This window comes from Calypte anna, chromosome 3, assembly GCF_003957555.1.
Source record: "Calypte anna isolate BGI_N300 chromosome 3, bCalAnn1_v1.p, whole genome shotgun sequence".
NCBI lineage: Eukaryota > Metazoa > Chordata > Aves > Apodiformes > Trochilidae > Calypte > Calypte anna.
This window is the reverse complement of record NC_044246.1, coordinates 91,529,075-91,601,163: the sequence shown is the minus strand read 5'-3', so window position 1 is coordinate 91,601,163 and position 72,089 is coordinate 91,529,075. Positions and strand designations below refer to the sequence as shown.

The 72,089-nt window shown below is 38.0% G+C and overlaps 1 protein-coding gene across 1 annotated transcript; it reads left to right on the top strand.

Moving 5' to 3' along the window:
* Positions 1-38,311: 38,311 nt before the first annotated feature.
* HCRTR2 (hypocretin receptor 2) lies at positions 38,312-70,893 on the top strand. Its single transcript, XM_008495641.2, has 8 exons — positions 38,312-38,540; positions 51,718-51,896; positions 53,316-53,559; positions 60,883-60,998; positions 66,030-66,250; positions 67,657-67,778; positions 68,863-69,063; positions 70,700-70,893. Exons 1-8 carry the CDS (start codon positions 38,312-38,314, stop codon positions 70,891-70,893), a joined length of 1,506 nt encoding a protein of 501 aa, XP_008493863.1.
* Positions 70,894-72,089: the final 1,196 nt, after the last annotated feature.

Sequence of the window (72,089 nt, the reverse complement as noted above, 5' to 3'; positions counted from 1 at the left end):
CTTGCTTGAGTGCTAGCAAATTCCTTATAAATAGGTTTTGTACTAGTTCTAGAACAATGATTAAAGTAATACCTAGAGGCAATATGATAATACAATGACTGCAGCTTTATAAGGATCCTAAAGACTTAAAGAATTCATATATAGGGATTTGATAGTTCTTACCCTTTAATGGCTATGGGTGGATATCCCCTTTCCTCCGCATCAGGAGCAATCACTTGAGCAGGCATCCCTGCAGGAAGCAGAAGGTCCAGCACACCTAGGGAAAGTCTGCAGGATTCTCACCAATCAAAAGGTGGAACTTGCCTTTTATAGAGTAAATTGATTGGCTGCTGTCATTTAACTACTTAGCCATGCCTCCAACATCTCCTATTGGAGAACAAAAGGGAAACAAAGGAAAAGCTAAGGAAGCATTTTTCCTCATTATAAAAGTTCTTACATTTATCTCTCTGGTCATGTTTGGTCTTTGTTTCGTCAAGCTGGAGTCAAACTGAGCTCTATGTTTTTCAACACAGGAGAGCAGGTGGTATCACAGATACCAACTTTCTCTGCTGTTAGCACTTCCAAGATGGTCACCAGTTCAGAGTCTGCTATACCCTTTGCTTTCTGTGGAAATTCTTCAACTCCAGGCTAAGGGCAGTGAAGTTGAGACAAAGATTTTGTATCTGAGAGACAAAGGGCAAAGGAACTGAATTTCCAGAGGGACTTATACAGACTGGGAATCTGAGCAGAGAGAAATTTAATGAATTAAAATAAGGGCAAGTGTAAAGCTTTGCATCTGGGAAAGAACAATCCCAGGTTGGGAACTGTACTGTTGGAGAGCAGAGAAGGGGAAAGGGGCCCAGGAGTGCTGGTGGATGGCAGGATGACCATGAGCTAACAATGTGCTCTTCTGGCCAAGAAGGCCGACAGCATCCTGGGGTCCATTAGAAAGGGGGTGGTTAGTAGGCTGAGAGAGGTTCTCCCCCCCTCTACTCTGCCCTGGTGAAGCTGCATCTGGAATATTGTGTTCAGTTCTGGGCCCCTCAGTCCAAGAAGAACAGGGAACTGCTTGAGAGAGTCCAGTGGAGAGCAACCAAGATGACTGAGTGGAAAATCTCCCTTATGAGGAAAGGCTGAGGGAGCTGGGTCTGTTCAGCTTGGAGGAGAATGAGGAATGACCACATTAATGTTTATAAATATGTAAGGGGTGAGTGCCAGGAGGATGGACTAAAGCTTTTCTCAGGGATGACTAACAACAGGACAAGGGGCAATGGTTATAAACTGGAGCATAGGTGGTTCCATATAAATATAAGACAGAATTTTTTCACTGTGAGGGTGACAAAGCACTGGCAAGCTGACCCCGTTCTGTCAGGGGAGGTTGGGGTGTTCTATGATTCTGTAGTCTCAGACTGTACTATCAATACAAACTATTCTATGATTCTGTAGTCTCAAACTGTACATGAGAAGGGATGGAATACAATTACGACTGAAAACTGAGTAAAAAAAAAAAAAATTATTGAGTACTTTAGCCTTTTCTCTCATCATGCATTGCAAGATGTTCTTCCCTGACCAAAAAGGAGTCACATTTTCCCTGAATCTCCTCTTATTACTAGCACACCCATGGAGTTCTTTTTCTTACCCTTTATATATCTAGCCAGTTTTATCTACAGATGAAACTTGACCTTCCTCCTTTTGTCCCTAAATGTCTGAGTTATGCTTTCATGACCCTTCTTTGACACTTGCCTTTGTTTTCACTTCTTGTGTGCCCTCTAGGGCTATGTCCACTCTGTACTCTTACTAATGCAGGGTAAAAAATGAATGCATGTTTGGTCATCTCAGTGAAGGATGTTGGGCCCTGCATGACAGAATAAATACCAGTATCTCAAATAACCTCCAAACTGTGCATAATGTTTTTGTGCCTTGAACAGCTGTAGTTGAGGTTGTAAGTGCCTCTTTCCATCAAGACTGAAAGAAAAAAAGTTTATTTGGTCCTTCTGGAATTGGTGCAGACTCCCTAGAAACCAATCAGCTCAGGGGATTAAATGCCCCTTCTAAATAAAACAAGCAAGAGGCTGGACATCCAGGGAAAGGCTCAGTAATCTGGCAGGAATGTGATTAAAGGCTAATGCATTTTTTTGCATGGTAAAAGTAACAGAAAAATCAAGACTATATTTCCAATATCCTTATGAATATAGTAGTGGCATTCGTGATATCAACCAAATCTAATTTTCTCAATGGTTATAGTCAGTGCTTTTATCATTCTACCTGTGTGACCTACTTGCCAAACAGGAGCAACTCCAACCATGTTTCTTTATCACTGGAGGCCCATAAACAATTAAAAACATATCTGTTCACATATATTTTCTGTCTTTGTATTCACTTTCAAATTTTCTTGGCTATTTTAGTGTATTTTGTAGCTAATGTGTTTAGCAGGAGCTAATAGAAAATCAGTTTCTCTGTGCTTGTGAGCAAATGTAGTCAGATGGGAAGAGAAAAGGAACAGCAAAAAGTACATAATGTTCTGTTTTTAGTATCCCTCCAAATTAGTTTGGTGAAGGAAGAAAGAACAGCAATTTCTGTTCTGATTAATTTTTAGTGAATAGAAGTGGAATTGCCATCAGTGCTTACACACAAGGCCAACAAAATTTTAAGTGCTATAGCTGTCATGTGTTGTAACATTGTTCATAAAAGGAAAATAGCATTTCAGTAGACAACAGCACTCAACAAGCCTTGAGTGAAAATCATAGGTATATGGTTTGGTTTTGTTTTCTTTTGATTTTTCCATTCTCTGTGAATTCAACCCAATTTATAGAGTAAGAAACTCATGTTACTGCTACCTTCACAGCTGACTCTTTGACTCAGCACTCAGTATAAAAAAATAAGTTTAAAATAAGATCATCAAACTTATTTTCATCCTTTCTTGCCAAAATAATATCTCCTTCTTTACCAAGGAAAAGAGAAGTAGTCCAGTCCCTGACCTGCTTCCAAGTAGCTGTAGCTTTTTTTCAGCTTTTTTTCTCTCCTGCCTCTGCTCCTGTGTCTTCTCTTTTCCTTTGATGCCTCTCCTGCTCTGGCATCCCTCTTTCTTTGTCATTTCTCTTGTGACTCCAAGTGCTTAATGACCTTTCTTAAATACGTTTTTGAAGAGCCACCATCCGAGTGGTTCTCGTTTTGGCACACAGTGGGTCTGCTTTTTCTGTTGCTGTGCTGGCTGGAACCAGCTGACCAGCACAGGACACCACTTGGCCTCCTCTCACACAGGTAAAAACTGATGCTCCTTGCCCCACACCAAACCCCTGCCAATAATGTCCAGTAGACTCTTCAAGATCTGGACTCACCATTTCCCCTTGCTATTCTTCACCTGGTTCCTGCCAGTCCATTTATCATAGACTCATAGATTCATGGAGTGGTTAGGGTTGGAAGAGACCATAAAGATCACCAAGATCCAAAGACCTGCATGGGCAGGGACACCCCCCACAAGACCAGCTTGCATAAGGCTTCACCCAACCTGGCTTTAAACATTGCCAGGGAGGAGGCATCAACAACCTCCCTAAGCAACCCATTCCAGTGTCTTAATACCCTCATGGTGAGGGTAGCAGATATTTCTTTGTAGTGGAACAAAGCAATCAGATGCCTCTGATTACCGAGAAGTGGGTGTGAGCCGGTATCAAATCCACCTGTGCCCAATTAGGGCAGGCCCCCTATTGAGCATGTGCGAGACTAGGGGGCCAATAAAAGGTGAAACTCACAGCCACAGACTAGCTCACTCTCAAGCACTGTATTACCTTTATTGCACCACTAGTGCTCATTGCCTTCAAGGTGAGGGTCTCGTGGCGCAGCTGGTTAAGACCCAGTACTGCAATGCCGAAAGCCCCGGGTTCGAGACTCCACAGAAAGCCTCACCTTGGAGGCGATGAGTGCTAGTGGCGCAATAATCAGAGGCATCTGATTGCTTCGTTCCACTACATTTCTTCCTAATGTCTTGCCTAAATCTACACTCTTTTGGTTTAAAACCATTACCTCTTGTTTTATGACTACTCTCTCTGGTGAAAAGCTTCTCCCCAGCTCCCTTTGGCATCGTGTCTCTCCAGTGCTTCAGCTGCTCCTACAGGTTTTGTATCCTTTGTAAACTTGATGAGGGAGCACTCTTTCCCATCATCCAGGTTATTACTGACAGTGTTGAACAATATTGCCCCTGACATTGACCCCTGGGGTAGACCACAAGTGATTGGCCTGCAGATGGACATCACACTGCTGATCGCAGTGTGTTGAGTCCCACAGGTCACCTCAGTAATGTAGCCCAAACTTCAACAGCTTGTTGAGGGTGATGTTATGGAAGGCAGTGTCTAAAATAATCTTAAAACCAAGATAAACATCATCCATTCTTCTTCTCTCAGTAACTGAGCTGATTTTTTCATTGTGGAAGTTTATCAGGTTTGTCAAGTGTGATCTCTCCTTTGTAAATCCATGCTGGCTACACCTAACCAGTTTCTTGTCCTTCATATGTCTGAAAATGCCTGCTCTGTCACCTTCCCAAGGAAGTGAGGTGAGGCTGCCCAGCCTATAGTTATTCAAATTTCCCTTCTTATTCTTCTTGAAGATAGGCATGACTTTTTCCCCCTTCCAGTCCTCAGGATCTTCTCCAGATTGATGTTTCTGAGGCAATTAAGAGTAGTGGGTAGTGTTGGGGAGAGATGGGTGCATCACATCAGGCCCCATAGACTTGTGCATGCCAATTTGTTTAAATATCCCCTAACCTCATCCTCCTGCTCCAAAGGTAGGTCTTCCTTGCTCCAGATTTCCCCACTGGTCTTAAGCATCTGCGATTCCTTGGGATTCTTGAAGGCAAATTTTACCAACAGAGATTGGTATCTTCAGTAGCACTGCTCAGATTCAGCTAGCCAGTTTCATATGTCTCCAGCCTGATTTTTCTAAAGTGTTAAGAACTAATGGACCCAGAAGTTTTAAACTGAAGTTTAGATACTTATCTGGTTTCTCACTCTGCAGGTAGGCAACTAGAATTTAATAATCTTTCTTAAAAATATTAATAATCCTGCCTATTGTTCCTAATTAATGTCTCATGAGCTTCCAGGACCCTAGTGCTTTCAGGACCCTATCCTGAAGTGCTAAAGAGCTTTGCTGATGAATGCCAATCAACAAAGAACATCCTGACAAAGACACATCCTTACTGTACTTTTTATGTAACACCCCTTGCACACCAAAAAGATGTGCTCTGCACCTGCACATCTGTAAGTACCAATGAATTATAGAAATTTATAAAGAAACAAGTAACAAAAAAGCATACAAGATAATATACTTATTCTAAGATCAGCTTTTGAAGGCTTGGCCCACCAGTTGATCCCACATCAGTATTCTGCATTCACAAAAGAGTGCAGGTTAGAGGTGAGTGCTGTTTTTTGTTCATCTCCTCTCACTTAGATTTTAATTGAGGTTTAAACAGCTATAGAAAAATTCTTGAATGTGTTCTTCAATTAGATACATAATTTCTGTTAGGATGAATGTGGGACTTTCTCTTCCATTTTTAAAGTCCTATAGCATTAGGTGGCCCAGGACACTAAGAAAGGTACCATTCTAGTGCCTTTCTTCTGGTGTGTTGTCTCTAGACAACTGGAAAATAGTTCTCTGAAATTAAAATAGAAGTGAACAACCAAGAGGAAACAGTTTGTTTTTATGTGATCATTTAATCTATGCAGTAATTTCTTGCAGCAAAATACTAATAAAATTAGAAAAAACAGTGGATGAATCTTATAAAATGTAGGCAATTTCCTTTTACTATCCAGTTTTGGTGATAATTTCTTACTATACCTCCTCATTATACACAACACTGAGGGAACATTAATTTTTTATTAAACAGGCATTTTGGAATTTGAGTCCAACATGATCTTAATTAAAGGTTGACATTTCCATTTTCCATAAAACCTTTCTGTAATTAGATCTATTGTAGAAATAATTACCTGTTCTTTTTACTTATGTGTATGAGACTGTATAATTATTTCTAAATATAAGAATTATATGGACTAATGTTTCTTGGAAAGGTTAAAGACTTTACTCCGAAAGTAATTTTGAATGCATGTGATTTGTAGAGTTCCTTAATATTGATACTTATTTCAAAAATTGTTTCCAAAATTATTAAGGGTTCTAAGCAGCAGCCACTAACTCCAGGAGCCTTGGTCTAGGACTTTCTCTTGCCCGACCATCAGAGCCCAGGCCAGTGCCCTGGAGACCTGGGTTCCTGCTCAAGGTGAGGGACCTGTCCCCACAGACTCTGCCTGATATTCTTTCTCTGCAGCCAGTTTGGGGCAATACAGACACTCTCACCCCAAAATCAGCACCAGGTAGATGGGCTGTGAACCTCAGTTCTGTTCCAAGCACCAGTGCTGAGCCCCTCGGTCAGCAGCCACCCAGGAGCTGGCACCCAGTTCTTGCTACATCCATCCCGATGGATGGGGAGATCCTGTAGAGAGCTTGTTAAGAAAGGATGTAATTAGAAGACAGAGTAGATGGCAGTGATCAGGTGCAGGGCTGCATCAGACAAGAGTATTGACCAATCCCATTTCACAAGTAACCAGCTTCTTTTACTCCCCTTTCTCTCAGTTTCTCTCTTTATTCTCCCCGCTCCTTCTTCCCCTGCACATTCATAGAATCATAGAATGCATTGCATTGGAAAGGACATTTAAAGGTCATCTAGTCCAACTCCCCTGCAATGAGATGGGACACGTTTACCAAGGATATTCCCTCATCAGTGTGCATTGCTCCTCCAACTCCCCTTCATCACCCTCCACACCCAGGCTTGCAAAGTCCAGGTTTGCTTGTTGCGTCTTCATAGCCTACCAACTGCTGTGACTGACCAGGTTTGTTTCTTTGTCTCTATAACATTTGTCTGTCAGTTTTGTGTTTCTGTATGATCTTGTTTATGCCTTCCTTCTTTGTTTCATAATCCCCCTTTTTTATTGAAAAGGTCTTTGAAAGACCCTTAAAGAAGCAGATGCTTTCTCTTTGCAGACAGTTAATTCCATGGGCTGGGTGGACCATGTGTCTATACCTCGCAGACTTTAAAAAGGAAAAAGTCCTGAACACTTAGTTCTACCATGAGGTATGATGTTAATTATAAAAGCTTAATATGTATTTAATCTCCTACTGCTAAGTATTTTTGGTGCTAACAGACATGTAAGGAAGCCCCTGAAGAGCTTACCATATTTAAACAGAAGGTAATTATAAAAAAGCCTCACTTCACTGAAGTGGAGTTAATCTTTCTAGACTCATTCTGTCCTCACTGTATGGAGAAATGCCTGCAGAAGGCTATTCTGACTTATTCCTAACTCCTCTGGAGGAAATCCTCTTTCTTTTTGGAGAAGGAGCCTTGTAAGATTAGCTAACACTAACGACACTAACACTAAGTCAACACTAACAGGCCAATTACAGTCATTTTTGGCAAAAAATGCTCTGTTTATTCTTCCTTCATACTCTGCATTTGTATGCCATCCCCTGTTTTGCATGCCATACCTTGAGTGGAGGATTGCAAGTATTAAAGAGAAGTAAAAGAGACTATGTCCAGTACTCAAAAAATAGAACAAAACAGTACTAGGTGCCTAATCTATGTGCTGGAAGGGCCTGTGTGGATTGATGTTGGAGTGAGCATCATTACATAGCTCTAACAAGAGCTTCATCATCAGATACTTCCCCATCTATCAGTCTCCGTGGACTGATTTCTCTTCCAAGAGAGGCAGGATAAGAGCTTGCTGGTGCTTGCTCCAGTTCTGGTCAGCAAAGACACAATTTGAAAGTAGTATCAGGCTTCTTCATTTACACATATTCTGAAAACCTCAGGAAAAAAATCTCCCTCTTCATTACATAGGAAATTAAGTGACTGATCTCCTAAACTATAGCCAGATAGCATGATAGTTGCTCTTTCTTGCCTAATTAAAATAAATTTTCTATTGAACACCTTTTGAAGCAGATGATGTGTTCATATTCAACATACTGGTGATTCTGCAGCATTTGCTTTCAGCAGTCCTGGAGTCTTCAAATACTTCACATCTCTGATGATATTTCCTGTATTAAACCACAGGTCAAGATGAACTGCTGGTTGAGCTACAGAAGTTATACTTTACTACATCTGTTCCTGTTAAGAAATCTTAGTGAAAGAAAATCAATTGTACCTCTCTGCTATATTAACAATAATAGTTCTAGTACCAAGCAAATAAAACTGCTTGTTTTAAACTTTTAAACCTGCTTTACTTTTCATACTAGTCACTCATTCTTACAGGGGATGCATTTTAATTACAAATGAAAATCACCAGGAAATCTCCCCCCAGCTATATTTGCCTACCTCTATGCCTGTGTCTATCTCTGTATCTATCTCTGTCTCTATTAACTGTATCTGTATCTATCTAAATGTCTGTGTACATATAGAGAAAACAAACCGGCTTACTGTGTGCCACCTACACATGATGCACAATAATATCCAGGATTTATAGTATATAAAATATACTATATATATATATATATATATAGTATACTATAGTATATAATATATAGTATAATATACTATAGTACTATACTATAGAACTATACTACACTATAGTGCTAGGTATACTATAGCACTATATATACTACTATACTACTATAGTAACATAGTATATTATACTATGTATACTATAGCACATATATATGTGCTATGTATACTATAGCACTATATATACTACTATACTACTATAGTAACATAGTATAGTATACTATGTATACTATAGCACTATATATACTACTATACTATAGTAACATAGTATAGTATACTATGTATACTATAGCACATATATATGTGCTATGTATACTATAGCACTATATATACTACTATACTATAGTAACATAGTATAGTATACTATGTATACTATAGCACATATATATGTGCTATGTATACTATAGCACTATATATACTACTATACTATAGTAGCATAGTATAGTATACTATGTATACTATAGCACTATATATACTACTATACTATAGTAACATAGTATAGTATACTATGTATACTATAGCACATATATATGTGCTATGTATACTATAGCATACTATACTATGTTACTATAGTAGTATAGTAGTATATATAGTGCTATAGTATACATAGCACTATAGTATAGTATAGTACTATCTCTAGTACTATAGTACTATATTATACTATATACTATACTATATATATATTATACTATAAACTATAGTATACTACACATATATAGTACTACTACATATACTATATATATAGTACTATTATTTATAATACTATGGTAGTACTATATAAATATATAGTATATTATATATTATTATAGTCGTACTATATAGTACTATAATACTATACTATTCATATATATATATATGAATATATGTATATATTTATACATATATGTATACATATATATATATAGTATAGTATATTCATACATATAGATATGAATAGTATAGTATAGTTTTACAGCTACAGACACAAGATCCAGTCTTGTGTAGACTGTAATCTTCTTAACATATGTAAAATCTGAGCATTATGCTGGAGAGACACTTTTTGTATAATGAATATCTAAAAAGTCAGATTTAACCAACAGTCACAGAATCATAGAAAGTCAGGGGTTGGAAGGGACCTCAAAAGATCAAGTCCAACCCTCCCTGCCAAAGCAAGGTCACCTCTAGCAGGTCACACAGGAGTCTCCAAGCTCTGGTAGGTAAAATAGAATGCACTTCTCTCATTAAAGCAGGAACCAGATATGGGCTGAAAGGAGACTTGCAGAATTTAGTATTATTTAGTAGTGGGTATTTTCAAGTTCTGCAGCCTCTTTTAAGCAGCTATTAACTATGCAATTATTTTTACTGATGTTGCAAACTCAGCCTACAAATAAAAGATGGATCCTCAACCCTTAGAACTTCATGCTTTCAAAGTCTGGCTAAAAATTCCTCAAGTCTATATTACTGAGTTATTTAAATTTTCCTGATATTTTTAATCTCTAGTATTGATTTTTCCCTTTTTTCTTATACATTGCAGCAGTAAATGTATATAGTACATTTGAAGAGTACTGTATATTTTTCATTAATTTTTATATTAAAGCAGAGATATGCAACTGCTACACTCTTTAATATATAAGGATGTGGTAGTTCTTTTTTACCATGTAAAATTATGCTGTCATTTTTATCTATGTCTACATCCATATGTATTAAACTGAGTTTTAGTCTCTAAATTAAATATCTAGCAATCTGAAAAATTTGAATAATACAACATTATAAATGACAAATATGTTCTTTTTTGTTTTCCTACAACTTGTACAAAATCAAGGATTCTTTTTTTTTCTTTTAGAAAAAATAGCGTTTCATCTATATATTAGTATGCAACAGCTACTGCCTAAATTAATAGCCCATAATGGTAACTTTAAAATAACTCTATGATGAAAGAAAAAGACCCAGAGCATTAGAACACAATAATGGAAAAAAAAATATTCAAACACCATAATGATAGATGTTCTTAAGAACATAAATTACAAAAAAATCATATTTAAAGTCGTGTATGGAAAGGTAAAATTATTAAGCAATGAAAGAAGATAAATATCGTGCAGTTTAGCTAAATTTTGAGATGAGAAACATTTTAAAGGTCTGATAAAATCAGTCTAATAGCTGTAATTGAAAGACTCATGAAAAATCTAAACTATAAAATCTGTTTTTGCCTCTGTGCTCCCACAGTTAAGTACCTTTTTCAAGTCCACCCAGGAAACTGCTCCAAGTGAATTTACTGAAATTTAATAACCACTTGTAGAGAGGCTCAGCAAATCCCTAAGTCACCTGAAACAACAAAACCAACTCCCTTCCTGCAGCAATTGGAACAAACATCACCCATATGACTGCCTCCTGTGATCTGCTTTTGGCAAGGACAGACTGCAAAAAGGGATTCCTCTGGGCCAGATTCAGATTATGACAGCTCAGCCATGTCTTGTTTACTTTACCTTCTACTCAAAGATAAGAGCTCAAATAAAAGAAAATACTGCACAGAGGAAAATATGAGGGGTCACATATACAGAAAAAACACTGAATGGTCAGAAATTCTTGGATGGACATTGCTCATGAATACAGGGCAGGAAGATTAACCACTGATGCCTTGGAGTCATGAGAAATGCAGTAGGTTTTTCACAGATTTTAAGCTCCAGATGGAGGCAAACCCTTGATTTGATTCTTTGTTTTTGCTTTTAGTGAAAAAACATGCTGTTTTAAATTGTGTATAAACAGGGGAAAATTCATACCAGCAGCCCGCCACATTGACTTAACTAGAAAGACAGTTCTGGACAATGAAGATATAAGATAATTGCACTCCCTGCCGTTACCTTTGTGATAGGGAGTATAATTCACTGAAGCACAGAAAATGCTGAACTTGCTGATGTTAGAAGGGATGTCTGAGGTTTATCTTATCCCACCCTCTGCTCAAAGCAGGATCAGATAAAGCAGCTCACCCAGGATTGTGTCCAACCCAGTTTTGAATATATCCAAGGATGCAGACTCCAAAACCACCCTGGGCAACCTGTTCCGGTGCTTGAAGACTTGCACGGTAAAAAATGTGTTTTTCTATATGTAAGTGGAATTTTCTATATTAGAATTTATGCACATTGCTTTTTGTTCATGCAAGGATGCATGTTTACTCCTCCTTAATATGCATTTTCTTCATGCATGCATCTTCAAATTATTCTGTCAAACCTTTTGCTCACCTAGTAAGAAGTAATGTGGATAACATGTCAAGGAGTAATATGGAACTTGATTATTATTGGCAAGTCTTGAATAATACAGTACCTAGAAAAAATAAATAAGAATAAATAAAAATAAATAAGAACAAGCCCTTGTTGAAGTATCAGTTCTACAACTTTTAAAAAGAAGATAATATTTTCATAAGATGAAAGCAGAAAAGTAAATGGAAGAAAGTCATTTATTTTCTCCGTAGTTTCGTCAGTTAAATGACATTGAATTTTTGAACTTAACTTTGTGCAGTAGAAATGCAGATCTTGTGGTTCATCAGCCAAAAATTTGTGAAAGTGCCACATTGCTACATTGATGTCATTCCCCTGTATTTTTTTATCATATAATTTGTTGAGAGGGGATTGATTTTTATGTAGCCAGATTAAACAAGGTCTCCCAGAATGGCATTTACATGGACTGTGATCCCAGTTGTGACCTGAATTTCTGTGGATAATTTGTAAGAGGGAGTTCAAGCAAATGCTATGCAAGTGTCCACACTGAATTAGTGCTGTTATCAGATAGAATGCCTTATTGTTGAGGTTTTAATTACAAGCTTTTAATTGATAAAATTTTGTGCAGAGAAGCAAACATAAAATAGGGCAATAATTAATCTTGTGAGGTTGTCTAGTCCAATACCACATATGATCAGTTATCACCCACCCTGCTCAAATAAGATCTTTAAACTGTTTCTACAAGCATTCAGAAATGAAGATTTCATACCCCATTAAAATATTTATTCCAATACTTCTTCAGCCTTATTCTAAGAACATTTCCTTAATATCTAAATCTTCCTTGCTACAGCTTCAAGACAGACATAGTTTCTTGTTCTATCATGAGTAACAAAGTGAAGGAGGAATAGATATTTTGCTTCTTTTCTGTGCAACAGCTTTTTTGTGTACTTGCATGCTATTATACAGTTTCCTCTAATCTGCTTTTTTTCCAGCCAAAACAATTTATTCAACTTTCCTTCAGAGGCCACATTTTCTAGACCACATTTTTTTGTGATTCTTCAACTTTTCCCAAACATCCAGAATTTCTTAAACTGTGGTGCTCAAGGGCTGGGTGCACTTCTCCAGCTGGCATCTTGCCTCTTGCCAATAATGGGTGGAATAGGAAGACAGCATTGCATGTGGCACTTGTGTTTGTAAAACTAGGTTAAAAATATGTCTCTTCCCACAGTAAGCCACAGTAAGGGTGGAACAGCCTTTTTTTTTTCTTTTCTTCTTTTTTTTTTTTTTTTAATTAAATTCTAGTACTTTTTTTAGGAACTGAGGCCTTGTCACTTGCATATTTTTGGTTATTTCTATATTTTGTAAGATTATTTTTAGTTTTCATCCTCATTGCCAAAGAACTTCACTCTATTCAAGCTTCACATGACCTCCAGCACTGGCTTCCACAGGTTTGCAGGGACTCACAGTTTACTCCCAAATAATCCACAGAAATAACAATTACAGGCTAAAATTTTCTATGCTGAATTTCCCTGAAAAAGTTCTGGAAGTTCACCAATTGATTGAAAACTTTTTGAGTAAATGTGTCCTCTAGTTGCATGACACAAATCAGCCTAATATCATATTTTCACTAGATGCTGAAATCAGCAAAGTAGTTCTCATGTTCTGGTGATATATTTAGAAAACCCTTCAGTTCCAAGAACTGACAGTAAGCATACAAATTAAATAGGTTCAAATATCGGGAGTGTTAGCAATCCTAAAAAATGGATAAATATTAAGAATAAATACAAAATCAAAAAGGGGTTAGTATTTGTAGATTTTTCAGCTGTGTTCACATGGCAGATTTTACAACTTGTCTACATGACCATGAGCTCTGCTGTGCCTATGAATTAGCCACAGATCACAAAAATGTTGTTTTCTAAAGGCAATCTGTAACTATATATGCCAAACCCTTGAAGAATGCAATACATTCTGGTAGTTTTAAAAATCAGATCTCACATAAATAAGAGATTCAATTGTACTTGCTTTATATACCTGGGCCATTTATGTTGGAAAAGGAGAGGAGGGTTAGTGGGCATAAACTGGAGTGTTTATCCAGCTCTAATGACTGCTGGCAGCTATGGCACTGAGGATCCAACCAACTGTAAAACAAACTGTGGGCTGAGTAATTTCCTCTCTTGTCAGAATCTAAAAGTGGGGCTTGTAGGCAAGATGGTGGCCTGGCAGATGCATGGCTAAACATTGAACACAAGAACACAATGCTACAACAAACACTTGTTCAAACAGACACAGGAGTTGTCTGAGGAATGAATGCGCATGTGAGAATAAATACAAATTTTTCATGACATTTGAATGTAATTATTTTCTGCTTGTGCCTGCTGCTCCTCCCGAGCTTCTAGGGCTGGAATCAGATCAATAAGTAATTATGGAGTTTGGAGTATGAAAAACAGATTGCACCTGGATGGGAACTGTGAACAACTGGAACAGTGCCATTATTGTTCAGGGCCTTGAAAATGCTTAAACTAGAATCAAGTCCTCCACAGGAAGCAAATATTCCAGTTGTATTGATGTATCTATTGGCCATAACTGATAATTATTTTCTATTTAATTAAGTTTTATCTAGTTGTTGTTTTACAGGTGGGGGTTTTCTTGTAAAAAGAATGCATTCTTGATATTTGCAATGAACTATTATCTAGGAAAATAAAGTGTGACTGACTGAATTAAAAATAAGTCTTTTCAGAAGACTACAAAATTGTCAGGTGTGATGAAAAACTATTTTCTCAGTGTTTATCATACAATATTTGAACTTTTATCCTTTTAAATAAATTTAAAGTATGCAAAGCACATTTAATGTGTTGCAGCTCTTAGGATAACACAGTGCAAATGAAGGGCTTAGGACCATGTTCAGAATATTTCTTCTACATTGTCCAGCAGGGTGATTCAGAGTTTCTAAATTTAACATCTTGGATCTTGATAAAGTCAATGGAAAGAGATAAAAGGAGGTCAGAACACTAATTCTCTAGATAAATGTGACTGTCCACTGAGAAATACTTACTTTTTTGTAAGGTAGCAGAAGAGTAGAGGCAGATACCACTGATCCAATTAAGTTTGATGACTGAAATACCTCTGAAGTGAGAAACTTGCTTCTAGTTTCTGCATGTTCCAAGGAAGTTCAAATCATATATTTGACAAATCCATTCACAGAGAGGTCCTAAAAAATTCAATTGGGTGTACCAAGAACATTGTCACTAGAATAGGTACCAAAAGAAGAAACCTGATGTGTAATCTGGTGGTTAGCTGGAAGGTATGTAAGAATTTGAAGTCTAGTCCTGTTACCATAATTCTTCTAAAGATTAATCATTATAAAACTCACAAATTATCCTTGCAGTACGGATTGGAACGAGAGGTTTCTCCTTTGTTTCCTCCACCTCAATAATCTTGCTTTCTCCCTCTAGACCCATGGGACAGCAATGTCAAGAGGGATGGTCTATTAATGACCATGGAGTCTAATGATTATGTGTCTCTCCTGGGAGTCAAAAAAATAACAATGGAAACCTCTGTGGACAGAGAGAGGCCTACAGTGCAAGTTTACTGTTAAATAATTGTTGAGACCACTAATTAATAACCTTTTCACTACTCTCAACTTTTTTTTCTTTTTGAAGAACGAGTTTTCCTGTGCTTAAAGTCACCTGGAAGCAGTAGAAGTGGTCTGTGAATTTCTGTCTCATCTAAATACATAACTTAGAGTTCCAGGAAGGTGATAAACCCAAAGGGGAAACACATCAGTATGCATCTCAATATTTTTACTGTGCAGCTTGCATATTACCCCTTCTCAGATCGTTTTCTCTAGTGAATCTTACTGTTAGATACACAGGACTTCGTGGCACTTCCCATGCAAGGTACAGGAGCTGTAGGTCTGTGAACCTGTCCTGTGGATACGACCTCAGGCATAAAGGAAGGAAAAAGCTGGATAGATACTTTGTGTGTCTGCACATACAGAAACTTAAAAAAAAAAAAAAAAAAAAAAAAAAAAAAAAAAGTTTAGCTTTATGTCATCATCTTTCACTTTAAAAGTAGTTTAAATATACAGAAATAAAGCAGGAGTAACCCTGAGGTATCTGAGTCAAACCAGTTTATATAATGCTCAAATCCATGTCCAGTGTCCAGTCCTTGAATTTAAGTTAGCCCTCAAAACCTTAACGTTGAGCCTTAATCTTGCTTCATTATTTTCTGCAATGGTTGCTAGTATCTTCCCCCTACATCAAAGATGGGTCAAAGACAGAGTAACCAAAGCCCAATTTCTACCCAGCTGGAAATACCTTTTGCTCTTTACAGTTTGTCAGAGGGAAATGGTGCAGAGATAAAAATGCTAGCAAACACATGTTAATTAAATGATCTAAATACATGTTAAGATCACCATGAAGCAATTGAACTCTGCAGGAATAAAGTCTTGTCATCATTTGTGCACATTGATGACACCTGTTCTAAAGTACCTTCTGGGAAAAACTGAAACTAGAGCAAAGAATGTAGTATAAAACTGTGCATTAGTAATGAGATAAACTGTCAAGGAATAAAAATAATGACGTAGAAGGTAGTATCTGTTTGGATCAAAATCAGCCTGGAAAAGCAACGAACATTTTATGAGGAAATGCTTAGAGTCTGTCATATGATCAATTTTAAGAGAAAATAAAAACCTTTACAGTGTTTTAAAAGAAAATTCCTGTATAATTTGTACTCTTTATGGGACGTGCTACATTGAAGCCTATAGAAAACAGTTTATCACAATGTAGCCATGTGAGGCTGAGGACTCATGAGGGCTGATCCTTTTTTGGTTCTAATATTTAACAGGACCTTCAGTAAAGATTTGATGCCAGACACTGAAACGGAGTAATTACAAGCTGAGTCAAGTGAATGGAAAATAAATAAACAGAAAGGTAAAGTGAAAACTTTCTTTTACAAAGAATTTGTAGCTAAAGGTTTGAGTACATGCTGCAAACCTGTAAGATCAGACAAAAAGTGCTTTAATTTCCAACCTTCTTCTACCTACCTCAGTCACAGATTCCTATTCCTTGCCTCTGCCTCTTCATAGAAGCTGGAAATACAGTTACTTGAGCCTTTTAAGCTGGCAATTTACTTTGCTTTAAGCTGGATCTGTAAAATGAGATTATTAGAAAAAAAAAATCATCATTTTCTAGTTGCTAGAAGACTCACTGAAGTCAGCTGAGGTCAGATTGCTCTGAGGCTTAGCTGTAACATGGCATATGGAATTTCGTTTCAGATTAATACAAAACTTTGTGATGCTTGCAGCTCATATCAAGAGGAAAACACATTGAGGCTCCATGTCTCTACAAATGGAAAGACATTTCATACAATACAATAGATTTGAATAAGAGCTTAAAAGAACTCAGGAGAAAATACAGTGCAAAGGAAAAAATACAGTATAATGAAGAAAGATGTGTTACATCCTGCAGACCTCAATGAACCACAAAATGTTCAGTCAAAAGATATATAAAAAAAGATTAAACACAAATGGAGTAGAACTGGTCCTACACCACGAATAAAGAAGATGATCTATGTATGCCCAAACAAAGGAATATAATGTTTTGGTTTTCAGCAACAGGTTTTTTTAAATAATTGACTGCTACTGTGAACAAGGCTGTAGAAATAGAAATACCAATTTCAAGGCACAAACACAAGAGCATTGCATTTTTTAATCTCTCAATCTGGGGGTTGTGTTGTATGACCATGCTATAATGCCCCATCATTCGATGTCAAGTTTTTCTACAAGATCTAAGACAAAGACAGGTTTCAGTGGTTATAGTTAGAGTTAAGCAAGTCCTTATGTCAGAAACCCGAACACAAACAGTCTAAGCTTTGTCTAATCAAGATTCTGATAAGAATTATATGTCATGAGCTCATCTTGAAATGAAATTGATCTCAACACGAGTTTAAGAGTGGCTAATTAAGGAGTATGAACCAATAAATCAATAAGAATAAAATGCTCACAAACCAAAATCAGTTCAGTAGAGAAAGAAGGCAGTGTGGTAATAGAGAAGATAGGAGAAATCTTAGGAGCAGAGAAGCAAAAAGGGATCTACTAAATGGACACAGATGTGTTTCAAAGTTTAAAAGCATATTGGCTATGATTAATGTCCACCATGAAAATGGTTTAGACCCCATTATCCTATATTTGTTTGAGGGCATAAAACTTTTTCTAAAATGTTCTGTATTTTTTGTTAATGTCTGTTTGTTGTGGGTTTTTTTTTTATACATATATTTTAGAATGTATGTGAGGTTCCTAGAACTGTTAAGACTTTTTTTGAACACTGTTCAACAAAGTGACAGAAGAGGTTAAAGATGGGATGAATAGAATAACCAGCTCTCCACACCACTGGGCTTCTCAGCATGCACACTGCTGATTGGGATCCTGTAGGAAATTCCAACAGATGAGGAACATGCCTAGTGAAGCTGGGAATCTCTGAACTGCAAGATTTCTGGATTTATTTTTTTTTATATAAGCTTCTACATTAGAGTTTACCAGCAAGGATATAAAATGTAATTTGTAGTGTTTAGCATAGAGTTCAGTTCTAAAACATCCAAGTATCAAATGATCACTGTGAGCTGATCAAGCTATGTAGCAAAATCCCTCAGAACCAACAAAAAAATCAACATTGGAAAACTTATGAGTAAGATCAATGTTTTCAGATGCTGAATATATTTCTGCCTCTTTGTTCAAAATTTAAACTCCCCAGGAATTCCTATAATTCTTCAGAACACTCATTCCATCCTGATTTGGCAACCCTTAGATGCCTGGATGGGCCTGTGAAGCAGTTTCTATATCAACTTATTTTTATCCAATAATAGCTGATCATTGTATGGGTTTCCCAGCAAAATTCAAAGCAAGTCCCTAGCAATAATCATAGTTTAAGGATGTTCTAAACTGTAATGATCTGTGTGTAATAGTGTGTCAGCATCAAATAATCAAGGTTCAATGGATCCCTGACCGTTCTTGCTCTTCAGTCAGGCTTTGTTGTTAGTGTAGGGAAAAAGCCTGCTGCACAGTAGTCTAGTTTAAAAAAAGTTAAGAGCTGATCAATGAGATCAACTGCCAGTCAAATTTCCAGTTTTATCATATACCAGTTATATTGGTCTTCCATTCCTTTATTTTCTAAAATGAGAGTCTTCTCTTGAAGAGAAGGCTCAATATATTCTATGCCAGAAATGGAAGGTCTTAAATTTCTTTAGGAAAACTGTATTTACAAACACCCTGTTTTCATCAGCTGCGGATCACTATTTAATATAGGAACTATTTCCTTGCTGTTTCGCATTCCAGTTTTTATGATGCAGTCTAGTAATTTATTCCACTAGTAAGGCACAATTGTTCAAGAAATTAGTTGAAAATACCCAGATAATAGTTCCACACATATTCTTAAAGTTTATCCAGCATTCTTCTTTATTACTAGGTACTACTGACAAAGAGACTGTACCATCTTTGGCAGATATATTGTATTTCTGTTACAAGAAAACAGTTACAGACTGTACAGGAACCTTTATATCCAGAGATTCCCTGTTCCCACCTACAGTTCTGTACACAGATGTGGACATCTGACAGACATAAACAGAAGGTAAATAGGAAATTCTCACATAACCATTCTTAGAATAGCTTCTCAATTTTTGTAGTTAGATGGAAGGATACCATTCCCCTCACAGAGGTGAAGCAAGATCTCCCAGTCAGAGGGAGTGCACTCCTTTTGCACTGTTAAGTTCATATGGTTTGGACACATGATTCATTAAATCAGGATGGTATTTTAGATAGAATACTCCTTCTCCATAGTTTTTTATTGCATCTTCATTTGAACCTTTTGGGGTGCCACTAAATGTAAGCCATTTTATTAGTCTGGAGGAACTCTTCTAATTAGAAATGTATTACCTGTTTTTTATACTAAATATGATAACTACTGAATTCAACTTAATTTATTTTTGTAAATACTAATAATCCAGACAAACACAAACACATTCATGTCATAATGCCCTTACTCAATGCGTTACAAGGCATTAATTTTCTCTTTCCAGTTATTATTGTGGCCAAGTGGCAATTGCTGAATTAAAACCAGTGTTTGCTTCATTAACTGTCCTCATGAAATCCTAAAAAAAAGAAAAAATGGTTTAATTTTAAAAAGTCAGTAGTCAAATTTTAGAAATCTTTCTCAGAGCAAGCTGTGCATGTTGAAAATACACACAGGAATAAATGAAGAAGACATGGAATAAGAAGCAGAGTGCTATTGAATATAAATACTCTAGTTGAAGGATTTCTGGAAGCTGGGAGGATATTTGTAGGATCTATTGCTGCCTTTTTTAATGTATTCTTACTGGGCACCTGCTGCCAGCAACTGAAGAAGAATACTATGTCTGATGGACCTTTAGCTTGCCTGTTGCTTTGATTCCACTGTACTGTAGAGATCCTGGGTGTGTTACTTAGCCACACAAACACAACGTAATGCAATATAATGTAATATGTAATGCAAGCTACTGGCTGTCCAGAGCAAAAAGATATGTTTATGTCACATAACCAAGCTTGTTGTTAGGTACAAGTAAGTCTGTAGGATGTTGCACATGTGTGCTGTGTCATGTACAGATAGAGCAGAACCTCCCTCCTAGAGACTGGGGTGTGAGCACCTTGCTGTGCTGATGTGCTGTGTCTCTTAGAGTATTATTTATTGCCATTCTTGTTTTCCACTTTATTACAGGCAACCCAGTAGTATGTTAGCTGCAGGCATCAGCTCTGAAACTTCACAAAATACATGAGCCACTGCCAACTGAGTTAGATAACTCATCAGCATTACTTGTATCTGAGGAGGGGACAGCTAAAATCTAGAGAGGTCAGAATGCCAACATAAACCAATTTAATACTGATAAAATATGCTTTCACTTGTGCAATTCATTCTATTGGCGTTCCTGAGATGTCTGAATGTAAAAGAAAACAATATATGAAATTTGTTTTCTTTTTGTGAATTGGGCTCCACATCTGTGTTTTTTTAGATATTATATCATAAAAGACAAGCACAGGGTCCAGTGAGTTATTTCAAACCACAGAAATAGGTTTTTTCTTAAGGAGGGCTGATGTATTACTAGCACAGACAAGATTTGCAGAGCTACAGATGAATGAAGTGAAAGCATTTGCACAAAAAATGCATTTTAAATGTGAAAAAAAGGCAGAAAAAATGGAAAGAAAGTTAATGGGTCTTTGATAAACAGACAATTAGAAACTCAGTTTAGATATCTCCTAAAGAACATAGCCAAATATAAAAACCAGGGCACAGATGATTCACACTTTATGATAGGTTTCCCTTTGGTTGCAATTGAAGAGATATGCAGAGAGCTCAGAAGAATGTATACCCATGAGGAGAAAAAGACAGGATGAAAAGCAGTCATATACTAGGTTCTAAGAAGGGAGCTCTGTAGGTATGAGACTGGCTGAGAAGATGACTGGAGGAAACTAAAAGCTAAGTTTTATTCCTCTTGTTCTCAGGGAGAACAGGCTTTGCATGTCGGAAGAATCTAAATTTTATTATTCATTCTATAAAACAGAGACAGTCAGGGGAATTCCTGTCGAATGACTAACAGCTCAAAAAAAGTAATGAATAATGGAAATCACAGAACTCTTACTAGGCTGTCTAGGAAATCAGTTCTCTAAAAATATGTATTTGTCAGTCAGCAGAGAAAGAAAACTATTTAATATCTAATAGTAGGTGTAATATTGCTTAATTCTTTTTGAAATGCAGTTCTGTTGCAGGTGAGAGAATTACAAAAGTTGATTTTTATCACACTTGAGTGACATTAGCTCAGTGATGAAGTTAGATTCCCTGAGATCAGATTATCCTTTTTCCTCTAACACTGGAGGAAACAACCTTCACTGTCTTCTACATTAAATACTGTTCTCAGATGTTACTTACTTGTTCAGAGGCATCTGCAAGCTAATTTTTCTCTATGTCAGTACAAATGGAAGATAAGGCCAGTCCTTAGGTAGAATACTTAAAAATAAATCTACAGTGATAATATGCTGAAAATTTTGTCACATTGCATCTGTGTCCACAAATTAAAACCATCCAGGTTTATTTTCCAGTCCAGAGAACTGGCATAATGTTACTACACTGTCTCCAGGACAGGATGTTTCATTATATACTCTGTTGGGAATATTCCCTTATCTATGCCACATCTGCATTATTCCCAGGAACTGTTTGCCAGAAGAATTATTTAGTGTGACTGAAAATCAGGTAAATTTTAACAACAGTAACCAGGTACAATTTTAACAACATTATATTGTGGACACCCAAGTTCTGGGTCATGCACTTTGCACTTGGAATGCATTAACACTGAGGACAGATTGAATAGCTTTCATCATGGAGACTTAAAGTGAACCTATTCTTGGATCTTTAACCAGTGGCTTGCTTTTTTGAGACTTTACATCATGAATTTTTGCAGTCAATGTAAAATATTATCACTTTGAGTTTCTTTCCTGTTTTGCTTTTGTGAGCTCTTGTATCTTTTACAAGGAATTACTTATAAAATAAAAAGAAAAACAGAGTTTATTTTCTTGTTCACTCCACATGAAGTAAGCCTTCCATTTGCAGCAATTATGTTCATTTTTCAGGTTCTTTAAGCTGTTGCTTTAGGGCAGGTGAATTGAGGGGGAGTAAATCTTAGTGTGCTAACTGTAGTATGTATAGGGCCTAGAGCTGTGTTCTAGGGTCTAGAGATGTCTCTTTTATGTTAACACAGCTCTGGTGTCATTCTGGAAACAAAAAATCAGGAAAAAAAAAAAAAACCAACATAATTTTTGTTTAATGGTTTATATAACTATAAGACTGAATGAGTTATTCTCTGCTGGTGCTTCTTCTTCCCCCTTAAGGTATTCCCTAGAAATTCTATCACCTAAAGTTTTACAGCCCAGAAGTACCACTGGAATCAGTACCATCTCCAGCTGTGTCAGTGCTTGATAAATTGAGACCTCCTATGTCTGGTTTATTTAGTGCACACCTTTATGAGAGGTAAAATAGACTACTTTAGCTAATTTGACAACTCCTTCATTTCCTGTTAGCAATTTAAAAACAAAAAATAGCCCTGATTATAGTACTCCCTCCTTAAGGTTTTTGAGTAGCTTCCTAAAAATGTCATGGCTTTTCCTGTGTCACCTAAGAAAAATTCTGTAATGTTTGGAAAGGATCCAGAATCAAGTGCCTTTAATTCAAGACATTTAGAAGAATTTCTGATTTTTTAAAGAAGCATTTTTGGGGCACGAGTGGCAGAAAAAGTCAATTCCTTGTAATTAATTAGACCCATAGGCACATTTCTGCAATTGTACTTTCTGGTTTTGAATAGGCTGTGATCAAGTGAAATAATTTAGAATGACCCTAATAATTTGGAATGACTCTTGCTCTAAGAATATCACTGGACTGTTCTTTCTATAAGAGAAACCCTTGATTTACAGTAATTGATCTATCTGGTCACGTCACGCATCCAGGGCAACATTCATGCCATGCTGTGCCACACCCCTTTCCTCAAACCCAAAACATTTTGTGATTTTCATTGAGAACAACATAAAACTTCTAGAGACTGCTAACTGACAGGAGTTGTACTTGTTCAGATTATGCCTAGGTTTATATTAATGAAATGAAATACAGCTTGGACACGGGGTGCCCTGATTTGAAGAGTAAAAGAATTAAGTGGTATTTATGCAATTGCCAGAGAATTGTGTCTGGAATACTGATTTATTAGTATAGACATAGCCTCACTTTCCTGATAAATACCACTTATTTACTCAGATGTGAGCTCCCAGGAGGGGCTGTGAGCTGCTGGCAATGCTAGTTGGCTGCCTGCCTTGAAGCACAGTGGGTTTCTGTACCATCACTTCTGATGTGTTACATTTAAACATCACCCCTGCAACCACCTGACCTACACATAGCCAAGTGACTCCTCCATGTTCCAAGGAGCCAAAGTGAAGCCTTGAAAGGTGCTGATTAAGAGCAGTGTCTGCTCAAACCTTTCCAGCAGCTTCCCTTGTGTGTAGCACTAAACCAGGTACCTCCGGCACAGGGGACAGAGGCTTTGATTAGCAGCTGAAATAAAAGGGCACACAGTCATAACTCTGCTGTCACCCACTGCCTTAAGGGAGAATAAATTTTCAGATGTAAAGACTATTAAAATGCTCAGCCTTGAGGATGCTTCTTTTTTTTTTTAACAGGACCCATTGCCACACTTGTAACACTCCTGCAGTTCTGAGGTACAAAGGTCTGGGGTGTAAAATACAAGGTTTGGAATCAGGAGACATGGGCATGATTTCCAGCAGCATGAATAATTTTTTCTGTGTCATTAGAAAAGCCTTCACATCTCTTTTTTCTTATTTGCCCTCTCACATTCTTCTTTCTTGTCTGTTCCCACAATAAGCTCTTCAAAGTTGGCCATTTTTTAACTTCCTTTGTTTTCTAAGCTCCTGTGGTTTTCTTTTAAACTCCACATTTTGGAATAAGAACAAGGCAATTTGTTCTAAATTTCATGTGCTTTTATTGATTCATAAGTGCTATGATTTATTACCTGCACTGCCTGATTGCATTTAACTAAAAACTCAGTCCAACCATAATACATATAGCACTTGTCACAGAAAACATCAAAGACACTTCTCTTCCTAGGAAAATGCAGCCTAAGTAAACAAAGTTTACTGTGTTCCAACAGAAAATGAACACTGAACACAGCAACCTGCAGTACACAGGACCTGCAGCTGAAACCCACAGAAGAGGTAATCAGCTCCTTTCTGCTTACTTTTCAGCTTCTTCAGCAAGATGTAGGCCATGGTTCAGCCACCATCAACCCAAGATCTGAGTGCTACTGCATTATCACCCAGATGAACCATAAGCACATTCATATAGTTCAGATGATTCAAAGAGAATAATATATAGGGGGTTATTTAATAAAGTTTTATGCTAGCTGTGAAGAATTAATGCTTCCTGACCTAGCTTAAAAGCTTTGTAAAATGGTGAGCATATTTGTACTTGCAGTGTTCATTCATACCTTTTAAGCCTCTTGCATCAGGTAACTATGGCCACTTTTATCTTGTCCAGTCCTGAGAGCAAATTTGCCATCATGTTGAGCCAAATGAAAAGCAAATACCGAGAAAGTGGAAATGGGGATGGGCTGCTTGGGTGAATACAGAGAGACTGTCTAAACTTGTAGAGGTGGAGTTAGGAAAGCCAGAGGTTAGTTAGAGCTGAAATCACTGAGGTCCATGAATGAAAACAACGTTTATGTACAACAGCAGCAGAATGAAAACCAAGGAAAATGGGAGTTTCCTGTTCAGTGTGCTCATCTAGTGACAGAGGACACAGAAAAGGCTAAAGTATTCACTAATATTTTTCTCTTTGTTTCTTTCTCTTTTTCTGAAGTAGACTGTAAGGCCTGCTCTCAGGCCCTTTGGGTCTACTAGCAGAGCATGTGATAATGAACACTGCTCATAGCAGAGGGATGAAGTTAAGGGACAGTTAAGGAAATTTGGCTCTTTGGGATTGCAATGAATCAAGTGATGCAGAAAGAACTGGGTAATTTCATTGACTGGTCTTTCTCTGTCTTTAAAAAGTCATGAAAATCAGGGAAGATTTCTGCTTCAAAATGGAAAATGTCCCTTTCACCTTCAGGAAGGGCAAGAAGGAAGATCCAGGGAAAAACAAATGACCCAGAAACTTTTCACTGATTATATCAGTTAACATGGGAGCAGAGGTAAAATTCTTGGCTTTCTTTTGTTTAGTTTACTGTACAGATGTAGCCAGTTCCACTAGAGGTGCTCTCAAGGGGGGCCAAAGCAAAGTGGAAAATGGTGGTGATGTAGGCAGTCTGTGCATGTTAACTCAGGACCAGAGAGCAGGCACTGGCTCAAAGCAAAATTACAGATGCATCCATTACTTCATAAATTGATTAAGCACATGCATAGAGACTGTGGGGACAAGCATGTAGAAAATAATATTTTGCTCATCTGAAATCAACTTACACTCTAAACAGCAGAACTTTTCTGAAACTGGTCAAAGACCATGACCAGAAGACATGAAAGAGGTGAACAACAGAAAGGGTGCTACTCATTGCTCTGTGGTACATCCCTCAATGTGTCATATACTTTCCAGATGCCTGATCAGACAAAAATTTATTCTAAAAATAAAATTATTTTATTTGAGTACTGCAGTTTTGACTGTTTTGTTAATCTTTAGAAACTTATTTGGAGTTTTTACTACTTACTTATTGCTTTTATTTAATAGGGTTTTTTTAATCTTAAAGTAAAAATATACACAGAATTCAAAAGAGGAAACTGTAAGTTTCCAAAAATAATATACATTCTGGTACAAAATGAAACTTCTTGGTATTCAATATTGGTGCTTATGGGGGAATAACATCATTATTCTTTTTCAAAAAGATTGCCTAAGCATGAATATCCAAACAATAGCAAAAAATATTACAGAGCAAAACTAAAATCTAGGTTCAAAAACTGGTCACTAGGAGGGTCTTAGAGTAACAATTTAATATATAATAACACAGAATGCTACAGCTTAGAGAACAGCAGTGAATGGTGCAACTTGAAGGAAAGAAATCACTTACATACCTTTTCAGTAGTAAATGCACATCTTGCCCACTACAGGCTGAAAGAAAAAGCACTGAAAGTTACAAGATAATACAGTACAGTATTTTATCAATACAACACTACACAATCCAAGGTATTATCCACACTGTACTGTAATGATGCTCACAGTGGTATTAGTAGTAAATCAAGGCATCTGGCTGCTGAATAAAGTATTTTCTCTCTCAGCTGCATTCCTCCTCACCAAGTGTCAAAACATTATTTGACAAAACTGTCTTTAGTTAAATGTGAGAATATTTTTTCATAATGAATTAAATATCCGTTCCCTAGGAGACAGAGCGATGCACAGGAGCCAGTGCCAGTCCTCTTTTCTGGAGTATTGCTTGCTATCCACTGGGCTCTCAGCCTACAATAATAATCTCTGTTAATGGATCTGACAATCAGAAACCTGTTTCTGTGTAAATTGCTTGAATTACTGAAGAGCCATTTAGGACATCTTCCTGATTAGTCATGGTAGCCCCTCAGATTCTCTGTAGAAAGAGCATTGAGACCCAAACACAGACTTTAAAAATTTGTTGCTGTAAGTCTGTGAGGTTATCTTGCCTGCATACACCAGAGTTTTGGTGGCTTAATCTGTACTTCTGCACTGGAAATTCTATCTTCTGTGGTGTATATTTAGGCAGCTTTTGCACTGATGCTGAAAAGGGAGGTGAAGCCTATTTTTCTAAGTATCCACAGAGGATGCTTCAATAGTATATTCAAGAAAGAACATACTTTTCTTAAATTGCTTTCTTTAAAAGTTTTCTTATTTGCTGCTGATAACATAACCTGGAAAACACTCAGTTCAACTGCAATCATTCATCTTTTCTGTTAGTTCGTGACAACAGGAGATGTATAGTTTATCTGGAGACAATTTGTTTACTCACAGTAAGATGGACTTGTGTTGGGAAGATATTTAGCTGTTCTAAGGTGCATCTTATTACATTTATTGAACAGAATTCATAGTGTGTTAACCTATAAGCAATAGGATACCAGATGATATATATATAATAGGATACCAGTTTTCCATGGCAAACTTCAAAAATGTCACCTAATTTATAACACAGGAAAGCTAAGACAAACTTCTGTTATAATTCAAAATCAGAAGCCTTTTTGTTATCTTTATGAATTACTAAATCATCTAAAAGATAGGTAAAATGTTTACCTGAATGAGTGCTACAGTCTACTTTTGCCTCATTTGAAATAAAGCTGTGGGGTCTATTCTGTATCTCCCACTACTAATTTCATTCAGTGATGCCTTCTTGTGCCATAAGTTAGAGATAACACAAATATGTAGTTTGCTTTCCTGTCACTGTTCAGTTTTTTTGGCACAGTTTTACTGATATCCTTTCTGATTTCTTTCCTGTGGAAAAACAGCCCTATTTTTCAACTTGTTTTCAAAGACATTCTCATTGTTTTTATAATTCTTGCCACCCTTTTACAAGGACCTTCAAAACCTGCAGTGTACTCTTTGAATGATAGATTGATCAGCACTTCCAGTAGTATTACTGATGAGACAACACCACTGATGTATTTAATGATACTGTGTTCCTGTATAATTCTCCTAAGTGTCCTTTCTCCCTGCACATATTAATCTGAGTCCTTCAGAGAACTTTAACAACAGTTTAAATAAAAATTTGGGGTACACTTAAACCAGTTCTTTATTCAGTGTAAATTCTTCATCACATGGTCCAGCTCACTCTTATTCTCTGGCAAAGAAAAGGGAAAATTAAGTAGCAAGGTATAAATTGTATTACAAAATGCATATGTCTTTACACAGGTTATAAACTTGCTTTAAAAGGTTTATAAAGAAAAAAATTATTTGTTAATAAAAATTATTGTTTATAAATACTTTTATAAATCAGGTATTTGTAGATGTGTGTAGATATTCTGAAGCCATTATAATTGGGGGTGGGAGGGCTTTACACAAAATGAATTATTAAGCAAAATTATTAAGCAAATTTACAGAAAGCTAAAAAAGAGCTAAAGGAAGGGACAGATTTTTCAAGTTCTGACATTTAGTTTGGATTTGGTGGATGTACTCTGGACTTTAGTCAGTGCCCCAGAGCCAGGGTTTATGCAACCTGTAAATTTAGGCGCTAGCTGGCCATAGTTCACCTCCTTCACTTATTGCACCTTAAATTTATGTCTTTACATACATTCATAGTAAAAAAAGTTGACAAAATCAGTTTGCAGATAAATGACTAGAAGGTGAGGTTAAGTGACGATAGCTTTCTGTAAGTGGTTGCAAGCAGCTTACTATTATGTGTATAAACATATAGAATCCTCATGAAGTTCATTAAATATAATCCTTTCCCAAGCTCTGTTCATGCTTTACCAAGATATATTCAGATCTATAGTTGAAGATCATGGCTAAACATGATCCATCTGAATTTCAACAGAGACAAGGCTGCCTTGTTTACAATCTGTTCTGTAGCAGTAAAGGAAAAACATGAAGCAAATATAATTACATTTTAGAAGAGGAAAGAATTGACCATATCACAGAAGTCTTGTTTATAGCCTGACATCCTGAAAAAGACATATTGTTTAATAAATCATCGTGAGAATTTCACAGACTCAGATATTCCCTCAGAACTGTTATTGGAAAAGTCCTAATGTTGCAGGTCTGCTATGGCCCCCAGGTTCATATTCATAACTCCATTGATATTAAGCACTACCTCATACTTTTCACTTCAGAGAAAAGTAAGTGCTTGTCCTTTTCAGTGCTGATGCCCCAAAATGTGACAGTAATGTGAGAGATTAAAACCTTTTGTTTACAGATATGACTAGCAGCTTGAAGCTTCCTTGCAAACACAAGGAAAATAAGTAAGGTCCCTGTGCATCAGGGTTTCCAGTCCATTGGTCCAAATCAAAAGTTGTGTCTGTAATGGCACATCTGAGCTTATTTAGTGTCCTTCCATCCCTGGGGTGCTTCACAGTAGGTGGGTGAGTTTGCATATGCCTTGTCACAGATCTGATCCGACCACAGTTATCTTTACTGCAACAGAGATAATTCCGAAATTGCTTCTTTCTCCCAGCTCCTTAGAGAATAAGCTTATCGTGCAATATAAGAGCACATCTTTATTTTAAATCATAGATACAAAAAGTTTTTAGTAATAGACAGAAATACGATTAGCTGAGGCCGAAAAGCTGTCAACTAGCAAAGGGAAGAGAAAAATCTGTCCTTAATCATAAGGGCTGATATTCTCAGGCATGAGAACCAAAGCTAGATTTGACTCATAAAATGCAAGGTGACTTGACTGAGACACAAAAATATGAGTTTAATTCACTAAAAGGCTTATCTGATATTCAGGCTAGGCTAATTTATGAAATACAAGGTTAATCTGTATTTAGACTTTTAAACATTTCCTTTCCTTTTTGGATTTTTGGGGTTATCTTATTTGATTGTATTTTCTTCTTTTTGCAGTTTAAAGTATTGGTTTATAGTGCTTGACAGAGTAAACACTGGAGTAAACACTGTCTGGACACTGGATAATGAATAGTACTGACAATATTCTTTATTGCACAGCCAAGCAAGGTAAGACATTAAAATATGCAACTGCAATCTCTCTCCCAAGAGATTAACACAGAACATCACATTCAATACTTGGGAGCTGGAGAGGACCACTAAAGGTTCTAGCTTTAGTGATTCTGTAGCAGACAAATTCTGTTATTTATTTATTTTCAGCCTATCATCATATCAGAGCCTGAATAATCAAGCTCTTCACTGCTTTGATGTTCAGTTTCAGTCTTAATAGCAATCTCCTCAATAAATGTATATTTTATATATACAGTAACAAACTGCAAAATAAAAACAAATCAGTGCAGGTTATGCTGGCACTACAGTGCACTTGCACTCTGTAGATGGAAAGATTACAATCCTATCCAAGAGTGGTCAGAACAAATGTATAACAAATTCCTAATTTCTTCAGAAATTGCATGCCATTATATCTTCAGATTTTGATGCAGGATCATGTTTTGTTATCACAAGAAACCTTACAACAGGAAGAAAAATTCTTGCAAAGTTCTGCACATTGCAGTGCAAAGTAGTGTATAGGCCCTTAAAAACTCTTCTCAGCATTTCACTGAATGATAGAGAAAAATATTAATGCCACAGTTCATTTAAAACTGAAGGAACTTAAGATCTTCCTTGTGACCTACGGGGAATACTCTATTAAGGTGGGAGGGAAAAAATACTTTTTTGAACCATTCTTATGACAAAGCACTTCTGATTTGTTTCCTGATGACTTAACAATACTGAAAATCTCAAGAGGTCATAATATAGAATAGAAGCAACAGAAGACATAAAATCTTTGAGAAAAAATGTACTGAGGAATGCTCTCAGACCCACATACCAGGTTAGAGAGAGTGCAGAGTGTCAGCATGTGTCTGAGAAGAGGCATAAAGAAGAGCAGAGTCAGTTGATTAGGAAAGGGAAAAACTTTAAGAAAAAATGGAACTGACATGAAGGAGGTAGCCTGTCCAAGGAAAATGAAATATATTGATGAAATTTAAAAACAGCTATGAGCTGAAAAATACACTATTTGAGATGATTAATTTGGTAGTTACAGAATGCTGGAGTATAGTATACAGGACAAACCAAGCAAAAATCAGACAAGTGACAGCAAAAGAAAAGACTGAATCATCAAGGCCTCATTTAAACACCTCACCAAAAAGAGATCATATGTATGAATGCTTCTTTGCAAAGGCTTGAAATCTGAAATAGAATCTAGATCATCTGGAACGGTTGTTTTGAATGAGGGTATTAACAGGCAGGCTTTCAAAAGGAAGGAAGACACTCAGTGGGAGGAAGTTGTGCCTGCATCATATTGGACACCAGCACAGGCTCTAAGTCTCTGTCAGACAGCTCCCTGGAAGAAGTCAGAGTCTTGCAAAAGCTGTACATCACTTTAGCAGCCAGCATATGACTATGGTACTCTGGAGAAAGGAAGTAAAAAGGTTAAAACCAGGGACATTAACAAGGCCATGCCTAGTTCATCTCATCTCATCTCAAGTAGTTCCTAAGAGCAAATTATATAGGAATGAGTACACCACTATTTACCATTTGGAGAAAACAGTCCCAAAGTTTTCCAAGGTGCTATTCACAAGATGTACAAAATAAATTAAAATACTCAATTGTTTGTTAGCCTAACAACTAAAATATGTAACCTCCTGATGAAAGCAATCTAGGAGACATGAGAGGAGTCAAATATGTAGCCAGACTTTTATAGGGCCTACAGAGAGTTTTGAAATACTGAACTGGTAAGTCCATTTTGTATTCTTTGCAATTTGATGTAATAAAGTAGCAGTCATGAATAAACATAGCACAGAATAGTCAGTTAAGGTTTTTGAAGACAGAAGGTACACATCACATGTTTATTTCATTTCCCTTAAATTTTATGAAGCATATTTGTATTTTCAAAATGTTCTCTAGATTCAGAGTCTTTGAAATACTCTTTATGAAGTTAATTATAATATTTTAGGTCCTCTTGTGGTTAATAATAGGCTCAAGGGGAGAAGAGAAACAGTAGAAATAAATAATTATTTATCAAAGTGGTAAAATTTGCCAGTATAAATCTATTGCTGGACCAAGAGACCTAAGATTCCAGAGATGTAACTCTGACTAGAGGGATCTTTGACCTCATGCAATATGACCTGATTTCTGAGGGATTACATAATAAAGTAAGAACCAGTCTAATGAAACCAATAGAATAATGTTGTACTTTTGGTATGATCTTATGTAAGTAGGTCAGTGAACCTGCATACAGAATATAAAAGTTATAGTCTGTAATAAAGGTTGATGTCATTTAGCTTTCATAATAAAAAGAGAAGTGATAGGTCACTTAAACTATCTTTGTGACTGTTTTGTTTCTGATTCTTAACCTGTCTTAATCTATTTTAAAATGCACATTCTGCAGAATGCAGATTGTTCCTTGCTGCATGTTGTGAAGAGTATAAGCAGAGATTTAATTGACATGAAAAAATCTTTAACATAAATATGTTTTGTGCTAAATTGGTTTGAAAAGCCTTTACTTCCTTTAGAACAGTTAAAAGAAAAAAAAAGCGAGAAAAAAAGAAAAAAGCCTAGCGGATCTTTCTTCTCATTCCTCAAAACACTTAATATGAACTCATCCATCTTGTCTCAGATCACACCAAAAATCCTGTGCTGCTTCCAAATGGGTCAGGAGCAGATGCTAGAGAAATTATTTTTAAAAAGTAGATTATATTTGGAGTTGTCTTTTGTCTGGCTTCAGAGCTCGAGTGCAATGTTGATTCAAACTGCTTCATTTAACATCTTTGATGGACTTGTAATAAATTTGCCTTGGCAAATTTAATTTAATGTAATAAGTTTGCCTTGCCTACAACAGTGTGTTCCAATATTCACATAAACATTAAGGTAAGAGCTTTTTCTTTTTTATTTATTTAAACTTGCTGTCTGAAATTATCATTGCCCCTCCTTCTTTTAACAAAAGTAAACAGGCATAGAACATCATGTAACAAGGGGCAACGGCTTTAAACTCGAATAGAGGAGATTTAGGTTAGACATTAGGAAGAAATTCTTTAATTTGAGGGTGGTGAGACACTAGCACATGTTGCCCAGGGAAACTGTGATGCCCCCTCCTAAGAAGTGTTCAAGGCCGGGCTGGATGGGGACTTGAGCAACCTGATCTAGTGGGAGGTGTCCTTGCTCATGCAGGGGGGTCAGAACTGCCTGACCTTTAAGGAATCTTCCAACTAAATTGCATTCTAGGATTCTGTGATCCTTCTTTCAGACTCTGTAAACAGTTCAGAGACCTCTGGGAAAAGTGTATTGAAATTTTTAATGATAATCTTGGATCTCTGCCCTGATCATTAAATATGTTTATTTTTATATATTTGCAGATTTGGTGAAGGAGTGAATACTGCACCTAAAACATATTCATTTTCATATATCAGAAATACTTTTTTTCCATACTCCTTTTAGTACTTGGCCTTTAATAAGCAAATGGCCAACAAAAAGCATGGAGGAGCAATGTAGTCTTTTTTTTTTTTTTTTTTTTTTTGTATTGTATTGTACTTTTTTTTGTATGAGTTGTACAGCCTTGGAAATAATACCTGAACACAGAAATTGTTCTGGGCAATTCTTTTGTAGGTTTCACAACAGAATTTTCCCTGAGACTAAGATTCTTATATTGCTTTCAGTTCATCTGTATTTGCACAACTATGCAATGTATTATTTTGTTTCAGAGCAGCATAACTCTACTGAAATGAATGAAATTACTTCTAGTTTGCAGTAGAGTGAATGAAATCAGGCTTTTTCACTTCAAATACATTCTGCATCAATGGATACTAATAATGAAGTTGGCATGATCTAACCTACTGCTGATCTTTCTTATCTGATCACTGCAAGAAACAGAGAGAGTTCTCTTAGCTTGGCCCCATTTTAATGGTGCCAGTGAGCTAATGAATCAAGAGACCATAACTGATATCCTTGCTATATTTGGGTGATGGTACCTTAGTATGATGTTGCATTGTTTAAAACAGGATACTGCTGAGCAGGATCCAGCTTTCTATACTCAAGGAGAAAAATGCCTGAAGTTGACTAAATAAGTTTAATGCTTCTTATATCATTAGTGGCTCAAAAAATTCAGCAGCAGGTTTGAATTATGTCTCTCATGTTGCCTGTTCAACCTACAATTCAATACCCAATGCTAAACCAAGATGAGGACTCAAGGAAATGCAGTACTGCAAATGCACTGTGTGATGGAGCATCATTATGTTCATCTATAAAACTTGATGATTAATTAATTATTAAAATAAATTTTAAAAATGCAGTATTCATTTTTTCTTCTATGGGTCTTTACACCTTATTGCCAGGCAGTTAATACCCTTATTACCCCACTGAATTTTATGGCTGCATAGCTTTCCAAATCTGACTTTTTCTATCAGTATTCCTCTCTTGCTCTTAGCTCCTGTCTACTTTCTCATTTATTGTCTTCCCTTCATCACTATTTGGTTGATCATAGCCCATCTGCTTCTCAGGAAATACTTAGTGCTGCTGCCAAGGCAGCAGCACTTCCACCTTGAAATACCATTATAAGAGGAAAGATACCAGAGGAGCTTCACAGACAGAATCTGGAACATGATTGCTCAGGTAGATAAACAGTGAGGCTGGAGGGCTTCTATTGAACTGCCACGTGGCATATTCCATTAGAGAGGGTAAGGGAACAGAAAAAGGAAGAGAAGGAAGGATGTATTCACACAATCTGTCTCTATTGCCAATACCACAGTCTATTTCTCTTCAGCAGCTGTGCCTATGTGGTTTGCTTCCCAAAAATGAAAGCACCTGTTAAAAAGTCCAGCAAATGCTGAATAGAAACCCCTCTGGCTCAGCTGCCTCTTAACACAAGTTTGCAAAAATTTTAAAATTAATTCTGCTTTGATAAGAGATTCCTAATTTAATATGATATTAGAGTAGTATGGGCCTAGTCCTCTGAATCAAATAGATTTTAAAATTAAAGTGCTAGTCTCTAAGATATGAAAAATCCTGCCTATTTGTGTGATTAATAAAAATGTAACTCTGCAATGGAATTATTATTATGGAGGGAGAAAATGTGTTTGACAAAGCAATAAACTTGAATGCTGAAGTAAGCTTGGTTTTTGCTCTATGAATGTCAGTTCCTGTGAGCTATCAGATGCAATAAAGCAGAAAATTGTGTTTGATTTATATTCATATCATCTAATAACATATAATAAGTGGCACTGAAAGCCATAAGGCATATCTTCTAGGGCTGGTAATTTCATTTCAGTATTTTTGGATAAGTGATGGAAAGTTATGGATTAGAAGAGATATCAATGTATGAGAACCTTTTAGCTAAATCAAGTACCAGACAGTACTCTCCTGAGATAAGAAGGTTAATAGATATGACCTTGAATTTATGCTTCTTTTAAGTGCTGGGGAGTTGTTATATTCTTTGTTTGTAAAAGTTTGTAAAATCAAGTTAAACAAGTTTTGAACTGGGAAAAACCCCATCATTAACAAAACAAGAATTTAATACTTTTGAGCACTTGCTGTTCACTTGCATATGAAAGAAACCAATTAAAACTGTTACACTAGTCTGGATGCAAGTAGTATAATTAAAATAAAAGATAAATCAGCACTAAAATTAATCAGTTAAATCTGTTTTGCTCACACACTTCCACAAATTAGAAAGCTAGAGGGGACTTAATAATCCAGTCTGACCTCTTGCTTACTACAGGTCATGCAACATTTCTGAATTCCCATTTTAGCTAACACTTTTCTTTTAGATAGGCATTTGATCTTGATTTGAAAATGTATAGCTAAAATAATGCAATCTGAAAAGTATTTCCTTGGTAGCCGAGTTTTGTAGGTGGTGAATATTTTTTCTTAATCCAGTTTCACTCATATTTCTACATACCTTAACCTCTTATCAGAGTTATACTTCTTCGTACCACCAAGGATCACATGAAGCTTTCTGGATACAGATTGGTGATGAGGTTATGTGTTAGCTGATTACCTCTGATCTTTGAATTACTTCCCAGCTTCTTCAAGGTCATTGAACAATGAGTGCAACAGGACCAAGAGCTGACAGTAAAAATGCACAGGCTCAGTGGTGATTCTTTGCCTAACATTTCATCCTGAGATCTGTAAGTGAGCCCATTCTTCATCTTTATAATGTGTGCCATACTGGCTTTTTATTATCCTGCCTTCCTAATCAGAATGTGCTGTATCAGTTAAAGTAAATGTCTCATAGTACTCTAGGAATACCAAATTTGTGCATTTTATCAATCTGCATAATCAATTATTTATGTCATTATCAATCAAACTTGCTGCCTTGTTGAAAAAATAATGAGCCCTAGGATGTATTTTTCATAAAATCATGTTGCTTCTTAATATATATACCTTTTAGATTCAGTTCCTTCGTATTGATAAGGAAGGAAGAAAAAGGTATGTCAAAAAAGGTGCTTACCTGTTTCAGACTTTATGGCATCTTGTAAGCAAATATTGGAATTATGGACCAACCTTTTATACATGAAATGAAGTGGAGCATGGGTGTGGTTGTCTGTTACTGAATGGTAATTCTTAGAGCATTTTGAACACTAGGAAAGACCATGACTAGCTCCTTAAATGCATCTCTTTCTGTGTACCAAGTAGACCCGCATTCCACCATTCTCAGAGGAGGTTAAATCACTTCTCAAAACTCATACCCCAACTAATATAACCTTAAGTGTTTTCATTAGTTGCAGACTTATCTAATGATTATTTATTATGCCTTCAAAGCCTTTCTAATTTATGTAATCTGAGTGCTGATCCTAGCTGTGTATCTGAGTACATCTCATCCTTTAATGTATCTAGCCTAAAAAGTCCACTCAACTTCCCTTTGGAATAGGAAAGGGATTTTTTGCATTATTTTACAGGGAAGTAAAGTGAAGACAGCAGGTCTGTAGAAATAGATACAGGTATACCAGGACCAAGCATGCTGTCTTGGACTTTGAAGGCAATAAGAAAGGCTGCACACTCACAAAGAACAAATCAGGAGCCTAAAGGGTTGTCTAGAGCTAAGCACTACAGTGACAATGAACATCTGCCACTCTATCACACTTATGTGTTGGACATAGAGTCCCAGCATAATAATTCCTATGGAGGTGCAGCCCTTGTACTGATCTGCTTAAGTAAAAGAGGTGTGTCATTTCACGAGGGAAATGGTGCTTATATCAGACTCTTATTTAGCTAAGAGATTAATTGATTACCTGAATAAGAGGTTTGGGGATTTGGGTTTTTGTTGTTTGTTTGTGGTTTTGTTTGTTTGTTTGTTTGTATGGAGGTCTTTGTTTGTGGGTTTTTCAGTCGGGGAGGGAGAGATACAGACCTATCCCTTCTCTTTTGGGAACTGCACACTGGGCAAAGTATGAAAATAATTCAAGAAGCAATGACCAGAAGCCAGGAATCCTGTCACGCTGTTTAACTAGTACTCTGGACTCTCTTCTTGAATCGCTTTTCTGCCACTGTAACTCCATTCAGAATAGCTACGAGGCAGCTGCTGCCTTGAGATCCCAAGCTGGATGTTTGGAACAACCTCAGGGCAGAGTCTGCATGTTAGACTCAGGTCGACAGTGAGCTCCCATAGTCTCCAGATCCAATGATACCGCACGCTTGTTCAATCAGTGCTCTTAAGTATTTCCCCATCGGGGTTAATTCCTCCCTTTTAGTCCCATACTCAGCCCAGCTTTCAAGGGGGCACAGAAAAGAGACAGCCTCATTAGCCACTCGTTTTTAATGGCTCGTTTCCCCCTGTGCTTGCTTATACAGCAGCCTTCCGCCGCTTTTAATCTACAAGTATCTTGAATGTCTCTGGTATTTAATGTAGAAAGGTAAGGAGAAGTGCCAGAGAGGATGGGAAACCGAGGGGAACCGGAGTCGGAAGAAGGGTGGACGAGCCGAGAGAAGGTATGCGGGTATGGGAACGGGAGGAGGTGCGGAGATGCGAGGAGTGTGTTTGTGTGTAGTGTGCCTGCATGGTTTGGGGAACGAAAATCGGTTTCGTCCTACATGGACGTGACTTTTCCAGGGGGGTCAGGTGCAGCCCGACATCCGAGACTTGCAACCCATCCTGACTAACCTTTTTTCCCGGTGGGGTAGGGGGTGCAGCCTCCGCGTTCGTGGAGGCTGCACCCCCTACCCCACCGGGAAAAAAGGTTGGTCAGGGCGGGTAGGGGACCGACGCGGATCCCCAGTCTGTGCCCGCATTGGCTCCCGTAAGTTCCCGCGTCATTTTTCTCCCCACACCCCGCTTTTCGCATTGACAAACACAAGCCTCGATGGACGGGCGAGAGAAAGATCGGATGCTCTGAGACGGTCTGGGTTGAGGCTTATTTTGTTTGAGGTTTTCTGTTGTGGGGTTTGTTTTGTGGTTTTGGGTTTTTTTCCCCCAGCGCTCGGACCAGCTACCAGGGATGTCCGGGATTCAGCCCGAGGATGGATCACCACCGTGCTGCAACTGGACAACAGGGTCGGAGCTAAACGAAACGCGGGAGGCTTTTTTAACCTCTTCCTCCGACTACGACGATGAGGAGTTCCTGCGATACCTCTGGAAGGAGTATCTCCATCCCAAGGAGTATGAATGGGCGCTTATCGCCGGCTACATCGTCGTGTTCATTGTGGCTCTCGTCGGGAACGTCCTGGGTGAGTCGCGCTCCCCTTAACTTCCCGGTCCATCTTACCGAAGTGGTGTTTGCACAGATGGTGGCTGGAAAAGAGGGGATGGGTTTCGCTTCCCCCCTGGAAAGGCGGGTGTCCCCACCTAGCTGAGGGGGAAAGTTGAGGCTGTGGGGAAGGGGCTGTGGAAAGCTGATCCATCCTCCCGGGCTGGGCGGCAGCCGCTCGGTGCTCGGTGCAGCTGGACGGGCGGCGAGGGCCCGGCGGAGCTCACTGTAGGGACCGGTGAAGGAGAGCCGAAAGCTGCCGGGCTCCTCCTGTCCCGGGGTGCTAAACCTACCCCCCCCACACACCTCCTAGGGCTCACCCGCCTCTGCCAGCGGCTCCGCCTCTCAGCCCTCCCGGGAGGCTGCTGCTCCCGCTGACAGCCCCGGACCGCTGCGGTGCCAATAACAAACTGGCGGTGTTTTCTGAGGGACAGAGACTGGGGCTCCGGTGGGGTGGGCACGGTAGGGCACGGTAATGCTCGGTGTGGCTCGGTACGGCACGGCACGGTACGGCTCGGTACGGTACGGTAGGGCTCGGTATGGCGCTGCAGGGTACGGCGCGGCGGCTCTCGCTTCCCTCGGCAGCCGCCGGGCGGGCGGGCGGAAGGTGCGCAGAGCGCAGTAACGGCCACGCTCGCGCTCCCCGCGGCGCGCGGGGTGGTACTTCCCAGGCTCTCATTGATGGGAGCCAGGCGGGGCGGGGCCTCGGCGCCCACCTCCTCGCGCTCCCATTCATGCGTGAAGGAGGCGCCGGGCGGGGGCTGCCGGGGGCGGCCGCCTCCACCGGGGAGAGGGAGCGGGAGCAGGAGCAGGAGTGGGGAACCTTCCCGCCGTGATGGGGGGACGAGGGCAGGGGCGAGCGGGCGGGCACGGTTTTAGCTGGGGCGGCAGTGGCGGGAACCAGGAGCGCTTACGGGAGCCACCGGCACGGCGCTAGGTGGGGGAGTGGTGGGCGGGCTCTCGACGGCCAGACCCGCCTGTCCCCGTCTCCCCCCTCCCGAGCGGAGCCGCTCCCCCGCAGAGTGGGAGGGGGGCGGGGGTCCGTCCCCTCGCCTGAGGTTCTTCCCGAGCTGTGTCGGCGCGGGGGAGCGGGGGGAGGGAGGGGGGGAGAACAGGCGCATGCACACGCACCCCCGGGGTCATGCGGCTGCCTCCTCACCTCAGTAGCTCCCTTTTATTCCCAGCCCCCTCCCCGCAGCCCTACTCTTGGGTTTGCTGTTGAGCGGGGACGCCCTCGGTGTTAATCAGCTCTGCGTTTGTGAATGAGCCCCCGCGCGGTGCGACAGTCGGTGGCGCCGCCAGAGTCCCCCGGGCTGCAGCCACCACCCGCTGCCCTCGTTGTTTTATTTACATCGGTGCAATTTTCATGAACGGAGCTCGTGCGCCCCGCCCTGCCATACGGGTTCTCCATTCATCTTTTTCAGAAGGATTTATGCTTCTCAGGGCTCTCGCATGCGAGGTCTCAAGGCTTCGAAGGCAAGATGCAAATTAGAGTGTAGCCGACAGGAAAATTTTTCGAGGCAACCGACTGATCATGTTAATATATATATTATATATATTAATATATATATATTAATAAATTATATTACTGGAATTGTGCACTAATTGGTTGTAAACAATTCTCCAAAGCAGTGAGCGTTCAACCAAAGAGGTTACGTCAGGGCTTATCAGGAGCCTGAGACTTCTCTCGGCAGCCAGCAGCTTGACTGGCATTGTAAAGATAACAGCGCTCGCCAAGAGGCTGTACTTTAGAGTCGGAAGTCCTTCATTCTGATCTTGAGCAAAGACGGTTTTAGGAGAACTACTTGAGCCCACGAATTTGCTTCCACCCATTCTGTAAACAGCCTGCCCTATCTCTTTTAAAGATTCAAGATCAAATATTGAGCTATAGGAGGAGGTCTCACTCTATTGACACCTTTTCCCCCTGAAGCCACGAGAAGAAAAACTTTCTTCTGTGCATTTGCAAGTTGAGACCATGGAAGAGCTGATGTAGACTTGCTTCTCATTGAAATGTCTCCATGTTATGTTTTTGCTTGGGCTGGAAGCTAGGATTTGGCTGTCCAGCCACCTTTCCTTTTCCTTGTCACCTGCTGACTGGGGTGTTTGCTTTTTAAAACTACTTTTGTGCACTGCATGGACCTCACCCACCAAATTGCTGCTGCTGCTGTTTACCAGGAAGTTGTTTATGGGATCTGCAGGTGCAGGTGTTCGTTAGCTGAACACCATCTCATCTTTATGTAAGAAAGCTCATACTGCACTGATTGCAGGCTCAGATGATTCTGAGGAGAAAAATTCATGTGGTCTAATGCTCTTTCCAAAGACATGTTTGTGATACTTTATTTGCCAACAACTGAAAATCTAAAATAGAGCACACATTGAAGTCTCTGAGAAGCTGTTTTTTCCTTCTTTAAAAATCTATGTTCAAGGTGAATCTGGAATTTAGTTATGGACCTTCTTGAACAAGAGCAGAAGTGGTTCTAAAGAGAGTTCTAGTGGCTAATAGTGCTTTATGGTATCATCCTTAATGGTGCAGTGTGACCCTCTGTTTATATTGTATCAGTTTGACTAGTGTGGCATGTGAAGTCAATGCTTTTGATGTTTTTTTGTGGGTTTTTTTCCATGACCTATTCAGATAGCACTTAAATAACCAGAAAATACCCTGTCTTTCCTACATGGTACTGAAAAATTATATTTTTGCCTCTTATTTTAATTTATGCATTCAAATGGGATGAACAGCCTCGCTGTGTCCCAGCAATGACATCTGTGCAAGTGGAAGGCATAGCACGTCCTTCAGATATCGGTAGTAAACTTGATTGAAGTGTTCTGACAGTTAATTAACAACCAGGGGTAGAATCAGAAGTTTGAACTTTGATTGACATCTACTGGCCTCTTGAGTGAGCTGCACTGCAGGCATAATACTTATAGTTGCATGTAACAAGGTCTGCATTGCTATTCAGCTTCCAGTTTAATTGGGAAAATTGACATAGACTGAGCTGCTGTACAAACAGCTAAAATTAAAATGGTCAGCAAATCTCTGCATTTGAGTGCAAGTTGCATGTTTGTATTCAAGTGCTTCATGAAATTGTTTCTCATGTGTGCCCATGCTGGCTGCTCACCAGAGATTTCAGTGCAAGAGACTGAGAAGAAACAGAAGATGTTTTCAGAACATATTTACATGAACATTCAGAAAATCTGAGACCTGGATGATAACTTCAGTATTCTGTTCTCTTCACTCAGTCACTAGAAGCAGAATAGCTGTTGAGGACAAGGACTGTCTGTTTTGCAAACAAGACTAAAAGATTTCTTTACTACTGCACAGCAATGAAACTCTTGCAACTACTTTGCACAGCTAGTGCAAAGGATTTCTTAATGGTACAAAATGGGATTTATTAATGGAGAATGGATGTTGACTGTAAATACCTGTTTCTTCTTTATTTGAAAAATAAAACCATTGCTTAGAAATAGGAAACTAGATACTTAAAGAAGGAAAGATCTTTTTAGGATGTACAGAGGTATCTGTTTAATGACATAATCATTATACACATTTGCAGCATTTAATAACTGGAATAAGACCACAAGGGACTCATAAGTAATGTACAGCTCCATACATCTAACTCCATTTATACAGGTAAAGAATGGTTCTCATTTAAGTTATTAATTTGCATGTTACAGAACTTTTCTAATGAAATAATTTCCTTCAGGGAACATGCATTCATCAAAATCAAAATGTACAGCAGAGGTCACCAAATGCAGCACAAGCAGTCTTCTGGTGTCCCACCAGCTGGGCTGCTGGGCCTCTTGGCAGCCCTCCCCAGAGCTGGCAGGAGCTGAGATGCTGAGCATACACAGCTTGCCAGCACCCAGCTTGAAAGTCCTCAGCACTGCTGTCTTCCAAGGCTAAGAGATCATGCAGTACATCAGTGGAAGATTTAATAAACTTTTTTTATACACACAGTTTGGTGGCACTTGTTATCCTTTCCAATGATATCAAATTTAATTGACAGAGAATTACTGTTCTCTGGGTAGTGCTGTCTGCTTTACACTAACAGTTAAACTGAGATCTGTACAGAACCCAACTGTGGTCCTTTCCTCAAAGAGATTGTCCTTAGACCTCCACAGCAATCATATGTTTTTTATTCATTTTTGTTTGATTTTATTTTTAGGGCTGGAGAAGGAAAGGTCTGTGTGTATTTTTAATGCTGGGGTCCTAGCCAATGCCTATCAATAGGCAACTGTCTCAAATGCTGCTCAGTTATTATTTTTAAAGTATCTGGTGAATATGGAGATCTATGCATATGTGCATGTGTTGGCAGAAGTGGATGAGTAATATATTCTCTTAAATGCTGCCATGGTCTTCAGGAATCCTATTTGATTGCTGTAGATTAGCAATCATGTTTTAAATTATTACATTTCATTTTGTCCAGATTACCTGGGGAGTCTGACACTTAAAAGACTTTGCTTTTGTAATATGAGGATGAGAGTCACCTTTATCTGTTGGACGAAGAATAACTAGAGTTGCTCTATCATTTTTTAAAAGATACTACACAGGGATTGATACAATAAATATACAGTCCACCTACCTCACATACAGAGTATGTGAGCTCAAATTATGAACTTCAAGTATCAACTGAAATGCACTGGTGTTTGCATAATAAGAGGATTACTGAGTCATGCTTATCCTTGTCAGATACACAAAAAGTAGAAAAGCATCAAAAGGTGAAGTTATTTGAAATTATGCCCTTTTCTTTTTTGCTTCTTATATCCAGATGTGTAACTAGTTCCACTCTGTGAGCTTTCTGACCAGAGTCCAAAATAGAGGCAGCTCTACTTCCCTTTGCCATTCTTTGTGTCCAAAGGCAACTCTGCCTAATTTGAATAGTGCAGTCCTATTGAACCCAACTGGGAAAAAGGGCAGTACCCAAGACTGAAGGAAGGAGAGCTGCAAGAAATACTTTATATCTCAGATGGTTTTGGATTTGTTTAATTTTATTTTCAAGATTTACTCCTCATAAACATGTGAAACTTTTGAAGAACTTACCTCATTTCATTTTATGCATTCTCAAAGCTGTTGGAGTGATATTTCTGAAGACCACCTCTTCTGTTTAGATCCAAAACAGGTGCAACCTTGATGGTGGCAAGATATGCTGCCTTGTGTTAATTTTATATTGTGATTGATGTTTGGAAAGAATCCTTTGTCTACGGAAGAAGGAAAGTAACTCAGCAGAGATTTTCAGCAACTGCACGACTCCAAGACCACTAAAACCAGTAAAGCCCTGTCTGCCAGGAGCTGAACAGAGACTAACACAGCTTTCCCTTAGGTCAGTGAAGTACTCTTCAGACAGAAATGAATTTGGGGTATTACCAAATAAAGTAAAAGCAGTTTTCACTTTCAATATAAAGCACTGTGAGTCCTGTAAGCAGACACTGACTGAGAAACTTGCTGTTAATTTCAGCAAGTACAGCTACTTACAAGAGACTCAGGTGAAAGCAAAATTACGACACAGAAAATTAGCTTTATCCTGGACCAAACCAGGGCACTTCTTTAACTCACCATCTTTCCCCAAGCCACAAAGGTTTTGGAATGCTTCTTTGTATTTAAAGTGCTACTTACTTTCTACTTTCTTTGTTCCATGTCAAATGAAACTTTTTTTTTTAACATTAGCAGGTGCTTTACTTACTGTAGGTCTCACAAGTGGGATTTGACAGAGAAGATCTAGAATGAACCCTTCCCCTGAGGAAGGCAAACCAGGAGCTGAGGGCATCAGCAAGATTGACAGAGTACTCACCAACCAATCTAACATGGCCTGGGAGCATAGTAGGTCTGGTGACATTTACCAGGGCTCGATCACCTCCCACCAATTGCCAGACAAATTCACAGCAATGAAGCAGGTCTGAGATTAAGCCAGAAAGTGAAGTCCGTGGGTGAGGATTGCAACAAAAATCAGCAAGACACAGTGTGGTCTTTGCTGGGGCTGAGAACCTGAGTTTAAACATAGCTCCCAGGAGAAGAGGTGACCCTCAGAGGTGAAGTTTCACGTCTTTCTCCAAAAACTCTGTTCCCAGCAGCCTGATCCTAATTTATGTGCTGCCCTGTACCAGAGGTGTCCTCCAGCACAGACAGTTCACCCGTGGGCAGGGTTAGAGGCTGCAGAACCTAGAGGTGCATTCAGCCTTGGCAGAGCTGTGCTCTCACTGCAGAAAAACTCCAAGGATTTTAGCCCAGTTTGGAGAATACACTGGTAATGTGGACTCATGGTACAGATTTCTAAGTTGTATACAAAGCAAGATATTTGCTGTGTCATTTCACTGGCACACTGGATTGTATTATTATTTTTTATGTGTAGTCTAAACCAAAGGAATTCCTTACATCAACATTAGAAACAGGCAAGGACACCGAAGGGCTTTTCTTGTACAACTCCATTTTATGCTGACTGACATGGAGTTTGATGCATATGGTTTCAAAATTGTACAGCATTTCAGCTGTACCTTAGTTTTGATGAGTCATGAAGCTTTAAATTGAATCATAAAGAAGTGTGAAATCTTTTATTGTAGTGTCATGTTCAGTGTGACAGCTACATGGTCCTTCCATCTTTAAGACAAAATAGGTGTAATGATTTTGTAGGCTTTTCATTGTTACTATAGGTAGAAAAATAAGTGCATCAAGTGGGATTATGAAATAAATGGTCTTTCAGTATGGCCAGCTCTGCAGAGATATCCAGGGCTCCAATTTATGCTTCTAATGATTTGTTTGTGTGTGTTTGTGCATGGGGGGACAATATAGAAGAAATCTGTGTTAATCAGTACAATTAGCTCAGGAAACTGTAATGGTATCTTTTACTTCCTCCAGAGCTGACCAAACCTGGCATATTTGGCAGTCTGGTTTTATAGTACAGCTGATCTTCTGCTCCCATTTCCATAAGGTTGTTAATTGACTAATGTTATGTGATGTGGCTGAGTTAGAAAATGAATCCTGTGCCAGTGAGATGGCTGTCCCATTGTAATCTCTAGAGAGAAGCTTCCAGCAAGCAGAATTTAGTTCTTATATTCTTCTCTAGTGCCATAATAATGAGGCAGTACAAAGAATACAGAAGTGGGTTGGAGAACATGAGTAACCCACAACCCTGAGTTCATAAGTTTCTTTAAAAGCCTGAGCACATTATAGCACTTGGTGGTTAAAAAACATCTGAGAAAATACAATGCTGAAGGCAAACTGCTTGCTTTATAGCAGCTTTATTTATGCAGGCTCTCTCTGTTTTTCATGGGGGACAGTTCCCCGTTCATTTCAGTGATATTCAGTGAAATAATTTCATATTTCATATGTTCAGTGCTATGCTTCTATATTTCTTACAGTTTAGTATTTTTTCTAGAGTTTTACCCTCCAAAACAGTGATGGCTCATACACATATATACTTGTTTATGTGTGATACATAGGGAGCATGACCTAACCACCTACCCCTTTTGTCATACTTCCATGATTTTGTTCAGATTTGTTGACACATCTGGTGTGTCCTGTTGATGAGGACCTGTCACCTCACTGTCAGGCTATGTAATTCCTTAGTGTTTGCAGCCCAGAATAATACTGTCCATCTTTTCAGATACCACATCACAAATTCAAGGACAGTTCTTATCTGCTGGACATAATTACCATCTGTAGGATTTCTTTCAAAATTTCCTTTATTTTATATATATATATATATATATATATAAACATCTTTATATCATTCTTTCTATTACTTTTTCAACAAAATGTGATGTTATGTTGGACTCCCTTTCTTCAGATAAGATTAGTTATGTAAAAAATGAAGTAATGAGAGTGTTTAGAGCTTAATAGTGGGTGAAAGATGGACAGCCTAGGAAGCAGATATCTTTCTGTTCACAGAAGAAATCTGTTTTAGATCTTTTGATCTTACTGCTGGTTTCAAAAACTGCTAATTAAATATACTCCACAATTTAATTTAAGTGCTTCTCACCCCTTAATCAAGATCATCAATAAAGTTATTGAAAGACTCATGGAAAACCTTCCTAAACCAAAATAATTTTAGTCATAAGCACCTAATTTGTAGACTCTCATGCTAAAGCAGAAGAATGCTCAATCAGGATTCATTATTGCTCATAATGAGAGCAGTTTAAATGACAGTGTTTACCCTTCCAACAATATGCATTGATTCAGTGTTTCCATGAGGCTCCAGCTCTCCAGAACCCCATCTGTTAGCCTATGTGTTCAACCTTCCTTTCAATACGGTTGTGTTACTCAGTGCCCCACCACCCAAACCTTGATTCACAGTAGGTAATGGCATCAACAAAAAAAACCAAGGGGAAGAATGCCATATGAAGAACCAATTAATTGCCAGGTGGAAAGTATTTTTGTGGGGATAGGAGGCAGAGAATAAATAACATGTAACTCAAAGAAATTTTAACCTTTTTTTTTTTTTTTTTTTTTTAAATCTCTGTTTGATTATAGAATATTGTGAAGGCATAAAGCTCTTTAGAAGCTTTCTGCCGCATGCAGATGTGGATGACCAGTGTTTATAATCACAGCATTACTTCCAAATAACTTCTGAGTGGCCATATTGTGATATTTAAGTCAAAAAATTGTGATACTGGATTGCCAGAGCAAAATAAAATCATTGAAGTTTAGCATAATGGGAAAAAAATATAATAATCCTTTTTTCCTACCAATCTGTTCACCAATATTGTTCACCAAAAATTAGATGAGAGATAGTGTAATTTATTTATATAAGGAAATGCCAGGTATTCCTTGTTGTGAAAATTACATTTCTATTTTGGCTAAGAATTCACTCTTGAAGATGACCCATGGAATAAGAGGTGAACAAGACTTTTGGAGTGCTAGAGAAATGACTTAGGTTTGACATGAAGAAAATAGATTTTCAGATGAACAAGCAGTCCATCAGTGGAAGGACCACAGCACAATGTATAATATGCTCAAGACAGCAGAAATCTTCCAGGAGAGAAGCAGCTGCATTTTATACCAGCTGGAGCCTTTGTGTTGTATTTATATTCAGCTTGAGATACAATGGGATATGCTAATTGAATAGATGGCATTACAGCCTTTAATTAAAATGCCCGAGGACACTAAACCAAAAGGGATTAAGTCTGTAGATGGAAAATACTACTCTCACCACACCAGCATATTTAAAAGGGTTTTCCTTCAGGAATATAATGAGATATATGCAGCTTTCTTAGTGGACCTCTACTAGTACCTGCCTTAAATTTTTAACTTTGATTTGGATTTGTCATCTTTAGTCCTTCCTGGGACTTGCCTGAGATTTTTTGAGAGTCCGTAGGTCATGAATGTTTGAAAGATGGGGTCTGAAAACTACCAGAGAACTCGCCTGGGCTGGGGAGGGCTTCCACAGGTGTTTCCTAACACTGCCAGCCTGGCAACTCGTTTCTGAGACTTCACTGACACCGTGTGGCAGAGGCAGGAATAGCCATCGCTTTGCCTAGAGCTCTTGATTCTGGTGGAGGAAAATGAAAGGCTCAGCAGTGAAGCAGAGTGCCAAGAGCCGGATTTTTAGCTCCTAACCATTACAAAAATAACAGCTCTTTGTGCAATCTGCCCACACGATTTCTTTTGCAGCAAAATTATTAACTGCAACGGTGGGGTGTTTTGTAAAATAAAAACCTAAAATAGGGAAAATAATAAAATGCACTGGGCAGGTGATTTGTTTCTAGCAGTCGGGAAAAGCGTGCACAGCAGGAGCATGTTTCACAGTCTCCTTTCACATTTCTCTTCAAGTTTTTAAAATTCTGATCCTCTCTTCTTCAATGCCTCTGTTAATACCTAATTGTCCCACTTTCTCCGTTACTCCTATTTATAGCTGGGAGCATCAAAGCTTGCATAAAAGATTTTCATATAGTATTAAATTGAGGATTTATTCTGAAATTTTTTTTTTACTATTGCACAGATTTTCAGCAGAGTCCTGAAGAGCTCAGTTCAGGCCATTAATTTGTACCTCAACTAAACAGGCATCCTGTCAATTCTGTGGTGTCTCCCAAGTCTTTTTTGAAGGCTGGTGCTGTCCTCATCTCCCATGAGGTTTTGGAGTGTTTTTTGATAAAACACACCCTCACTTGAGAATCTTTACTATATCCTTGCTTCTCTTCTCCAAGCTCACTGGAAAGCAACAGCTCTCTGCTGTTTCACTCTAAATAGGCATGTGATTTTCCCATTTCATGGAGCTTCCTTTCCCTGGCATGTTTTAGAGTTTTTGCAGGAGCTCAGTGCCTCCACTTCTCTATATAACCACTTAAGATGAAAATGGACATTTGAAGGGGTGAGAGTATATAAAGTTATTTTGTTCTGATACTTCACTAGTTCGAATGTATTCAGTGGCATAGTCAAACTATTTTGCATTAAAGATTTTGAATATAGGCTGGAGTATTTTTCTCAGTGATCTGCTAGGTCAGAAGCTGTTGTCTGAGACTCCTGAATAACCTTGCACTGAGACTGGGAAAGACAGGGAGTCTAGAAGGATTATATTAAACTACCTGTATGTCACTTATACCATTCTGTGCTACTGAAATAACTCATAGCAAATCTTCACGGTTCTGTTTAGCCTTGCACTGAAGGAAAACATGACCAATGCTTGCACAGCTTGAAAACAAAACTGCAACCAGCAGAGGGCAACGAGCTGGCTTCTTTGTACAGGGCTTTTTCTTCCAAAACTCACCATCCATTCATGCACAAATTCATTTTTTTGTGAGTTTCTGGGTTACTTTATTTTGGTGGTATGTAAACATGCTAATTAAAATGCTTTTGCACTATGTGCTGTACAAAGAATGGAAAATGGTCTGTGCTATGAAGAATGGGCAATATCAAAGGGGGAATCACACAACCATGATCAAAGAAATCTAAAATAAAAAATTATTCTGCATTTCTATGCTTGTAAGTTATTATTTCTTCACCTTTCAGGTGCTTCTGGCCCCATAGATTAGAATTCCTGGGATTTCAGAGCTACTTTCTGTACACTGGTTTTCTTGCATACTGCTACTCAATGAGTAGCAAGGGGAGGAGTTTTTTATGTTTCCCTGAGGAATAGCAGGCATCTATTAGGAGTTCATCTAAATCCCATTTGTGTTAGGCCAGTGTGATATGGAAGGCCTAGGATGGAGCTGGGAATTAGGAGTCTAAGTTTCTTATTCTGTGCCTGATTTACTGTATGGCCTTTAGAAACGTATGCTCTGTGCTTCACTTTCCTTGCATCAAAGATAAAAGTGATAATATTTTCTTATCTGTTTGGGATAGTAAGAGGCTTCATTTTCTCATACTGATGGAAAGCTCTGAACCCAACATGTAAAATGCTACAAAATGATTTCTGGTACAGTTTGCTGCCAATGAGATTGACCTCACATTTGTTAACAGAATGAATTCGTTTTACCAGAGATAATATTTGCGTTCAAGTGTTTTTCCCAAACAGGTCAACATAAGAATGCAACGTGGCATCTTTAGGCACTGACATCCTGTGCTGAAAACAATTTACTTGTCTGAATCAAGTAGAATGTGAGACTGTTGAAACCATAGCATGAGAATAAAGTAATTGACTACTGAACTTTTCAAGCAGTATTTTATTTAACTTTTGTCTACTGACAAAATAAGTAAGTAAAGCAAAAACACTTCCACTTACCCTGTGACCGGACCACACTTTCAATATTGATTCCACTCAAGACAAAGAACAAGCCAAGAAAGGTGGATACGACATAAGACAATATTAATTATTTTTAAAGTAAGAAAGATAGTTAAGCACTGCAACACTTTAAAAAGTGTTTTTAACAGATCTCTGGCAGCAATGGCTTAGTGGTAGTCTTGCTGTAACTGTGTTGGTCTAAAGAATTTATTTGGTCTACTGGCAGAGCTGGAAGATGGACACAAACTTTCTGGCATGCCATCCTTCCTAGGATCTAAATAAGCATCTGATCACAAAAGTTTATGTGTCTTAAATCTGTATGTTTTTTTTTCCCCAGATATTTTAATTAGCTTACTAAAAGAGTGCCTTAGCTCTAGATGATTCAATTTGAGATTCGTACAGCCGTGTGAGGACCCTTCTGACTATTCCTTGGCATTTTGTGATCTGTTTACTATATCTAAATTAAGCATGGTGCTATCTCCTGACAGATTAAGGACACTTGGCCTCTTCATCTGGATTTGCACAATGGATGAATTACTGTTTACAGGAAGCTTTGATGTACAGTCAGTTGTGCTGTTTTCTTACAAGTTTTGTGGTGTTTATGGAAAAAAATTTGCATTAGATTTTAAAGAGCTTGTGATGACTGAATCTAAAACATTCAAAAGCTACTGATTACTACAATCTTTTAGGGTTTTTTTCCAAGGTTATTAAAATCTGATTTTTTTTGCTAAGGCCAGTTTCTCAGACTCAATTTTGGCACTTTGAATATATTAGCTTATGAATTTAGTGCAACTAAAGGAATTAAAGGAGTGATTTGCTTTATTTGTAAAAGCCTTTACGACTGAAAAAGAGAGAAAAGATATAAAACCATCTTTAAATGCACATATTGTAGACTGCGCACTACGTGTTGCTTTTGATCACAGTGATTATCATCAAAATATACCCCATTTAAAATAGGTAGTGTTTAATACAGCAAAAATAACCCTTATTTATTTCAAATTTCAGTTGCCCAGACCAAAGTTAGAGATACTCTGCAGATGCATTATGCCCAGCAAAATGTTTTAGAAAACATTCATCTTGATACAGTTTACAAGATTCCACATGGCAGCAATTTGAATTAAGCATCACACTGTCATAAGAGAAAGATAATCTTCTACAAATGTATATGTAAATAGCCATAGATTAGAGCCAGTGGATTACAATAGATACAAAGAATGTTGTGTGAATAGGTAGTGAAAATAGTACTTAAAGTGAACTGGTTTATATATCAGATTATTTCCCTTCCTGTGGTCTGTGGAAAACTATTCTTTGTGTACTACGGTGCTCTCTTTAAAAAGAGAAAGATCTCCTCTTTGAGAGAAAACACATGGTTCTTACCCTGAACTGAGTATTGCCATTTTCTGTATTAACCAGAGGACACAAATATTTCCTTAATTCTGCAAAGCAATTTCCCTGTTGAAGCATTCCCTAAGTCAGTTCTGTCTCGCTAACTTTTGTTTCCAAATTCAGTTTGCATTGCAGTGTGGAAGAATCATCATATGAGGACAGTAACCAACTATTTCATAGTGAATCTCTCTCTGGCTGACATTCTGGTCACAATTACTTGTCTTCCAGCAACTTTAGTAGTGGACATCACAGAAACTTGGTTTTTTGGGCAGTCCCTCTGCAAAGCGATCCCCTACTTGCAGGTATTATATTACTGCATTTGTGTACACGTTTCCCATGTTACCAGAAAGAGAAAGAATAGCATCTCCTTAATAGTAATAATCTGATGGATGTCTATCTCTGCTACTGAAGTGGATATCTCAGGGTACCTGCTAAGGATTAAAGGACTCTTCCACTTGTAAATATGTTTTTGATTAATAAATGTTGTTCTTGGTCCATTTGATTGTTAGACTTGGACAACATCCTTCCCCTTCACTGTTTGTGATCTGTTTTAATAAATCAGAGGTGATATAAAGCAATAAAAATGCCTGTGAATAGAATTACAGTCATTTATACTCTGGGTGGGTGTTTCTAAACAGCTGCAGAAGTGTCCAGGATAGAGACTTCAAACTTTTGAATGGAGTCTAAACTTTCTTATATGTTTAATGGTTTACATTGCACATTTTAGAAATAACCAAGGCATCCTGGTTCACTGGGGGTTGATCAGATTGTCTGCCTTAAGCAATAATCCATCACTCATTACTGGTGGACTTATGAGATCATTTGCATCAAAATGATTCACAAATATCTTTTCTAAGAATAGCAGGCTAGATGAAGTGACGGGGCATACTAGAATGACAAGTGCTTGGCCTTTCACTCATTATAAATCAAAATAATTAAGCAGAATTATGAATGTGTGCAGATGATCAGCTCTGTGCCTCCAGCACAACTTATATTTCAAGTAGGTACCTGTAAGGCTGAAGAGCCACATTGTCCCATCTACTTGATGGAATCAGACTCACTAAACATCTTTCAAAGCCTCCATTATAGTGGAAGAAAAATCTGAAGGTAAAGTTGAACAATCACCTAGTGTACAGAGTGAAAGAGTAAAGCCAAAGTGAGGGTTTAGTTCCTGTACTGCATAGAAAGGTAGGATGACTTTGTCTGCTGATTGTTGTGGTTTGTTCCTGAGACCTTGAATTTACATTGTTCCTGTGAAAACTGAAAAGGCTAAATGATGGTACTGGTATTCAAATGTAACATAGAAAACAAATAAACAAAATTGTTCTACAGAGAAAAACAATTTAATTAATTGTCTCCTATTTTAAAAGTAATTTTTCAGATAAAGTTTTGCAAATTCTAAGTTGTATAAATTTGCTTCTTCGGAGTTTAACCCTGCTACTCATACTCAGTTTGGGTAGGATCCTAATCTGAGAATTGGCTGTTGATTCTAGTGAGACTGCAGCAGATCAGGATATCTGCTGAAATTCTGTAAGAAGTGATTTTAACTGGAGTCTTTTTCTGAGAATAATTTCTCTTTAAGAATTGCAGATAAAGACCTAACTGTGTTGAAAACTGAGATAATTTTTAAACTTTGGGGAAAAAAATGACAAGAAGTTTAAAATTATAAAAAAGAATTATAAAAGCTGAATATTTACATAATATTTCCTTTTTTTTTCTAGACAGTTTCAGTCTCTGTGTCTGTACTAACACTTAGCTGCATTGCTTTGGATCGATGGTATGCAATTTGTCACCCTTTGATGTTTAAAAGCACAGCCAAGCGAGCAAGGAACAGCATTATAATTATCTGGATTGTGTCCTGCATCATAATGATTCCTCAGGCTATTGTTATGGAGTGCAGCAGTGTGTTCCCAGGATTAGCCAATAAAACCACCTTGTTCACAGTGTGTGATGAGCGCTGGGGAGGTGAGTTTGTCATTGACCATGAAGACTGAATTTGTGTTGCTGTTACATGATTAAAACATCAGGACATATCACTATGTAGTGAAGTTGTATTAACATACCACAAAATGTTATATAAGCTTATCTAGGACTACCATTTTTCAAATACTGTGAAAACCTATTTTCCTGTTGCTAAGACTTAAAGTGCATTTGAAATCAAGTTTAAATGAATGAGGCTGGCTTGTATCTTGACCCTGTTAATGTTTCCCAGAGGGCAGAAACGTTCCCACCCTTAAATACTAATATAATTCTGTGATCAATGAACACTGCAGGTTTACAAAGACTTCAGTATTTAGCCCTCAGAAATAACTGCCCAAGAACAGATTTTCTGTTTACCTGATATATTGCTTTAGCTAATAGCAGGTATTTGACTAGTCTTTATATATATATCTCAAGAGACATCAATGCAAATTGCATGTCATTACAGAATTTATAGAGATGTCATTGATATGGGGTCGCAAGTTAGTCTATGACTTGAAATTTGTCATGAACAAGATCATTAGATACCTGTGCAAATGTAATCAGTTACAAATGATTCCATCTAAGAAGTGTGATTCTGCCTTTCTGGGTTAACTTTGAATCTAACTTGTTCTGTATTTGAATTCAGCTATAAGAAGGCATAAGGTTGCAAGGGAGTAACTATTTCTATTTTGTCTCCAATCACAGCAAGTGGTGTTAGCTGCCCACTGGAGTAGTTAAGACTCAACTCTGGTGGGCCTTGGAGTAACTCCAATGCTAATGGAGCATATGAGTTACATGCTGTGACTCTGACACTGGATATAATGACCATCAGTAATACTATTTTTCACACACAGGCAAATAAAATCAAGTTTGCCAAAAGACATAACTAAAAGGTGCCTGTTTAATAGCCTCGAGTCAGACTAAAACACAATCAGATTCTCTCCCAGAGCTGCCTCTGTAGAAGAAGATTCCAGTCCTGTGAACAATTAAGATAAAACACAAATGGATCACCTGTACTTAATTATAATGATAAATTAGCTTAAACAGTCTGAATTGCTGAGGGCTCTTCCATGTGCTGCTTTGGAAGTTCCTCCCTTGCTAACAGCCTCTGCAGGGCCACTGCTGCGGGGGTGATTAGATGAGAAGACATTAGCTGTCACATTCCCTGTTCTTTATCTCCTTCATCCATTAGTCCTCTGGGACTGGATTTGCTGCATGTTTGTAGGTTAAAGGAAGCCTCTTTTAAACTGAATATTGCTCTTGCTGTTTCATTGCAGAGGCCACGTCTGCTCTTTAGTCCCCATGTTCCTTCTTCACCTGTGAGCAATTTTGCATCCCAGTCTGCTGCTGGATGCTGCAGTATTTGTGTGACTATCTTCTTTCATAGTGTTCACTCCAGGCACAAGATCTATCCCCTCATTTTGGCTGCAGAGTTATTATGAAGTGGCTTCATCATTTCAGTGTTAGATATGTTCCTTTTAATCAACTAGGAAATGAAAGTGATGCAAAGCACTTTAGTTAATTAATTAGGGAGTCAGGAGAGCATTTCAGCAGGGAACACAATCTCAAAATGTCCAGATCTGGGTTGGCCACTTTTTGATTCCAAACAGGAAAGTGTTCTCTTTCAAACTAGAGTCTGTAATAGCCTTGGAACTTAAAATTAAAATATTCCTCCCATTCAGTGCTGCACTGGAGTGATTAAAAAAAAATACAAAAGAAAACCAAACCAAACCCAAAACCAAAACAACTTGCAAGATTCTGCTCTTACGGAGCATATTTGTCCAAAAAGTGCATTGGATGTTTGGAGAAGTAGAAAGGGGTATAAAAGAGATATAAAAAAAGCAAGTACTTGTGCATAACATTGTTCTTTTTGTATGTGGCTTCAGACATTAAGTGCAAACGCACCATTATTTTTCTTTTTTTTAAATTATATTGAGCAAGATATGAAAATAATTTTATGTTAAAAATATATTAGATTTTTCTGAGCTTTTCATTCTATCGAAAGAAAATAATCCTATTTTTATACTGCTGCATATACCTTAACATATACCATTAACCTTAACATTCCTTTCAGACTGTGATGAATAAAGTGTCATTAGCTACAAATAATTTCTAAATATCTAAGGACAAAAAATATCTAAGGACAATGAGTTGGACCAAAGTATAGAAGATGCAGTTTTTATGACAATCCACTTCTGAAGTCACAAAGGCTCCCAAACAGAAGAACCAAAGAACATGGATAACAGGATACTAGTCTGAACAGATTGGTGAACCTTGAGGCTAGAAGAAGGAATAAAAAGCTAGTATTTTCATATAATTTTTTGTTGGAATTCTTTTTTTTCCTTTTTTGACAGTAGGAATATCTAGAGTCAGAGACAGCTAACTAAGAGGTTGAAGGCAAAAGTTAGTTAAGTTCCCATAAATATGGCTTATTTGCAGCAAGAAAGGGTTGATGTACATACTGCACACACTCAAAAGAGCCAGAGCCAATCCTGTAGGAGAATCAATTTTTGTAAACTGCATATCATTTATGCTGTCTAAAATAGAATGCTTTTCATGAAGTCTTTGCAGAGCATCATGTATACAGTATGTCCCATATATACAGTATGTACAGTGATGTTGGATTGAATTGTCAAGGTTGGGACTACAAAAGATGGTGCTTAATGACACTTTTCTAAGTGTTTTGGAAGTTCATTCTAATTCTAGGAACTCACAGCCAGTGAAACATGAGGTGCTATGGAGGACTAATGGGAAGCCATGTCCAGGAAAATGTCAGAGATGCCAAAGCAGAAGACAACACTGTACCCTACCCAGACTTAGGTCCAGCTGCTGAAATCCATACAGCTCTGATGAGTGTCTGGAAGGAAGGGCTGATCAACATGGTTGATCACTGCTCTTAATGGTGAAAACATAGTGGCCACCCTGACTAATAAGGTTTCAAGCATGTTGTTGGAGAGCTGCCAGTGACTGCAAATGGAGCAATAGCTCAGTCTAAAACAGAGCTCAATTTCTTTTTAATTGTTTCTGGCATCCCTGAATACAAAATTCGTTGCCAATTCTAGGCTAAGGGTTTTTCATTTTGAGTACTGTCTAATAACAATATTTTATTTGGGAATGCAGAAGGATCCAACATATGACCTATGCAGACTCACTTAAGGAGCCAGTGTTTGGCCACAGTTCCATAATGGTCTGTAATTGCTATGTACTGAATTTGATGATAAAGTGCCAAAATAAAAGAAACTTATATTAAAATGAGTTCACCATGTGTCCAAGTCAGCTAAATACATTCTCTTAGAGCTCTTCACTGCAAGAGTGTTAGCCAGAGTGCATTAGCCAACCCCTTTGCAAGTGATAAAAAGAATATGAAGATAATTCTTTCCCAAAACTACCTGGTTGAATGGAAACAACAAGAAGACACTCAGTTCCCTTTCCTCATAGATTGCTTGTAAAATAGTACAAAAACAGACTATCTCAATTCTGGAAAACAAATAGCTGGAAATGGCACTATTACACGAAGTTTTATACAGCATGTTTACTGAAGTGCTCAGAAAAATGGTCAGGGGAAATATGGAACACTTGAATGCAGAAAGAAGTCAGAATATTGCTAATACTAAAATTATGCTTGTTATCATGAATTGATTATTTAAGCAGATTTTTTAAATTTTTATTTACTTTATTTATTTTGTCAGATTTGAAAATGTAATTTTAATGTTAGTAACTCTGACGCAGGAAAAGTACACTGTTGTAGCTGCATAGCTTCTTCATATTGGTAACTCCAAAACCTCATAGGTATCTTCCTGAGACTAGGCAGCCTGGGAACCCTCTACTGAAGCTCAACAAACTTGATAGCCTTATTGGTTTTCCCCTATTTTTATGAAGCTGTCAAGTGTACCAATATCATTATGCACCTATGTCTTGAGGGAATATTTCATTTGCTAAACATATCAAAACCTTTTTGAGTCTGGGTTGTTTGCAGTTTGTGTACATACATATACATGTGTATTTATATATGTATTTACACAAATAGAGCAAAATTCTGGCAAAAAATGCAGAAGCTGTAGTTTCAGTCTTCTACCTCCTTGCTTCATTGAACAACAGTCGGGGACTGGAACACATTGCTGAGGAGGAAGTTTTAGAAAAGTTTAAAATGTGTTTAATAACCCCTGCAGTAGAGAGAACAAGGCTTGTTTTAGCATGCTGACCCTTTATCAGGTAGAGTAATCCTACTGTACTACTACTGCTGAGTAAGAGTGCTGAGCTTAGCCTGGTCCAGTCCCCATGACCACCTTTTTGCTTCTTATCTCCTTCCTTCTTCTCAGTAAACAGTGGCCAGGGATGTGAGAATCATTAATTTACTCTCAAACAAATGATTACTCCAGCTAAGAATGATCTCCCTGGACTCAGAGCTCATTAAGTGACAATGCAAGATAAAGACACATCTTGACAGTAAAGGTCCAGCAGTCCCAGTCAGGCAGCTGATGTATCACCAGGACCATAGAATGATTGATGCTCTCATTCAATCTGCCTGGAATCACCCACTTGATAAATGAAAGGCATCCCAAACCAGCCCTTCCTCCTTCCTGCTGCTGATTGTCAAACAGCTTTAAAGCTTTTCTTGGGACTGAGAAGCTAAACAGAGTCAGGCTTCTTAGGGAGAAGTTCTACAAAGGGCTTTGCCCTGGCTGGAGGAGGGACTGGTTTCCTTTGATGTTTAGCAGCTGGCACTTTCCAGGTGGCTAAACTTCAAAGGCAAGTGTTAGGATCTTCCACCAACCTGGTCCATCAGTTCTTTGTAGATAACCAGGATTATTTAATGCTTCACTTTACTTGGAATGCTAGATTGGAAGCCATAAACTCCAGATGGCCTTTAAACATCCTTCTACCTGAAAGGGGCCTGGCTGCCTGCAGAGCATTGATGAGGCAGGTGGCATCTCCTTCTGAGCAGAAAGAATGTGCTTTCAGCTCTGACCTTCCATGATCCCAAGTCAAATTTCTCCCATTTCTTCTAAATCTCTCCACCTGTGAAGCTTGCATGTCAGTATTTCCTTGGCTGACAGGACTGCTGGGAGGCTGCATTTCATGGAATGCAGAACCAATTCTGAGACCACCAGTCAATATACAAACCCAGGTTATTACCATTTATTAAAAAAATGCCCCAGATAGTCTGCCTGCCCCAGGGACATTGAGCAGAGGTAGTAGCTGTAGCAGCTCAGTTAAGAATTTGTAAAATGGTTTGCTATAGGGTCTTACAGCAAATAAGATGGTTCTTATCTGAATTTTTTCAACTCTGATCCATCAAAGCTGTTGAATGTCCATAGAAATGTCTATTACCTTTGCTAGCGGAAGGATCCTGCGGAAGGATCATTATTAACAAATTATTTTGGGAGCTGGGGCTGTTCAGCCTAAAGAAGAGGCGGCTCAGGGGAGACCTCATCGCTGTCTACAACTACCTGAAAGGAGGTTGTAACCGGGAGGACGTTGGTCTCTTTTGCCAGACGACTTTCAACAAGACAAGAGGGCATGGTCTTAAGTTGTGCCAGGGGAAGTTTAGGTTAGATATTAGAAAGAATTTCTTTACAGAGAGAGTGATCAGGCATTGGAATGGGCTGCCCACTGAAGTAGTGGATTCTCCGTCCCTGGAGACATTTTAAAAAGAGACTGGATGTGGCACTCAGTGCCATGGTCTAGCAACCGCAACGGTGGTTCAAGGGTTGGACTTGATGGTCTCTGAGGTCCCTTCCAACCCAGCCAATTCTATGATTCTATGATTCAATGAACATGGGCTAGAATTTGCTATAGCAAATATATCTTTTTCCCTGATACTGAAGTTTTTCCAGCTGGTGAACCAGCTGGCTCTTTGAGGCCCAACACTGAGGGTAACATTACAGGAGTCTGTGTTGAGGCTGAGATTGGGATTAAGATGATGTTGTATTCCTTCCTGCTAAGAGAGTTATGGGCCAAGGACCTTGTGTATGTCCTTGTCTGATACATTTCTTAGGGATTCTCTTGGCATGCAAAGAGACTTGTTTGATAGGGTTCACAATCTCAGTCACTGAAAGAGGCAGAAAATTAGACATTTTGATCTCATGCAGCCCTTCCTTCCTTCCTTCCTTCCTTCCTTCCTTCCTTCCTTCCTTCCTTCCTTCCTTCCTTCCTTCCTTCCTTCCTTCCTTCCTTCCTTCCTTCCTTCCTTCCTTCCTTCCTTCCTTCCTTCCTTCCTTCCTTCCTTCCTTCCTTCCTTCCTTCCTTCCTTCCTTCCTTCCTTCCTTCCTTCCTTCCTTCCTTCCTTCCTTCCTTCCTTCCTTCCTTCCTTCCTTCCTTCCTTCCTTCCTTCCTTCTTTCCTTCCTTCCTTCCTTCCTTCCTTCCTTCCTTCCTTCCTTCCTTCCTTCCTTCCTTCCTTCCTTCCTTCCTTCCTTCCTTCCTTCCTTCCTTCCTTCCTTCCTTCCTTCCTTCCTTCCTTCCTTCCTTCCTTCCTTCCTTCCTTCCTTCCTTTTCAATTAAAACTACAGTCAATACATGTTTTCCGTTCTTACCACCTTGAAACATTCAGAAATTCTGGAAATTAACACAATCCCTCTTTCCTCTAGCTCAAAATGCAATGTTTAGGATTACTATGGAATCTTAATTGCCTGTATAGTTTCTCTTCTGCTACGTCTTATCACTCTATTTAAAGTTCATTCATTTTCTGAGGCCATCCATGTATGCTACATTACAACTGATGTCAATGGTTGGTGTTACTAAACTACATTTGGTGTTACAAAAGCAAGTTGCATTCAACTGTAATCTAATGCCAAAGCTTATGATACAGTGTTCTTAAAAACACAGTTCACACACAGCACTTGTTAGATCCTTGCCTTTAAGCAAACAGCATTCAGAAATGGTCTTTTGAAAAGAGATACACAGGAAACTAGAACACAATAATGGCCTTTGTAGAATTAAAACAAAAGAAAGTTACACAACCTGTTAATTACATCAAGGATGAGGTAGATTGAATAATTGGTATGCTATTGATACCGAAATGTTATTTCATGGATTTAATAAAACCAAAATTTCTTTAGACTTTATGCCTAAAGTAATAATGTGATATGAAAGCAATAACATGATATGAGAGATGCTTGAGATAAAAGCATATTTATAATAGAAAAAGAATATATGTAGAATTGGTTAAAAAGCAATCTTGGCCAAAATATTATTGGATAGATCTTCCATTATAACCTATTATATCTGAGTAGCATGTGTATATCTATACAAAGAATTTGGCTCAAAATGATTGTGAACTGTATGTTTACTTAAATGCACTTTTCCTATTTGTATTCTCTTTCCAGCTGAGGTTTACCCCAGAATGTATCACACATGCTTTTTTCTAGTGACATACATGGCACCACTGTGTCTCATGGTGCTGGCCTACTTGCAGATATTTCGAAAGCTCTGGTGTCGCCAGGTAAGTCCTTTAAAGCTACCCCCATCTCCTTGCTGTTGTGACTGTGCAGATTCCTATGTACGATCTTCTCTAGATACTCCATCTTTTCACTTAGGACTTGGCTGTTTACATCCAGCCCTAGGTTCAGGGACACTGCTGGCTTACAGCCACCTTGCATTGGCACTGAGACTCATTATGAATGAGTCAGCAGTCAGGCTGAATGTAAACTCCTTCTTCCTCATGTCTGTGCAGGGGTTAGAGGGAGAGAAAGAGAAAACAGCAACAGAAAGATTGATTACAGGCAGGAGAAATATTTGTGTATCAGAAATACTTACCAAAATATAGAAGGTGACCATATTTACCCTTCTCAAATCTCCTGTAGCTGTTAAGAAGTTAATATTTACCTTCTTGTTTTGTTAGTAGTTTGTATACTTTTTTGTTTGCTTGTTTTTCATTTTACACAGTCTCAGGTTAAAAGCAGGTCCTTTCTGAACAAAATTTAGACTGTTTATAAATATCTGTAAATATCTACACATTATCTTAAGGAAAAGATGAGTAAAAAGGAAGACTTAGACTAGAAAGTGCAGCTATCAGAACTGTGAGACAGGAATTTCCTGGTGTGAGGCTGTCTGTTATTAGTCATATTTTATGTGAACTACTGACAAATAATTGTCATGATTCCTGATGTCAACATCTGTTTCTTTCAAGCTTTGAAGTACAAGTACAGGAAAGAAAAATACTTTAAAAACCCACAAGCAAGCACACAAATAACATTTGAAATGAAGTGGCAAAATTTATGTGAATTTTTTCAGAAAAATTTTTCCCCCTCCAAAAATTTAAGTGGTGTCAGATTGAGAATAATTTTCTGGATGTGAGCAGTAATGTGTCATACTTCAGCCTGTGGTTGCCTCTGCTGTCTTCTGCTTTGCCTGGAATTTATGGCTGTAGTTCTCTGCCATCCTTTGCCCTGCTCCTTCATTCTGTGAAGGACAATAAGCTCATCCTATTGAAGACATGATGAAAAATCTTCCCTCTCCTGTCCTCTCCAATGACCCTAACAATGGCTGACATTTCCACCAAAATATGGAAATCTCTTCCTTGACTCTGTTTACTGCCATCCAAATTTGAGTCTGTACTAACCACAGCACCATATCTGCCACATCAAGAGCCCTTCCCATTGAAGTTCAACTCATCAGAGAAATCGCAAGAAGACTAGATTTCTGAATTTACATATGTTAAAAGTACAAATCAAACCTTATACTGAAAAAACATATCCTGTGCAAGTAGCTAAAATATAGGAAAAAACACATCTGCTTTAGAGCATTTCATTATCATCCATTCATCATGATAGCAATTACACTCATTTCTAATCAGGTTAGGTTAAATCACAGTTGCTATTTGTCTTGCTGTTTAGATTTAGAATTTTTTTTTCTTCTTCTTACATTTAAAGGAATAAATAGCAAAATATTTTGAAGGCAAAATTTAACCTTTACAAATCTGAGGGGACACTTCAACAGAACAAAGTCTTTGCTCAGTTAGTTTTGAAATTAATTTCAGCCTAACAGAGCTCTAAGATGCTCTACACTGCTCACTGGTTATCTGTCCTGTAGCACCCAGTGACCTTATCTCTATATTCCTTCTTAACCTTCTCTTCTTTACAATCTACGTAGTCTCTCAAACTGTCTATTAATTAAGTTAATTCAAAGCAATTGTTCTTAACCTGCACCTAACTTGGGAATGCTGGTTCAGATTCAGATCAGAAATCGAGTAACTAGGACATAACCCATTTGGTTAGGGTTTTTCCCCCCAATTCTGTTACCTGGCCTTTTTCTTTTTCACAATATTTCTTCTCCCTATGCATCTTGTGTGCTAAGGTTAGGTTGATCCTTCTTGTTCAGTGGGAAAAAGGCAAATGCTACTGTAAATGATGTGAAATTACAATGATGTCTCTTTTCCTAGCATAAATGTTAGCCCTAAATATAAGAGGCTGCACAAAGTGAAATTAAAACAACTGCACATCTACTGTCACCTGTGACTTGGCTGCAGCCATTAGGCACTTTTTTTAAGTGCAACAGGTGTACCAATCGGTTCTACAAAGCAAATAAATGCAGTGCTTTTAAGTGTATTCTTGGATAATAGCTTCAATTAAGAAATCAAGCTGTTTATCAGAACTTCAGTTAAATATAGCAATCCTATTGCAAGTTACAATAAGACTTCCAGATGTATGTCATAGAAAAAACACAGCAAGCACAGAATCACAGAATGGTTTGGGTTGGAAGGAACCTTAAAATCATCTAGTTCCAAGATTCTGCATGGGCAGAGACACCTTTTGCTGGACCAGGTTGCTCAAAGCCCCATCCAACCTGGCCTTGAACACTTCAGGGAGGGGGCATCCACAATGGTAGATGGTTTCTTTGCCTTACACTTATTCTTTATTTATTTTTTTTAATGGGGTGTGTTGTGCATAGAAATTTTCAGATCACTGGAGTTAAGACAGATATACAAGGTATCCTTACTGTAATTTGTGCAGTAGCTCTCAAAATTATTGATTTTGTTTTTCAAGCAGCTCTTTAAATACAAGCTTTCCAATGCTTTAATTTGTGATTCATCTTTTGAAGGACAAGAACCATCATGCCACTAACACCAGGGATTTAGACTAATTTATTTTAATTATTAGCAAGGAAGTAGTGACTTAGAAGGCTATGCTCTCTTGTGGATATTAAGTAGATTAAAAGTAACTTCTGAAGAAATAGGGTCAAATGGATTTACAGTAATAGTGGTAGTATGTAATTTGTATTATTAAGTTCCATACTGTACACTTCACTTTACTGATGTCCTCATGCATTGACACTGCTTATAGATGGTAACTAGGAATCCTACCTATTTTGGCAACTGAAAAGTACACGTCCAGTCTTTGCAAGCTGTAACTACATATGGAGCTATGTCCTCTGATTATAATCCCCTTGATAATAGTTTGAGGCAATAGAAGAAGAGTGCACAAGAAAATAACTATGCACATATTAGTACCTGTTTGGACACAGCTAGTGGGCTTTTAGGAAATTATTAAAGTGACACAAATTCTCCACAATTATAACAGATTCATTACTGAAAAGCAAATTTATGCATTACACTGGTGTGAGTGTATTTGTAAACTGGTGTGTCTGTGTTTATATATGAATGTATATTTGTAAACATTTCTGTATACTCATACATGCACTTCTGAAATGTACTGCTCCTTAAATGGTACTGGTTCAGCAGCACGTCTGTGGGTGCATCGTTCTCCTTTTTGTTTGTTTTTCCCCTGATAAAATTCTACATGTGTTATTGCTTGCTCATGTAATAGGTGCAAAGCCCCAGTGCACGCCAGCTGAGGATTGAGGAAAATGAGAACTCTGCAGAAAGGCTCTCAGTATAAACTCCTGAAGATTTAGCAATATAATATATATATATATATATATATAGTACAGTGAGAGTGCACATTGTATACTGTCCCTATCTTTGATCACCTCTTGCTATAAAATACTGTTTGAATACCAGAAAAGACCCTTCTACATGCACAGGCAGATACAAGCCATTTACAAAACAGTCATGTCTACCATTTCTGGAGGAAGACACTTACAATTTTGAGCCCAGATGCTGTTTCTTTCCTTCTAAATTGCATCTAACTACCAAGAAACTTGGTTAAGTAATTCCTCAAGTGAGCTTAAGTAGAAGTAAGTGCAAGGTTAGATTTTTTTTTTTTTGCTTTATGTCCATGGAGACATTAGTGAAAAATAAATGTTAGAATATATCCCTTGTTCAACTTCATTGATTTCCTGTTCACTACAACAGAACTCTGCCAAAACTTTCCAGTAGGGGTAAATCAGGTCTGACAGTACACAGAAATGCTAAATTAAGGGCTTCTCTGTGCAGGGAAGCTATTCACAAAAAAATATACAACATCTATTCTAGAACAATTATGAATGTGCATATTTTATTTTAGAACAAGTATTTACATTTTAGCTTCCTTATTTTTTTCTGAAATAAATATAAAAAATTTGATTGTCTTCTGACTATTTTATGTGGTTAAGCTGTAATTTTTAAAATGGCAAAACAGAATCTGCATTTTGCAAATAACTTTAAGCATGGATTATTTTTCACTCATGAGATTAGTCACACCACAGGCAATTGCACTACACCTGGGTAAAACTATATTTCTACCCAAAACAATGTATAACACTGAAAACATTATAAATGTCATTGTAGTAGAGGTCTCTGAAAAAGTCCTGGACATCTGCAGTCTTTCACATTTGGTGGCAGGCAGGAAGCAATAATTTTGAAGAACTGAAGCCATATTGCTTTATTTGGCTTGGCTTAGGTGAGGGCAAAGAAAACAAAACAGTGAGATGTTTTTGGTTGGGTTTTTTTAAATAGCTACATCTACCAGTTGCAAGGTGCCCTTGGCTCACCTAATTCTTCCTATGCTTTAGGACTCTTCCATGATTCCCCTGCATTCATCACTGCATATAGATTCAGGTTTGAAGAGCTTTGCAGGGAGACTCACACCTCATTCATCTGTGACTCTTTGTGATTTGCTTCATTGTCATTGAACTTGCATGTTTGGAAGTTTTGTGGCACTTGAAAAAGACTGGGTTTTAATACCTAGTTTCCAATGCTGAAAAAATGTATAGTGTCTTAAATTAGCAGCATATGGATAAGACAAACTACTCTGCCATACAATAAAACATTTAATGTATAATTTATAGCAATTTAATTGCAGTGGTAGGCTTGGTTTAGTGCAATAGTCTGAAGAGACAGGCAAGGCAAGGAATGTGGGCAGTAGAGACAATTTTAATACATCAGTTGGCATATTTAGATTAAATACAATTTTTTATGCCATTCTTCAAGTGTATTTGAAATTGGGTTTGTTTCTTGCAGCTATATCAATTAAGTTAATAAAAAAATACTTCTCCCTGCAAGTTTATGTCGTGTATGTCAATAAGTCTATTTTTCTTATTATAGATAGTCACAGAGAGGGGGTTTCAAAGTGCCCCTTGTTTTGTCTTTTTTTAGATCCCAGGAACTTCTTCTGTTGTTCAGAAAAAATGGAAGCCTCTGCAGCCCTCAGCACAGCCCCGGGGGCTGGGACAATCAACGAAGTCAAAGATTAGTGCTGTGGCAGCTGAAATAAAGCAGATCCGTGCAAGAAGGAAAACAGCACGGATGCTAATGGTTGTCCTCTTGGTTTTTGCACTTTGCTATCTACCAATTAGCATCCTCAATGTCTTGAAAAGGTAAAGTTCATTTAAACATTTTGTTAAGCTTTGTGCATAAAAACTATCCTTTCTTACAAGATTTTTCTTATTCTGGCAGATGCTTGTGAAGGATAAGGTTATTTTTTATGTTAAAGAAATGGAAAACAGCCTACACTTGCAAGAAAAAAATATATATCTAACCTATCCATTGTATTTAAACTAAAGGCAAGATTGTGAAACCCTTATTAGCAAGCTCTTCCTTACGAAAATAGTGGGATGCCTATCTCCTCATTAAAACCTGTCATTTACATGGGATTACAGCTTGTTTGCTGTACATGCACCCCTGGAAGTACATTTACCAAAAGCATCAGCTGGAGGTTAGCAGGATAGTGGAGTGTTGTGGCTTGCCCCTCCAGGACTGTGAAATGCTGTGTTCAAACCCAAGCCCCACCACACACAATTTTGAGACCTTAGTTTTTAGAGACCACTTTAGTTTGCCTGTGAAGCTTTGTTTTACTTTTTTCCCTTTTCTCTCCTCTTCATTTGAGACATAATTGTTTACATTCTGCCTTTTCATACATTGCCTGCCAGGCTAAGGCTTTGGTATAGCTATACCTCATGAGACCTCTGGAATAAATAATGACACATAGCAGAAAATGTGAATATTTTGAAGAATGACCAGCTTTTTATTGGTGCTTGAGGAACTTTTTCAGTTTTAAGGAATAGTTTCAAGTTGGATATGAAGACTTAATTACATCCCACTCAAGTCTGGCACTTTCCTCAGGCCTGATTTAAGTACTTTTCAGCCTCAGGTCCCTCAGGAGGCAATATGGAGAGGCAGAATTTCCAGAGGGCAGTTCAGGCCTCCTACAGTCTGAACTACAGAGGTACTACACAGGGTGCCTCAACAACAAGAGCAGAGTGGGCCTGTAGTTAGATTTTCAATTGAATGGCATTGAGTGGAAGAAATCTGGGCAAAGCAGGTTTCTCCAGAGGAAAAGTGGCATTGTGGCCACAGGGTTCAGGCCAGTTCAGTGCCTTTCTAACTCCAGAGCTCCTATTAATTGGGTGTAGGGCCTAGAGCTGGGAACCTCAATTACTTCAACGGGTCAAAGGCAACTTTTCCTGGTTTTTGGCTTATCTAACACCCACTGACTTTGGCACTTAGCAGAAAAGTCCTGCATCTGCACCAATGCGAAGTAAAATATTGATGTTCTCTGTTGTGCTCAACCACCCAGAAAGGGACCATTGAGGGGACTGAGGGATGAGGAGGGGGCTTTATTAGCTTAAAAAAAAAAAAACAACAACAAATGAGCAGTGTTGAATCAGCTTTTCTGAGATGCTGCAAATAGATATCAGAGATAAAATTAGGCTAGAAGTTGCCAAACCTTTTTATGTGATTTCTAATTTTGCCATTTTTCAGGTTTGCTTTTCTTTTTCTGTAGGGTTTTTGGGATGTTTAATCATGCTGATGACAGAGAAACTGTATACGCCTGGTTCACATTCTCACACTGGCTTGTATATGCAAACAGTGCAGCCAATCCTATTATTTATAACTTCCTCAGTGGTAAGTTACAGTCACCTAGAACTCCAGTTTAATGTATAGTTTGAATGTAATGAGCCATAGCAAATAAGATTAATGACTGTTTAACATCAACCTGGCTCCTCTGGAGGGAACTAGGTCCTCTTCTTGGAACAAGTTGCCTGATGTATCCCATTGCCTTCAGGCTATCTACCTATAACTAAACTAAGGCTTGCCAGGGCTTGAGTCCAAGTGCTTGAATTTGACTGTCCATGCTTGAATTTGGTAGAGAAGTTCCTGGCATGACTTTGGTCTGAAACACTTACTGTTCCCCTAAACACCCCCTGGATACTGTCAGGGAGGTAGCACAGGCCACCACCTGGGCTGTCCCCAGTTGTCACTTTATATGCATGTACTGGGGTTTGAAGGCTGTGAGTCTGGCTGACAAGTCTAAATCCAAAGAACCAGCCAGGATGCTGTGTGCTTATTAGTATAGATCTGTTTGAATTTATATTTGTCTTATTTGGCTTTGAACAGCAGAAGAAGGACCTAAGTTGGTGGTATTAGAGCTAAACTCAAGGAGAAAAAAGTCTTTTGAATCTCAGTACACATATGCCCATTGCAGGTCTTTTTGTAATGTGTGGCATGAGGATGATCTGAATGATTTATTCTAAGCCCCAAAAGCAAACTAATGGACTATAGAACACTTTGAATCTTCTTTTACAATGTACTAAAAAAAAAAAAACAAATTAGCCATGCCCTCTCTTTTCACATGCCAAGTAATGATTCAGTCATTTAAGGTTAGGATTGCTCAATTACTTGTTTTTGTTAGAAATGTTATTAATCAGCAGATTAATCCCTGACATGATTTCATAAATCATTCTAGCTTGTTCATTATTTTAGCCAAGGTTTCATGCCACACCTGATACCTCTTCTTACAAAGGTTCTGTTTTTCCTGTCTTTTTCCAAGATGTTAAAATTGTGCTTTCCCATTTCTGCATTAGAATAATATTGGCTTAATTTTGGCTTTAATTTTGCTTTAGATAGCTGCTTTTGTCCTAACATGTAAATTTTTTTGAAACCTGGTTTAAAGTACATTTTTTTCATAAGTTTCTTTTGTGGTTGGCAGGTAAATTTAGAGAAGAATTTAAAGCAGCATTTTCTTGTTGCATCTTTGGCATTCGCAGTCACCACGATGAGCGGCTCTCCAGAGGTCGTGCCAGTACAGAGAGTCGGAAATCCTTGACCACCCAGATCAGCAATTTTGATAACATTTCAAAACTTTCAGAACATGTTGTATTGACCAACATAAACACAATTCCAGCAAATGGTACTGCACCTGTTACCCACTGGTAGTATACTTGTCCCTATGTCTCATGATGCTGTGGAAGTAAAATTTAATTGTGCAAGCAACAATATTTGAATATGAGCACAATGCAATGAGCAAGGAGAGTTTACAATCAAGAGTTGACTGTAAGACTAGTAACTTACAAGAAATATTTTATAGAATATGCTACAACTTTGGTTATATATTGATGAAACAAAATTTCATCTCATGTATTTCAAAAGTTGAGTTCAGTCGGGGAAGTGGTAAGGTAATAATATTTTATATAAATATTGTCTTTGAATCCCTTCTTCCTTAAGACTCCTAAATAAATAAAGAATAGGCACCTGAAAGTATGAAAATAATTTTCCACAGAGTTGCAATGTGTTTATAAAAAGCTCTATTCTACTCAGGGCTAATTATCTTAAATTGTGTAATGACAAATATTATAAAAAAAATTGGGTGTGCAGATTGAGCTACCCAAATGTCCATGTTTATTTCAAATTATGTGCTTACCATGCATTCTGGTGTGAGCCAGGCAGATCAAATAAGAAATTCACATTTATTTTTCTTCTCAAATTTTCTGTTCTTTTATTTGTTGGGTGGGTTATTGTGTGCATTCAGGAACAGCTGAGAAGACACTCTTTTTTTTTTTTTTCCAATACAGGCTGACAGACAAATAAGCACAGTCTGAAATAGAAGTTGTTTAAGCTTTCCCAGTTTGGGGTAAACATTGAAATGATTGTGCAGTTCTCTAGCTTTGTGAACAGACAGAAAATGGCATATAATTTTTTATTTTATGTTTCTCATTACAATGAATGTTATACCCCGGAAGGACTTTTCAGGGGATTCTGAGCACAGAATTAATCCCATCTCTCATAGGGATGTGAACTTTTGCTGTCTAGAAGTTATTTAAGATGCTCTAGGTTAGAACTATATAAGCTATATGTTTATAACAGAGCAACTGGTATCTCCAAGGACAGCTGATCTGCTCCTTAACTATATATTTATATATAAGGAATTTAATAAATGACCTCTGAAGTCTGTTATTTTCACTTACTGTAGAAGGAAGGTTTGGGTTTGGATTTTTTTATCCTGAATTCAGTTTTCTCTTGTCCAATAGTGTTGCCATTCCTGTCTGTACATCACAAGCAAGATTACAGCCATGAAGCCTGTACGACAGTGGGTGACTGTAGGTTATGTTTCTCTTTCCCCTGCTTCTCTGCTCTTGGCAGAAGCGTTGGACTCGATGATCTTTGAAGGTCTCTATTCCAACCCAAACCATTCTATGGTTCTGTTATTGACTTGTACACAAGGAAGTGTAGTGCTCTGCTGGTCACAGTGGCATCTGGATAAGAAACCACAGAGCAATTTACTAAATAGTGCATATAAAGTAGCAGAACACAGTAAAAATGTTTAGAAGTAAGAAAATTGAGGGTTATGTACTAGAAAACCCCTCAGACTTCAGTCAAAAAGTCTTCACTTAAAATTTGTAAGTGCAACTTGGAATATCTTCTATCAGACCATTTTGTTAATAAAATGTCACCTGCACACCTCCAGAGTGTGACCATCACAAGGTGAGCCAGTCAGCTACCTGCTATAAACACAAAAACAATCTTAAAATCATCTTTTTATCTTCTAGGTATCCCAGCTACACTCAGCCCATTGAAATCAGTGGAACTGCATCTCCATATACCAGGGATGAACATGACTTCAAATTTAGATGAAGCCATGAGGGTTTCTGCAGAAGACACTAGCAACATGGAGAATACAGACTGGAACAAATTCAGCCCTAGCATAGCTAAATTTACCTCGATGGAGTTACAGCAAGGATGACTTTGGCTCTGTAGGTGTAATATCACCAGAGAATGGCACATGCTTTTAGCTGTGTTACAGACTACAACTAGACAAAGGGATTCCTTCAAGACAACTGTCTGTCCTATTTCCTCTCAGTCTTACAGAAACCTACTTACCTCAGTATGAACTAAAGAAGATGTCTTTACACGCCTTTTTAAAGATTAGGTTGTATAATACTTTGTAAATACTGTAGATATTTATTTTTATATATTTTAGATGCTGTGGAATGTTCTAAAATGTATCATATAATGAACTCTAATGTATTTGAAAGAAATCTCAAGCATAATTTATTTATATCCTGTTTCTATAAATGAGTGATTTATTTGCAAGGAATGCTTACTTATGCACTAGTGATATTCTGGAATTACTTTGCACTTATTTTTCTGCTAATTCACCTCTAGTAAATTCTACGTTAACTATGGAAGATTCAGTTCCATATAAAGTGTCACTTTAGATTGATTTTGGAAGATTCCAGGCTACTTTTATAAGCACAAGTGTGCTTCTAAGATGTGAACCCAAAGTGCTGCAAGTCACACATGTTTTTGTAAGATTACACTAAATAGCCAATTCTTTTTTTTTTTTCCTTCAGATTCGAGTGCCTAAAAAGTAACCACTTAAATGAAACCTACATGATGCTCAAAGGTGCTATAAGCTTAAAATTCCTACTCAGGCCAATAGGAATAACTAGTGTGAGCACCCCTGAGGAACAGGATATTTTAACTTTGGCAGCTCATTGTAGCCCATAATGTCTGCAAGTGTTACTCCAGATCACTGAGGATATTTCAGATAGAAAACATTGATTATCTTGCTTGCTTTCATGATCTCTTCCTTAGCTGCCATTTCATACTAATGACACAAACAATTAACAGACTTATATGCCAAGAAAATGTTGACTTTTGTTTCACTTTGAAAACTACAGAGGTGATATCTCATTGAACTACTACATCAAATACTCCTCCATTTTTCATTTCTGGGACAAGCTCCCTGGCCTGGGGCTTCCTAACATGCATTATAATTATTTTTTAAAAGAACAAAGATGGTGCAACTCTGGAGACTTAGCCTACTAGGAGAATATGGTCTATTGGTTAGAAAGAGACTAAACCATAAGAACCTGAGCTACTATCTCCCTCTGGCACTATTATTGCACTTCAGTTAAGATTTTTCAAAAGGAAGGG

Bases quoted from the DNA above. Each gene is read 5' to 3' on its own strand.
- HCRTR2 (XM_008495641.2), top strand. From the start codon at position 38,312: ATGTCCGGGATTCAGCCCGAGGATGGATCACCACCGTGCTGCAACTGG. The intron at 66,251-67,656 runs GTAAAGTTCATT...CTTTTTCTGTAG, and splicing joins ATCCTCAATGTCTTGAAAAG to GGTTTTTGGGATGTTTAATC. The intron at 69,064-70,699 runs GTACTGCACCTG...TTTATCTTCTAG, and splicing joins AAACACAATTCCAGCAAATG to GTATCCCAGCTACACTCAGC.